The following is a 72,089-nucleotide window of genomic DNA, read 5'->3' on the forward strand; positions in this document are numbered from 1 at the left end:
CAGTGGGGCCTACACTGTCAGAAAGCCTTCTTCCATTGATGATGAAGTCTCCATCATCGGGACTAAGTGCGGTGGTAGGAGGCTCCAGCAGTGCCTGCCCAGCTGCCCAGAATGGCAGGAGCCCGCGCCAGATTCAGCACTCGGAACCTCATGAGTTATGTGTGGGCACTTCCCATTTGCCTCTGCTGGTGGCCTGGCAGCTGATTTGTCTGCCCGCCCTCAGCTGGCTGGCGCGAACATCCCGGCACCATATTTAAATGTGCAGTTCAGCACATTTGTATCACTCTCGACAGCCCATCTGTCTTCACCAGACTATGCAGAATGTCCAGAACACAGAGGGAAAAGGCGAGCGGCATCAACAAGTCAGCTTCAGAGCCCTCGAGGCCCTTATTCGGGGAGTGCGGACCCACCGGCATGTCATCCACCCCAGGGACGGCTCAAAGAAGCATAGCAACCTGACCTCGCCAGCCTGGAGGCCATTGCCCAGGAGCTGTCACCTGCCCGTGAAGCGCCATCCAGTGCAGGAAGCGCATGAATGATCTCGTCCACTCGGCCAGGGTAAGTCCTCTCTCAGCTCCCTCCACTATCAAATTCTCAACATGGCATCATGAACTCAAAAGGCTATTCTCTTCACAGACCTCACACATCCATTAGTGGGGACACATATTAGCAGTCACTCTCTCAACAAGACTTTCACAACATTACCATCCCATCTGTCTTGTTGCTCCAATCTCATTCCCTTCTGGGGGGAGAGGGGGCACACCACACTCACAGGACATGCATTTCACTCAAACTCTGCTCCATCCCTCTCATCACATCTCTGTCTCTTGTCTCCCATACAGGCCTAACGCGTGCACAACAATCAAGAACTGAACCCAAACCGAGCGAGGGATGGCAGAGATCATCAGCCTCACTGAGTTCGAGGAGGCTGCAGCAGATCTCGCTGGTGAGGACCGGGATCGCTCCTGTGATGATGCAGATCATGGCCTCTTGCCACACCTTAGTATAGACCTCAGCTCCATCACTTCATCCAATCCTGAAACTCACACTGGGTGCTCTGAATTCTGAATCAGCTTCAGCTCATCCACTAAAACCGTCCTTTTGTTGGGCAGCACGGTGGCGCAGTGGTTAGCACAGCTGCCTCACGACGCCGAGGTCCCAGGTTCGATCCTGGCTCTGGGTCACTGTCCGTGTGGAGTTTGCACATTCTCCCTGTGTTTGCGTGGGTTTTGCCCTCACAATCCAAAGATGTGCAGGGTAGGTAGATTGGCCATGCTAAATAGCCCCTTAATTGGAAAAAAATAATTGCATTCTCTAAAATGTAAAAAAAACTGTCCTTTCGTCTTTTGCAGAATCCAGCAGACCGCAGGCAGCCAGCCAGCCCAGCAGCTCTCTGGGAACCCAAAGTGCATCTGAGGATGAGGGTCTCAGGAATAATCATCACAGCACTCAGCCTCACCCTCCACCTGCACAGAGCCACACATCTTGGTGGGGTGTCATTCAAGGTTAGACCTGGGGTCACTTTCTGGAGAACACCTCACAGACATGAACCTGTTGCAGTCGGAGGCAGGGACAGCCCAGGTCTCTAGCACTTTGAGGGTTTCTGGAGACCAGCCACCTGCTCAATCCCAGTCAGGTGGTTAGCCTCTGAAAGCAGCTGCTAGCTCACTGGTGGAGAGCAAAGAGAAGCAGTGGAATGCCAGGCAGAGCTTCGACAGTCACTCGGCACACTAGAGCACATGATGGAAGAGTCCCTTTGCATTCTGGCTGATGTTGTGGCTGCAGCATGCAAGCGCCTTAAGGCCACCTTGGGAAGGTTGGCAACCATCATGGAGACCTTAATCAAGCAGGTCCTGCCAGATTTGCTCTTGGCCATGGACTCCATGGCCACACGCACTGGTGGACACAATCCGGATGTAGGCCAAAAGGTGACAAGGCACCTTGACCTTCCTCCAGGTGCCCCATCTCCTGCAGGACCAATGCCACGGACCTCTGGCACCCAAAGGATAGATGAGCGTCAGCTGGACAACCTGAGGCTCCCAACTCAGGGGCTCCAAGATTGTGCAGCCACTCAGCCCTTTGCCCTTGCCCGCATCAACTTCAGCAGCGCAAGTCACCGAGGGTGTTTCTGCCCCTGAGCAGGCAATCCTTACGAGGTGGGCCCCTCCAGGGCCCCATCAGAGAAAGTCTGCCAAAATCCTCACAGGAATCAGGACATAGTAGTCAGCAAGCTGCCTCCATGTTTGCTACAGATATCAGGGCTACAGTAAGGCATAGTGGTAGGTTAGTAAAGTTAATGGCCGGGATTCTCCGATCCCGCGGCCAAGTTCTGACGCTGGCATCAAAAGCGGCGCGAGCCACTCCGGCGTCAACGGGACTCCAGGCCCAGGTATTCACCCCTTCCAAGGGCTAGTACGGCGCCATGGTGGTGTCTGCTGTTCCACCGCTCGAAAGCCGGCGCGCCACGGCCAGCGCAGGTCCACGTATGCGCACCACGGCCGGCATGGGATCCCACCTGTGCAACGATCCCGGGCAATATGGCAAAGCCCTACAGGGGCCCGGCGCAGAGGAACATAGGACCCCCACGGAAATAGCCCGGCCCGTCGAGGCGCAGAGAATCGCCGGGGGGGGGGCGCTTTTAACACCCCCGAACGGCGCGGCGCCGATCCCGTGGGCACATTGGCGCTGGAGAATCGGCCAGCCGGCGTCGGAGCGGCCTGGCGCGGTTCTTGCGGCCCCCCCCCCATCGATTCTCCAACCCGGTGGGGGATTGGAGAATCCCTGCCAATAAATTTTGATGTCACATCAGGATCACAGTGCTCTATCACTGAACAAATTGTACTTTTTGAAAACCATTCCATGGGTGTGTGAATGTTATAGTCACATGATAGTGTTTTGGTTTGGATCTTCGAAATCCTCTTATTCTGAGCTTCAACCTTTCTCATACTCAGAATGTTCCCTTTGAAGAAAAAGATTCATGTGATGCCAAACTCAGTGTGCCTTAGTACCGGACCGTTGTGTGTTGTCTGGGAGATGAGCGCAATTCTTTATTTGGAGTGTATGATGGGGAAGTTCTCAATCATGAATTCTCAAGGTTAGTGATGGCTGAGGAGGGCTTATCAGATATGTGACTCTCTGTGTATCTGGGTTTTCTAACTGATAGTGTCCCAAACCAGGACATGCTCTTTAGGATGAGAGCCTTACGCTGGTCAGCACTTCCTTCACGTCAGTGTTTGCATCCTTACGTAGGAAACATCCAGCCTCAACTCATCACTTTTCTTCCTTACTTGGCTTTAAGTTGACAGAGTGAGCCCATTACCAGGGACAACAATGACCACAGCTAAAACCTGACCCTAGTGAGTAGTGAGCACTTAAAGCCCAAGTGTATATGCAGTAAATCTCAGCGATGGTTTGGCTATTTCAGAAGTCACAAATGGCTTGGAGGACGAGAGGAAATGTCTCCTGATGATCAGGCTTAAAGATTTACTCCTCTTAAAACTTTCCAACTATGAGGGTATCACGGGAACACCTCCCATATTTCCCCTCCTCCATGACACCAGGGCACTCATATTGTCCCTCGGCAGCCCTCAGGGCTGCCCACACCACCTCACCTTCACCTTCCAAGGAGGGCTCCAACTCTTCCAGTACATCCTCTAACAGGGCCTCACCTCTCTGCTTAGCCAGATTGTGAAGGGCGCCGCAAACTGCAAAGAAGTGACAAACCTCTCCGGTGCATGTTGCAGAAAGTCACCTGAGCAGTTCAGGTATCTGAGTCATGGCAACTCCCAGGGAACCATGCACAAACACGCAGGGCGTGCTTTCAATTGTCGCACACCAACTGAATGTTGACGGAATGGAAGTCCTTGTGGCTGCCGAGTTTCAAGGGCTGCTGCCAGGGTGTCCAATAAGCCACATGGATCAGACTGTTGCCCCTTGTACCCGATGGATCCTTGAATCTCTAATCCTGGGTATCCTTGGCAAAGTTCACATAATGGCGGGCTCTCCTGTATGCACCAATGTGTGCTGACTGAGAAACGCTGTGCAGGTCCCCAGGTACTTCCTGGAAAGAACCAAAGGCAAAGAAATTGAGTGCTGCCATCACCTTCAGGGCCATTGGTTTTATATGGAGCCATGTGGTCGGTGAGAACTTGTGAATTACCTCATTGAACAAATGTGGCTCTGAACTCCACTCATTGACTTGACATAACTATGAGCGTTTTTTTGCTCCGACCACTGATGAATGGCTTAAATTCTTAACCAGTGACTCCCCTTCATCAATGAGATGGCAGAATTGGAGCAGCTGAGCACCCTTCACTATAACCTTAACTCTTCAATGCTGCATACCTGCCTTCCATTATGTAGCTTTTCAAAACTCAAGCTTGCTGGGGGTGGCTGCCCAGGCTGGGCGCAGTAGCAGGGAACAACTTGGTGACATGTCCATGGACTCGGGGAGTCCCCCTTGGAATCGGGGTGGTCTGACTAAGACTGCCATTTCTTCAACACGTGTTTTAAATTAGCCCTTCTGGTTCTACTTACAGGCTCCTGGCTGCTCATACTGCTGAGTGCTGCCTGTGGCCTGTGAATGCTCAGAGCCTCTGGTCATCTGGGGACATAACCAGGCCGTCCCTCTGGACACCCTCATACCCCAGCTGTTTCATCAAGGGGATGGGTGTGGCCAAGCTCAATCAAAGGTCCACCAGGTGTTGGCACTCCACAGAAGCACTGCCCCACTGCAGAGGAAGCAGTGGATTAGCAAGAGCTCACCCCACACAGAAGATACATGCACCGTGGCTTTGGAACCCTCCCTGGCTCTCTGACCCTCTCAGGGCAGAGGCCTCAGCAGTGGTCCCCATACCTCCGGGTCACCAGTTGTCTCCTCCTGGTGAGGTTGGCAGTGCTGACTGCCTCTGCCACCACCTCCCAGGCGCTATTCAAGAGGATAGGCTTGAGTCTGTGGCCTACCCTGATGAAGAGAGTGTCCCTCCTCTCTTCACTGGCATGGAGCTGTGGGTCCACCTTGGACTCCCAGACTCAGGGGACAGGTCTTCTGTGAGCCACCTTTGTGTTTGCAGTGAGTGTGTGGTAAATGGAGTGCTTAAAACCAGTTCCAGCTGTCAGGCACTTTGGCGCTAACTCTAACCCTATTGGTTACAATGCCAACAGGGCGTGGAATTGCTCTCAATTTGTCCCGGCAGAGTGTTGGCCCTTTTGCATGTCCTGTCCTGCTTACCGAATAGTGTCCCCAACGGAAACACAAATCACATGCTATTCAACCCGACGGGAACACTCTCCCAAAGATAGAATTCCGGCCATTATCTTGACGGTCCTCCTCTGGCCGTGCATTACCCCTTGGCTTGTTGTTGAGATTATAACTGGACCCTGTAGATGTAATCAGAGCCCAATCTGCACATTTAAACAACTCCACCAGCTTCAGGTGGGCATCCTTGTTATTGTAATTTGGGCAGCATTTGGGCAGAAGTCTGGTGCGTAAGTCTTTCTCTCCATTTTAACTATATGTCCTCTCGCTCAATTTCTGTTGGTTCAGGGGAAGTTAAAGGGGGTGATTCTCCGCTCCGTGCACCAAGTGCCCATGCCGCGTTTCACAACGGCTGGAACAGGGCCCTGGCACGACCTATTCTGGCCCCCACAGAGGGTCAGCACAGCACTGGAGTGGTTCACGCCACTCCAGCGTCCTTACGTGGCACCATTTGGCGCCGTGCCAAACTGCGCATGCGCAGTTGAGGCAGATCAATCCTGCACATGCGCAGTTGAGCCGTGCCATCCTGCGCATGCGCGGGGAACTTCTTACACGCGCCGGCCCCGACGCAATATGGTGTGGGTGTTCAGGGGCTGGCCGTGGTGGAATGTAAGCGCGGGGGTGGGGAGAAGATGCCGGTCCGCAGATCGGTGGGCCCCAATCGCAGGCCAGACCCCTTCAGAGGGCCCCCCGGTGAAGGAGCCCCCCCCCCCCCCCCCCCCCCCCCCCACAAGCCAACCCCCCAAGCGTTCCCGCAGAGTTCCTGCTGGCAGCAACCAGGGGTGGACGGCGCCGGCGGGACCCTGTCATGTTGGAGCGGCCACTCGGCCCATCCAGGTCGGAGAATCGCCGCTCGCCGTTTGCGGCGATTCTCCGAGCGGACCGGCGCGATTCTCGCGGCGCTGGTTTGGGGGGGTGGGAGAATTGCTTGCGGCGGTCGGGGTGGCGTGGCGCAATTTGCGCGGCGCCCCGGTGATTCCCCCCACCCGGCGGGGGGAGGAGAATACCGCCCAAAATTCCTCTTTGTGTTTTCTGCCACAGTTAGTTGCACAGGGTGTGTTGTGATCGTACATTCTGAAATCACAGTGCACCAGGGAGGAGCGAGTGGGCAGTGAGTCCAATGCCAGGTGCTGATCAGAGGGGCTGTTCTCTCTGGATCATATTGAGCTTCTTGAATGTTCCAGGCACATCCATCTATGTGGTCCATGGTCATTCTTTCACACTGACTTGAGACTTGTAAATAGTGGAGAGGCATTGGAAAGTCAGGTGATGAGCTACTCTCTCTGGGTGCCTCACCTCAGCTTTGCTTTTGGAGCCACATCATTCATATGGCTTGTGCGTTTGGGAAACCTGCTTCATGGTCTCCTGATTTCCAGACCTTCAAAATTAATGATTTGAAAATCAAAAGCAGCATGAATCAAGGGCAAAGGTTTCATGCTCAATTCCCCCATGTAGCTCTTATTGACTGAGCCACCATGCCCAGAATGGGGCGATAAAATACAGATGGCAATTTTGAGAGGTAATTTTATTTAGCTTTGCATTCATTCTTTTGCCAGTCCCCGTGGCGATGAATGCCAACTGACCATTTAAAGGACTCAGGCTGATATCGATGCTGAAGGATTAATTAGTACGATATAAATTAATTGAGTAATGACCAACAGTTGATTATTTGGAAATCCTGGTCTGTTTAGATAGCTACATATAAAAATATAGCATGTGCACACTTCCTACCCAACTTCCTGTTGCAAAAATTTCTGGTCAGCCTTTTACGTCGACATTTGACTTTGAAACTTCCCACATAAATAATCGCATAACTATTGGGGATAAAAATGTAGTTGCAGGCTCTGACCATGAAATGATACTGTGGAGTGGGTTTCTGATGGCCCTCCCCCAACTTTGTGACAAGTTGGTCTATAAAAAGGTTTATACTTATTAACTGATTGTAGGACATTTATCATTTGGACAGGGTATTTTGCTAAAATGTTCATTCAATATATAAAAGCTGATTGAAGACAAAAGTCTTTCAAAGAATGTAGTGCATCCATTTTGGATACCCACGGAGAAAAAGTTATGAGTAAAAGACCATACAAACATATGTGGATGAAAGTGCAGCCACACAAACCACGAGCTTCCTGCATATGTGTTCTCATTTTGAAGTATGAGTAGTTCTTTGTGGCAACTTCTGCTTCAAAACACACTGAAGAAAATAAGATGGTTCATTAGTATAGGTAGTATTGTATATTGATGGTTCCACCAATGGCATCAAAGTGAGATGGGAAATGGGTTTGTATCTGCAGTCTCTCACACCAAGCTCGTAACATCTAGTTGATATTAGAATCATAGAATCCCTACAGTGCAAGAGAAGGCCATTCGGCCCATTGAGTCTGCACCAAACGTCTGAAAGATCATCCTACTCAGGCCCACTCCCAAGCTGCACCCCCACAACTGCACCTAACCTGCACATCCCTAGACACTAAGGGGCAATTTAGCATGGGCAATCCCCCTAACCTGCACATCTTTGGACGGTGGGAGGAAACCAGAGCACCCGAAGAAAACATGTCATGGGAAGGAAGTGGGTTAAGCAAATGGCGGGTATGCCACCACAGGAATATAAAATTGAAGGATGAGACACCACAGGCTGCTGTATTGTCAGAAACCTTGGAGTAATCTGGGAGTAATTTACCAACATATCCTTCCATGACATGCTAGACAACCAATCTTACAAGGGGAGATGAATGTAAGAAATGTTCATATTTTATAAATTTTGAAGTAATGTGAGTAAAACCTGGGTTAAAATGCATACCGTCAGTATGTCTGCTGCAGCTGTGATTAAGGGGTCATAAAAGTGAGGTAATCATTGAATTTGCAGGTGAAGTGTTTTGCTCATGGAATATTCTTACATTTGAAGGACAACTGAGATGTAGATAATTTATGAGAGGTGTTTGGTACTAGCTAGGCAGGTCATGGGACATCTTGTGGGAGGTGAAGAAGATGCTTTGGGTACAAAATTTGTAAAATAAAGAGAGGAGCCAGGTATGTCTGAAAAAGTTAATTCTTCCTAGGATTTTAATCTGAACCGTGATAGTTCAGTTTTGGTTCTGAATAGTTCTTTCTCCAAAGATTCTGTACAGAGAAAAGCAAGAAGAAACCTGGTTGTTAACGTTAGTCATGAGTCATGTTTAGTTATGGGCTGAATGGCCTCCTTCTTCACTGTAAATTCTCTGATTCTATGATCTAGTATTTCATGTGTCAATTTGGTTGCTCAATTGGAATATAGAAGCAGGTTTAAGAAGCAAGCTAACTTTTCTCTTTTACTTAGAACTGATATAACTGTTAAATGGAAAGCTATTTGTCTGTTGTTAATGTGGTTAATTCTATGTTTGAATTAAAGTTTGTTTTAACAAAAAAGATTCCTTTGGGTCAGTGTTATCACTCCTATGGTGAAGTAACATTTCCTCACAATTTTGCAATTTACAAATAGTCCGGGATTCTAACACATGCCAGTTTTACACATTGGAAACATGTTGAACGTTAGTACAGTGGTTAGCACTGTTGCTTCATAACGCCAGGATCCCAGATTCAATTCCCGCCTGGGTCACTGTCTGTGCGGAGTCTGCACCTTCTAACCGTGTCTGCTTGGGTTTCCTCTGGGTGCTCCAGTTTCCTCCCACAGTCCAATGATGTGCAGGTTAGGTGGATTGACCATGCTAAATTGCCCCTTTGTGTCCAAAACAGGTTGGGTGGGATTACAGGTTACGGGGATAGGGTGGAGGTGTGGGCTTAGGTAGGGTGCACTTTCCAAGGGCCGGTGCAGACTCGATGGGCTGAATGGCCTCCTTCTTCACTGTAAATTCTCTGATTCTATGATCTAGTCCCATGTGTAAGAGGGTAAAAGATATGCAGCTTTCCATTTACAACATTCCCGTTGCCCATAGAATTAAGGTTGTTTCCTATAATGAGGATTTCTTCCACCTGACTAAATTTGATATTAGCATTCTTCCACTTCAAGCATATTTTTGTCAAACAACCTGCAAACAACCCCTTCCTCAGAGTAGCTAATATCAGATGTAGAATTGCCGTGACTGTTTCCATTTTGACACTGCGTCTGAGCTGCAACTGATTTTCAAAAATCTGAACAGCATAGAGTCCGCTGGTGCATTGCATATGTGAAAACTTAAACATATGACTGAGTTTTCTCTCCAACTTTGTGCATTGCTGACGAAAGAAACACAACTGATCCTGTAGAAAGATGATCTAGTTGGTCAAGTCTTTGCTAATGCAATTGTATATATTGCTCAAATATTTCTGTTGAAACAGATTTCACATGCTTTCAGGTCAATCAAATTCAGTACCAATTTTCAGTTCTTTGTTACTTTAGTACTCTCATCACTGACGTACAGCAAAAATCTGATCAAGGTGGAATAGATTTTCAATATAAGATTCCATTTTCCTGTTTCAATCTGGGGCAGGATTCTCCAGCACCCCAGCCACGTGTTCCTTGGCAGCAGGAGGCGATACACCAGTGGATGACAGTGCAGAGTGAGCAGATCACTGTGAATGACGGAAAGAACATAAGAACTAGGAGCAGGAGTAGGCCATATGGCCCCTCAAGCCTGCTCCACCATTCAATAAGATCATGGCTGATCTTTTGTGGACTCAGCTCCACTTTCCGACCTGAAAACCATAACCCTTAATCCCTTTATTCTTCAAAGAACTATCTTTATCTTAAAAACATTTAATGAAGGAGCCTCAACTGCTTCACTGGGCAAGGAATTCCATAGATTCACAACCCTTTTGGTGAAGAAGTTACCCCCTAAACTCAGTCCTAAATCTACTTCCATTATTTTGAGGCTATGCCCCCTAGTTGAAATGAAAAGAAAATGAAAATTGTTTATTGTCACGACTGGCTTCAATGAAGTTACTTCTGCTTTCACCCACCAGCAGAGACAACCTGCCCGCATCTATCCCATCTATAGGATTGTAAAACGCTTGCATCAAAGCTAAATTCTAAGATTTGAAGCACAGCATTTAAGCTGAGTATATACCTTTAAAAATATACAATAAACTAAGGTCTTCAATGAACCAAACTGTTCAAGATCTGAACAAAACCTTTTTGATGTGTCACAAAGGTGCCAGGAGGAAATAACAACTCTGAATTCCATTGTTGGCAAATCAAAACAGGAGTTGGGAAAACACAACCAGAAATACAGTAGACAAGAAAATGCATTTAAAGAAGTTGTAGCCTTGAAATAACTGAAGAACCAGTTGGCAGAGAAGACTTTGGAATGTTCTATATTTTAAGAGGAAACCAAGAGATCCAACAAAGAGACCATAGAGCTGAAAAAAATTGTTGGACATTTGGAAGAAAACTTGGCAAAACATTACATTTCCAAAGATATATACCAAGAGGTGAACATTAAGAACCTAGATTGATGAGGCCAAGTAGAACTTCTCACAAAAGAGTGTGAAGAGTCTAAGAAACAATTGCAAAATCTGAGCTTGACGAGTAGCACAGAGGAATTATGCTCCAATAAAAATAAATTGATAAGTGTAGAGAACCAACTTTCATGTACGAAAGATGAGTTTGTAAAGGAAAAATGAGAATTGATGAGAACACTGCAATGTTTCTCACATGAAGTAGAGCACTTGAAGGAGGACTTGAAATGCTTAAGTGACAAACCTGTAGAAGTATTTTCAACAAAGATGGATCTATAATTAAACTTTGAAGAACTTCAAGCATCAGAAGTTTCTACTAAATGTCATGGAAAATGTCTCTAACAGGAGGAGTTGCTGATGAAGCAGAACAGTTATTTGGAAGCAGAATTAGCAACCAAAACTGATGAAGTCCATGAACTTCAGTCCAATCTCAACAATGTGAAAGCTGGTAAACACAATATAGAACAGCAAATATAGACTTTGGAAGCAAGAAAGAGAAATTCTATGAATTAGACTGATGATCTAAATGTGTGAATTTAAAGAGTTCAAGAAGCAGTCAGTGACCATGGAAGAAAGATAGATCTATAATTAAGTAGAACTGAATGCCCAGCTGAAATTGCCAAAATTATCTAATAGTTCTGAACATATCTGAAACAAAGACAACTCAACTTGCTGGATTAGTTGCTGAGTTGAACGAAAATAATTTTGAAAAACAACATGAAACGAAGAAAGTACTCAAACAATTTGGGTAAAATTGTGAAACACGTGAGAACAAGTGTTCCATTTTTGAAATGTAAACATGTGCATATTTTTCTACGACCTAAACAATCACGGAAGGAGCAAGGTAAATGACAAGGACATGAGCACAATGTTTATTCACCCTGCAAGAAACAACTTAGGTAACAACCCCCAAACTGACCAAGTGTGGTTCAACATGAAAGAATGGAAGAAAAGGATGAATACATACCCAGATATCAGAACCTACAGGAAGCGTCAACAGTGACAGAGCCTGTCATTCATCTGGCAGGGGACTGACCGAGATATGGAAGGGTGATGAGACCCCCACATCACCTGAATCTTTGAATTCAAGAATGTGAAGGGAGGAGATGGTGTAGTGGTAATTCAATGATGACAATGTAAATATATGATAGTAATAGCAATGTAAGACATATGCTAAACTATAATCATTCAAAATACTCTGGATAAAGACTTGGGGAAGGTGTAGTCTAAGGGTCTGGCACATTTGGGTTAGTAGAGGACTGAGGATAGTACCGTCTACACAGTGATGTAAGTGGGCAAATGACCTGCACCCAAGGTCAATCTACTGTTGGACATGCCCATGTATACCAGCAATAATGCACAGTAAGAAGTCTTACAACACCAGGTTAAAGTCCAACAGGTTTGTTTCAAATCACTAGCTTTCGGAGCACTGCTCCTTCCTCAGGTGAAGGAAGGAGCAGTGCTCCGAAAACTAGTGATTTGAAACAAACCTGTTGAACTTTAACCTGGTGTTGCAAGACTTCTTACTGTGCTCACCCCAGTCCAATGCCAGCATCTCCACATCATAGCAATCATGCAGACAGCTCCTGGCTTGTACTATTTAATATGTATTTGTAAATAGTTCCAGAATTCAATAAAGACGTATACTTAACCCATGTATGGCAACAAAGTCTTCTTCAGACATATTGAAGAATAACCCACACTCTACAATGATGACGGGAATGAGTCAGAGAATCCTGAAGGGTCCATTTGGTCAATCGAGCATCTGCCAGGTCTTTGTTAGAGCTGTCCAATTAATTCAATTCCCTTAATCTTTCCCCATATCTTTGCAAATATTCCCCCTTCAAGTATTTATCCAGTTATCCTTTGGAGGCTACAATTAAAACCACTTCCACCACACTTTCAGACCATGCATTCCAGATCATAAAAACTCGCTGTGAAAATGTTTATTTCCTCAAGTTACCTTGAGCACTTTACCAATTACCATAAATCTGTGTTCTCTGATTACCAACCCTTCTGATACTGGAAATAGTTTCTCCTTATTTACTCTATCAAAACCTGTAGGGGGTTATTTTGGTGTAAAAGTGACAGCAAGCACTAAATGGGTAGTGAGTGAATAAAACTGGTCTGTTTGAAAGTCTGGATTTAGACTGCAGATTATGTCCTAATTTTTGATTGCCATAACTTGAACTTCTCTGGAGATACCAACAGACATCTTCAGGCTTAACATTCACAATTTTCATGAAGATGGATTTCTGAATCCTCACACCCACTTCTAGAAACTAGGGCGGTCCCTAACAAGATGCCCATGGCCAAGCACTCCGAAGATGCAGTCGTGCATCACTTACTCGCGTTAGGTGAAGGCCTCAATAAATTCTGGAATAAATTTGGCTTCAGCCTCAGTGAAGTCTGGGAAAAGTCTCCCAATACATTTCAGAGATCCTCTTCACAGTCCCAGCAGCAAAGAGCATGAAATGTTGAGTATTCATTTAAACGGTGAGTATCCCTTTTCAGTCAACATCAATCAGCTAGTCACTGATAGGTGAGGGCATTAGGTCAAATAGTATCCACCAATATGCTGTCCAATCAATTTAATGAACACTGGCTTAGACTTTAAGTGATAATCTGCTGCTTAACAGGTCTCTAGGCAGCTGTTCCTTGTGCTGGCTTCAATTCCTTTACCAAGAAGGCATCTTATGCCAAAAGTGGGCTAAGTCAGCATTTCAGCTTGAGACTACCTTGGTCATCTCTTTACCTCTTTAGTGCCTAAAATATTCAATTAAAATGACCTCTATAATAATTTTGACCACACCTATCAAATTTCTCCTTAACATTCTCTGCTCTAAGGAAAACAGCCCCAGCTTCTCCTGTTTCTGCATGTAACTGAAATCCTGCATCTCATACCCTTCCAATAAATCTCCTCTCCATGACCTTGATAACCTTCCTAAAGTGTGGTGACAAGAACTGGCTATTGATACTCCAGCCAGGGCCGATCCTGAACGTTAGAAATGTTTCCATAATTTCCTTGCTTTTGTACTGTACAGGCGGATTTAATGGGACAAGAAGAGAGCCTGCTGCCCAGAGACAGACCCTGCTATTTTTTGGCAAGTTCACGCTTTTTTGGCCTCGGCAGGGATCGCCCACCAAGGCCGCACTTACATCATTTTCTGCACTGACGAGCTCAGCTTGCCAGAGCAGCAAGAATATTCGTGGATCGGGACACCATTTTTAAAATCCACCCTGATCCTTTCGCCCCCTCACCCCTCAACCACCCCATCACAACTTCCGGACCCGCAGGCGTGGCCTTTAGGTCCCGGTGCTAGGAGAGTCTTTTTTTTAATTCTTGGGATGTGGCCGTTGCTTTCTGGACCAGCATTTGTTGCCCATCCCTAATTGCCCTTGAACTGAGTGGCTTGCTCAGCCATTTCAGTGAGGGGCAGTTAAAGTCAACGTCATCGCCGTGTGGTTCTGGAGTCGCATATTGGACAGACTGGGTTGGGACATTCCCTGAAGAACATTAGTGAACCAGATGGGTTTTTACAACAATTGACAATGGTTTCATGGTCTTCATTAGATGTATAATTCCAGATTTTTATTGAATTCAAATTTCCCACGTCGCCAGAGCATTACCCTGAGTCTCTGAGTTACTAGTCCAGTGACAATGCCACGACACCACTGCCTCCCCGGTATGTATGCTACTCTGGATCTCGCCCAGCGAGGGCGAGATCACGATGCCTCGCGGGATTGCTTTAAATCTCGCGAGATGTTTTTAGTGTTGCAAATCTTGTAGATTCAATGGCCTCGTCGCATCACAAAAGTCAGGCACGACAAGGCCATTAAACCACACCCCTACACCTCTTTTTTAAAATAAATTTAGAGTACCCAATTCATTTTTGCTAATTAAGGGGCAATTTATCTAGGCCAATCCAAGTACCTTGCACATGTTTGGGTTATGGGGGTGAAACCCATGCAGACGGGAGAATGTGCAAACACCACACGGACGGTGATCCAGAGCCGGGATTGAAGCTGGGACCTCGGTGCCATGAGGCAGCAGTGCTAACTACTGCGCCACCGTGCTGCCTATGCCCCTACACCTCTAAAGTCCTGGAAGGATCCTGTATGTGTTGTTGAAAACTTTAACAATTTATCCTGCTAAAGATTTGTATATATACACCATTACGGGTCTCCTTTCCTGCACCCTTTACAAAATTGGACTATTTAGTTTCTATTGCCTCTCCTCCCACCAAAACAAATCACTTAACTCTTCTCTGCAGCTTCCATGTGTCTGCCTACATCCTCCTGAAGCTTATTACTAGCTTCCTCCTCACTGTTTGCTACATTTGTCGCATTTTGTGTCATCAAGCATTGAAATGATGCCCTGAGTTTCTCAACCAGAGACAGCGCAGGATGGTCACTTGTTTGCCAACCGTATGTTTTTCAGGGTGCTTCCTTAAATTTCCTTTATGTCATAATCATCATTCCTCAGCACAGCCTGAAGCACTTCAGCAGTGAAATTGCAATCATCAATCTTATCAAGGTTCTGAGGCTAGTTGAAGCCATTCCTATCCTTTGGAATTCTGAGATGATATTTAGGGAATTAGATCCAGATGTTGGGGCTGAGATGAATCAGAAGGGTGCTGGAGGTAAAAAGTGTTTTTTATTCAACACTATCATTAAGAGCATGCGATAGAACTGTTAAAAGTTGCTGAGGTGTTGAATTTGTAAAACCTTTCATGAAGCGATCGTTGTTGTCAATGTAAATTAACTTTAAATAATTAAATCAACATCCAATTGAAGTTGCTGTCAGCACATGTAGACCTTTCTTCATAGTTTCTGTTTTGATTGGTTTGAATCATTTTGATGTGTTAAAAACTGTCTCAGTTGAAAAGTGTTATTTGGATACTCAACTGCTAACTCCCTCACCGTCAAAGAAGGGAAACTGCTGTCTCTCCAAGCAGCCAACAACTTTGTCCGAAGGTGCTGCCTAAGGAGCCTTGGTGAGTTCTGCAGTGCATTTTGTAGATCAGTGTTCTTCAAACTTTTTTTCCGGGGACCCATTTTTACCAACCGGCCAACCTTCGCGACCCACGCCGGCCGACCTTTGCGACCCACGCCGGCCGACCTTTGCGACCCACGCCGGCCGACCTGCATGACCCACCATTTTCTCTTACCTTGTTTGCTGCTGACAAAAATGGAGGAAATGGTTTTGGGTCCCTTTGGCCCTCGTACACGCTCCTCCAATGAACCTGTTGGATGAAGGTGAAGCCTTCCGGTGTCGGAAAGTATGGAGTCTCCATCTGTCCAAAGTTCTGAATTTTGTTCATGTAAAATTTTATCAAATAAACCCCCCCCCCCCGAACTTGTAAAAAAATAAAATAAAATGAGTAAAATAAATGAAAAAATAAAAATTAAATGAATAACATTAATGAATAAATGAATAAAACCTACTACAGAACTTGTAAAACAACCGTTTAAAAAAATAGCGGCCGCACTGCGCATGTGTGCCCCATTGTCATGCACGCATGCGCAATGCAGCCGATTTTTTTTTAACATGTAAGTGGCCGCTTGCAGCCGATGTTATGAAAAGCCGGCTGCTGCGCGGGGATTTACACGATCGGGAGCGCCACGGACAACGGCTCCGCGACCCTCCCGCGCACGCCCGCGACCCACCTTGAAGAACACTGTTGTAGATGGTATACACTGCTGTGACTGCACATCAGTGGTGGAGGGAGTGAATGTTTGTGGAAGGGGTGTCAATCAAGTGGGCTGCTTTGTCTTGGATGGTGTTGAGCTTCTTGCATGTTGTTTGAGCTGCACTCATCCAGGAAAGTGGGGAGTATTCCATCACACTCTTAACTTGTGCCTTGCAGGTGGTGGACAGACTTTGGGGGGTTAAAAGGTGAGTTACTTGCTGCAGGATTCCTAGCCTCTGACCTGCTCTTGTAGCCACTGTATTTATATGGCTTGTGCGGTTCAGTTTATGATTAATGGTAACCTCCAGAATGTTGATCGTGGAAGATTCAGCGATGGTAATGCCATCTGATTACTATTTTTCCAATTCATTTTGACCTTCATGATTGCCTCTTTATGATTTGTTTGCCTTACTAATCCTGACTTTAACTTCCAGCTTATTATAGCTACTACCATTGATTATTTACTCTGGATGGATGTAAAGTTGGAAGAGGGAGAGCAAACAGTATCCTTAGCAACCAAATTGAGTCGCAGCTGCCGCTGTTACAGCACAGCAGGTGAGGAAAGCTGTGCGTAGAATGTCAAATCCAGCTGAGAGGACCTATCGGCTAAGATTCACTTTCCTGGACATCTCAGAGAGATAGTGGGCTGGATTCTCTGGGTCTGCTACCGGCCGGAAACTAGGCTTTTACGGCAAAATGGGCTGCGATGCACAACCCCGGCGGGTGCCAGGATTCCCGGAGAATTGCGGGAGTTGGCCCGATGACCGATTCTCCATCTCCTAAAGATTCTGCGCCCCGGATGGGCCGATATCCCGGCGGCGTGGTCCGAAGTTCCGACGGCGTAGCTCTAACCACCAAAGGCATATAGGGTGGCAGTCACTGTTTATTCAGATGCCTGGGAGATGCCGGACAGGTCCCCACTCGATGACTGGAACGACCCCGTTGTGTAGACGTTTAGGGCGGCCGTAAACTTTCCTGGCACTCCCCCAACCCTGGAAGGATTCCCCGCGTCAGTTTTCCTGGCAGCTGTCAGAATATTATCACCCGCCCCTTCACTATGCCAATCCTGAAGGAATAAGAACATTAGAACCAGGAGCAGGAGTAGGCAATTCAGTCCCTCGAGCCTACTCAGCCATTCCATACGATCATGGCTCATCTCATCTCTGTCTCTTCTCCACCTTCCTGCCTGCTCCCCATTTCCCTTCATCCCGCTACCAATGACAAAATATCTATCCTTCTCCTTAAATTTGTTTAGTGTTCCGGCATCCTCTACACTCTGGGGTAGAGAATTCCACAGGTTCACGGCCCTTTGAATTAAGTAATTCCGCCGCATTTCTATTTTAAGTCTGATACCTGTTATGGGCCAGGGCTTAGAAACTTCAAAGTTTCTCACCTGACCTGAAGCTTACCTGGCCTTAACTTTTATGTTGAATTTGGCTAGGGTGAGTACAAGAGCCCTCACTTCATATGTGATTCATCAGACATCCTAGGCGCTTTTATCAAAACAAGATTTATTATAAGAATGTAATTAACGTATATAAAATACTTGTCAAGAATTTGTTCTCAATTACAAACATGAAAAAACACACAATAGTTACAGTAATCTATGTATATAATTCTTAATGAATCCCCCTTAGTACCTGTTCCAATTCAATACAAAATCCAATAAAACCAAAACCCCTTTGAAGGGCGTGGGCCAGCACACTGTTATCTCACTTGAATGGGACTGGTCCTTTCCCTGAGATTCTGGTCCAGCCTCCAACCAGCAGATTCAAAACTCCTTCCGGAAAGCAACTCTATCTTTAAAGTTACCAAGGCAGTTTGCCACACCCAATGTGCGTTCAGTTCACTGGAACAGCTTTAAAGTAAAAACAGAGAAAACAGCGAAGCACTGCTTCTCTTCTGTAGTCTAAACCAACAAACCCAAACTCTGAAACCAAAACACTAAACCCCCTCTCACCTGGCTGCCACAGCCCAGCTCCACCCACAAATGACATCACTGAAGGCGTGCTACAAGCCATGTGGTAAAAACAAAACCTTTCTTAAGGGATATTCACATGACTCACCCCTCAGCCTAAAACTGTGGCCTCTCCTTCTGGAATGTCAAACAAGGGGAAACATCTACTCCACTTCCACCCTGGCAATCCCTTTCGCAACTTTTATACCTCAATTAGATCTCTTATTCTTCTTAACTCCAGCGAGTATAGGCCTAAGCTACTCAATCTCTCCTCATTAGACAAGTCTTGTATCCCTGGAATCAATTTGGTGAGCAATCTAGTGATTGTCAGAGGATGATTGTCCAAGGTTACCCCCTCCTCCACAGACTGATGGAAACCCTCAGAAACTCTGGCAAACCTGAGCAGCGCAGGAAATAATTGCCAGGATTCTCCAATCCCGTGGCCATGTTCTGGCGCAGGCGTGAAAAGTGGAGTGAGCCACTCCTGTGTCAACGGACCTCAAGTGGCAGGTATCCACCCCGTCCTAGGGGGCTAGTACGGTGCTGGAGTGGTGTCCGCAACTCCGGCGCCCGTAAGCCAGCGCACCATGGCTGGGCAATATGGCAGAGCCCGACAGGGGCCCGGCACGGAGGAACTTAGGCCCCCACGGAACTAGCCCACCCGCCGATTGGTAGGCCCCAATCGCGGGCCAGGCCACCGTGGAGACCCAGGGGGTCGAATCCCCCAGCCCCCCCCCCCCCCCCCACCAGGACGGCCCCCGCAGACAGAACTCTGAGTTCCCACCAGGTGGGACCATACAAAACCCATGCCGGCGGGACTCGGCCGAACTCGGCGGGCACTCTGGCCCCCGACCGGTGCGGCGACGATCCCACGGGCATCTGAGAATCGGCGAGCTAGCGTCGGGGCGGCGTGGCACGCTTCTCACACTCCCCCGGCGATTCTCCGACCCGGCTCAGGGTCAGAGAATCCCAGCCAATGTCTCTGGGAAGGAAAGGAATGAACGCACTGGTCTGGTAGCTTTATGGTGTCAGGTTGTCCCAAAGCACTTTACAATGAACAAAGCACTTTGTGGTGTGTACTCACTTTTGTAACCGAGCAGTCACTTTACACATTAACAAGATCCCACATACAGCAAGGAGATACATGACCAACTAACCTGTTTTTGTAATGTTGATTGAAAAATGAGTATTGGATAGAATCCCCATGCTTTTCTTCAAATAGCACCATGGGATCTTTAATGCTCACTGGAGAGGGCAGACAGGGCCTTGGTGTAACGATGAATCTAAAATAAAGCACCTCTGGCAGTGCAGCACACCCTCAGTACTGATGCAGTGTCAGCCTGGAATAAGTCTCTGGAGTGTGCATTGAATCCAAAATCTCTGACTCAGAGAAAGTGCAACTACTACCGAGCCAAGGATGGCAATGGGAATATCACTAAATACCCTAGATATCTTGAATTCTGCCTGGACAAATGGGTGTGTCATGGTCGAATGCTGTTTTCTGTAGAACATGGGTTACCCTTCTGCACCTGGCTGATGATAATCCTTTGCAAATCCGCCACACCTGAGTAGCATGAGTACAATAATAACTCTGACTACGACCTGACAGGTAAGATAAAGACAGGTAAAAGTGCAACAGGATGAGAGCAGTTCCACACAACTCAGCAACAGGTGAGAACTGTTGCGGGAGGATTATGTTATTAACTAAATCAATGGTTTGGAATAGGTCAAGAGGAATAGTTTATTATAGTGTTAGCCACAGAGGATATCATTTATAACTTTGAATAGAGACATTTCACGAATGTAGCAGAGGTGGGAGCCTGTTTGGAGAGGTTCAAATCCTGTGCATCACAGGAAAGATGATGTGGAGATGCCGGCATTGGACTGGAGTGAGCACAGTAAGAAGTCTTACGACACCAGGTTAAAGTCCAACAGGTTTGTTTCAAACACGAGCTTTCGGAGCACTGCTCCTTCCTCAGGTGAATGATAGAGGAATACAGGAAAGATGGACACACATTTTGGATTAAAACTCATCAACTCAAAATATAACTCGGGGTCATCGTTTTGGCAACAGAAGAGTATTTATAGGAAGTGGTGTATGAAGTAACGTCATCACATGCACACAATGACTTCTCATTTGTAAAAATAAATAATTTGCATGAATATAGTTCCACTCACAGCCAATGAAATTCTTTTGAAGTGTAGTCAAAGGTCAAAGTTGTAATGTTGGAAACATGGCAACCACATTGCACTCAGCAAGCTCTCAGGGACAGCACATTTGCTGACATTGTGATGATAGTGCTTTGAGACTAGTGTGCATATGCACTGGCAAAAAAAAATCTCATAGCCAGCGTGCAACACAATGAAGCTCTCGGCTACAAAAAGATCAGTCAAACCTTTCATTAGAAACTGTGTGAAAACTGAGCACTTTGCCATTCTCCCAGATCGTCTGCCATTTAAAAGCAACAATTGATCGTGCCAAATCAGAATGTTCTTATCAAAATGCCTGAATAACTGCACAAAGGAATTCTAACCATGTGCAGGTGATAAAATAGAGTAAATCGTACAGTATTACAACTGTCTGGTATCATGCTATATATTTTCCATTGGCAACTGGACTAATTATTTCAATATTGGATTGTTGGATGTTGAATATTAAAAAAAACAACAGAACAGAACATGCTGCTGCAGGGCAAAAAACAGTCATGGCGTCTTCAGTTTTTCTTGTCTCCAAAATAAATAAACTGCATTATTAACATGTGTATGAAAGATTGACGACTGGGTTTTCCACAGTTAAGACCCTCACTAACCATCCTTAAGTTCTGCAGCTTTCTTGGGTAATGAAAACCACACTCTCACAGCCAGACTTTCAATGAGCTGCTAACTACACAAAGTTTACACTGTGGCCTCCAATCTTATACATTCCTGAACAAAGCAAGTCTCTTCAAGTGTCTTTCAAGAAAATAAAAAAATGAGGAAATTAATTATTTTTTGTTCAGATATCTACTTCTGGGGAGTTTCATCAAAATGGCAGCACGGTAGCATTGTGGATAGCACAATCGCTTCAGAGCTCCAGGGTCCCAGGTTCGATTCCGGCTTGGGTCACTGTCTGTGCGGAGTCTGCACATCCTCCCCGTGTGTGCGTGGGTTTCCTCCGGGTGCTCCGGTTTCCTTCCACAGTCCAAAGATGTGCAGGTTAGGTGGATTGGCTATGATAAATTGCCCTTAGTGTCCAAAATTGCCCTTAGTGTTGGGTGGGGTTACTGGGTTATGGGGATAGGGTGGAGGTGTTGACCTTGGGTAGGGTGCTCTTTCCAAGAGCCGGTGCAGACTCGATGGGCTGATTGGCCTCCTTCTGCACTGTAAATTCTATGAAAACATTCTATGAAAATGAAAAGATAGCACTTAACACCTCATATATTTCTACATAGAGTAGATTAACTTTATAATATTCTATAGAATCCTACAGTGCAGAAGAAGGCCATTCGGCCCATCGAGTCTGCACCGACCCTCTGAAGGCGCACCATACCTAGGCCCATTATCCTTGTAACCTCTCTTAACCTGCACATCTTTGGATACTAAGGGGGGGTCATTTTAGCATGGCCAATCCACCTAACCTGCACATCTATGGACTGTGGGAGGAAACTGGAGCGCCCAAAGGAAACCCACGCAGACACGGGGAGAATGTGAAATCTCCACACAGATAGTCACCCAAGGTCTGAATTGAACCCGGATCGCTGGCGCTGTGAGTACTGTGCCACCGTGCCACCTTACTATTGCCTATGAGCAATATATTAAATATGTTACAAGGCGGAAGTAAGCTTGGTAAAGAAATGTTTTAATGAGGTAAATGGGTGAGCTAGTTACTTTTGGAGGCTAAATGTAGTGGTTCCACAAAATGGACATGGAAATCATGAGATGCACATGATTGAATTCAATGAGTTCGAGGAGAACTGACGTTTTTGGTGTAGGAAATGGCAGTCATGCATAAAGTGACTGATGTGGGATATACTGAACCGTGAGAGAAAGTAGGCTCTGAGATTTTTGCTGCATCAAATGCCTTGGAGCTATAAAGAAGGAAGATGTGTCCTGTATCCATAGGGGATCCTCCAGACACATTCAGAAGACCACGGAAATCGATGACCATGGAGATTACTGCCAGGAAGGAAGAACATAGATTCAGTTCCACAAAAATTTAATGACTTCACAAGAGTGGTCAAGATCAGTAAATGCATCTTCAAATGCCAAAACCAATAATTTTCACCACTAGCCAGAGGAAATGTTCAAATCACCACATTTCATCACACATCACCAAAAAGCTCTATCAATCAAGGCTTATACCTCATGGTCATATGCTCCACCCTATCCTCACAAGCTTAGCACTGTTGCAAGCCTTAGAACCATATCTCACACACATTGCCAGCCATTCAAATATGACAACCACATCACCAAACAGATGGCACCACATTAACTGACACATCTCCCTTGTAAGAGAAAAACACAATTGGAAGCAGCAGGAGGTAACCAGAGGAGGACAGGTGCAACCGGATGTCATAAACCCTATCAGGGAGTTTATTCTGACCAATGCTGGGGTGGGCGGGGGGGGGGGGGGGGGGGCATTGCTGATGCCATCGGCAACAACAGGGTGACATCCATCAAAATGATAGTGTTATTATTACTAATCGTCCACCTCACTGGTTGTCCCCTTGTTCAAGAAGGGGAGTAGAGACAACCCCGGTAACTATAGACCAGTGAGCCTTACTTCTGTTGTGGGCAAAGTCTTGGAAAGGTTTCTAAGAGATAGGATGTATAATCATCTGGAAAGGAATAATTTGATTAGAGATACCTTTTGTTTCCAAGCAGGGGTGACTGATTGAGGAGCGGGGGATTGGTATCATATTGGGGGTCTCTGATACGGGATCTCATCGGGGTGTCTCTGATATGGGTGTCTGATAGGGGAGGGTGTCTGATGGGAGTCTGTTAGAGGTTTGTGAGAGGTTTGCTGACCCAGCAATTCCCACAGTTGGGGGGAGGGGGGTGGGGTGGGGAGAGGGGAGGGTGGGGAGGATGCTCCTCCTTCTCAGTGGGGGAGGGGGGAAAGATTTGTGTTGTGGGGGTGGGGGTGGGGGTGGGGGTGGGGGAGGGGAGCCAGCCACCAGACATCGGTATCAGGTTGCCCGCTCAGAATGGCGGCCTGACAGTGGGATTCGGAATGGAATCCATTGAGCTCCCAGTCATGGATAAATTTGCACAGCAAGGGAGAGTGAATCGCTGCTGGGTACCACTCCTAGCACCAGCGCAGACCAGGAATTATTCACTTCCGGTGGGAGAACATAGGGCAGGAATTTCCATTGCCCGACGGCGAAAGCATATCCGGCGATCGGGCGGAGAATCCCCGTTTGTGACCTAATCGGGGTCGGCACTGTTTTTCGGGTGTTCCAAATCCACGACATCTAGGCGCGCACCGCACGCCATTGCGAATGCGTCAGCACATCGCTTTGAAGCCCTCCCCCGATACTCTGCCCCCCATGGGCTGAGTTCACAACTGCATGGGTCGCATGTGGTCTGAATTTTCGTAAACCCGGCGTGGCAGCTGAGGACTGTGTCCAGCGCCGCCACGGCCAAACGGGAGCCGTGCTGTTGGCAAGGGGGGCTTCAGAGAGGGCTCGGGGAACTTTGTGGAACACGAGTCCTCTCTCAGAAGGATAGGATTCATTCTCTCACCTCGGCCACTCTGCTGGTGCTCTTTTATTGTTGCCCGCAAGGCAGCCACCCCAGACTTCGACTGTCACCTCGTCAAGATTATACAGCCTTCAGCTGGATTTTCAGTCTCTTCCACTGGAAGTCAGACACCTCCATCAGCTATGCTGCAGCCTCTGAGCTAACACTGTAAAGGAGCACTTAAAGCACATGCAGCCACAGAAAACAAAAACTTTTATTGCCATATGGTGCGATTTCATTTATAAATTTGGATTGGAATATTTATTCTGTGACAGCTTTGATTTTTGCAATGTGGTGAAGTGGATGCTGTGATGTTCAGTGGCAGCTAGGCAAGGTGAGTTATGGGACTATCGGTGAATAGAGATTTGGTTTTGAGGCTGTTGCACTTGCTTGAGTTATTCATGGACAGCCAAAAAGGTGTTAACTCGGTTGCCTCTTCCCTTCATTTCCTCTTCCTTATGCTCCAGATTCTCAGCTGCACATCAAATGGCTGGGGGCAAGGCCTACCCTCCTCATGATGGTGAGGTTTTGCAACAAGCAGACAAATATTGGAAATGACCCCGCCAAACAATGCAGGGCTCCTGCAGAGCAGTCCACACAGCAGACACATCAGTTGAGCAAGTTGTGGTCTGTCCTGTCACATTTTGTATGGGAGCTGTGTTGTTACGTTACTTTGGATAACATAAGCCGCTACTTGATGTAGGCACTGTTGAAGAATACTACAGACTTTGAGGTAAGTTGAATGTATTTATTGAGCAATTAATAAAGCTCCTACATGAGTTCTACACTCTACTGATCTGTCTCTAGTAACACAGTACACTCTACTAACTATATGAACTTATTCTAAACCACATGTGGTGGTGTGACGATGATACTTGCTGCACACGTCTTGCTCTCGAGGTTTCTGCCAGTGGAAAGGGATGAGGGCCTGTGTGTCTTGTCTTTTATAGTGGCCCTCTTGTGGTGATGCCACCGCTGGGCATTCTGATTACCCATTGGTTGTGTCTTGTTCTGATTACCCATTGGTGACATGTCTGCATATCATTACAGCAGCAAGGCTTTCATTAAATGCATGCTGCCCACATTTGCGTGAATAATAAACTGGAGTTATCAGCAATATAGTCAGTCAGTGGATAATCCTTGTTGCCCAGTAGTGGCATTTTGGATTGCTTTGGTAATTCATGTCGGAGGGTGTTGAGTACAGTTCGGTAGATTTAAAAAATCTTTGGAGTCATATGGAGGTTACTATAAAACTTTATTGACTCTTAGAACTGTTTCCAAATATGTAGGAAAGTACATAATCTATAAACTAGGAGCTGTCACCATGCTTACTGGTACACACAGCTCTGTCCAGTGCTCAACTGACCCTGAGTGTGGGTCATGTGTTCGTTTAGATCACTTTGTGGGCAGCACTGTGCTCAGTCCCATGTTAACCCGATATGTGCCAGATCGTTATATTACAACCCCTCCCTAAGTCTTTGCCACAGTATATTAAGTGATTATTGTTTACCTTGTGTCTTACATTGTTATTACGAAAATACATTTACAATGTCATTATTAGATTATTATTACCCCCCCCCCCCCCCCACCTCATTTCCTTGAATTCAAAGGATCAGACAGTTTAGAAGCATTATAATTTTCCCATACGTTGTTTTCATTATTGTCTGAGGAGTGGAAAGCTCTGTTGTAGCTGGTTGTTTCTGTCAGTTTGGAGGTTTCTCTCACATGCAAGTATATTTTCATTATGTTCTAATCTTTAGGCCTTCTGTGCATTTCAGAGTTGTTGCCTTGCACAGTTTTCCACAGTATTCAATCCGATTGAATCATTGACTTGGAATTGCAGGCCATTGATCTTGCTTGTGGAGGCACTTTGCTCCACAAGCATTGGCATGATGGCTCTGCTGATTTGTTCTGATATTGCATTCCCTGAGCTGGAGTGTCTCTGTGTCTTTGCTGCTTAACCAGCTGAACTGTGGGTTGACCTCTGCAGCAGTTTATTTTCATCCCTTAAAATGGTTCTGTGCTGCTCACGGAGTTCTGACTGCCTATCTGACTAGATTGCCTTTTCCAGGGTTAAGATCTTCCTTTGCTTTCACGGGGTCAGAGAGTACGTCATTTGCTATTCCTACCACAATTCTAGACTCTGATGAGTTCTGATTTTAAGTCTCTGTATTCATAATCTTCTGCCATCCTGTACAGATCATTGATGAATGAATTGACATTTTCTCCTGGCTGCTGGACTCACTTGTTAAATTGAACTCTTTTTAGTATTTTATTGCTTCTTAGATTGACGTGAACATCAAAAGATTTTAGTACTTCTTCCAATTTAGCAGATGATTCATTTACTCCTTATCTTGCAATAATGTTGTCCTCAATTGAGCCTATTGGGTAAAGCAGTGTGATAACCCATTTTGTATCTTTTGTCTAAATCTGAAGCGATGCTGTAGAGGAATCGTTTCCTCGAAAGTCCCCAACTATGTGATTGATCCAGACCTTGAATTGGTCTGAAGTGTTTGGGAGTGTGGAATCTGATCCATGGTTACATTTTTAAAAGTGTAGGTCCTGCACTAAGAGCTTTCTGAACTTCGAGATTGGCATCACTGTTCACTTGGAGACAAAGGGGTTTTCCATGCTTACTGGTTTTGGCAGGCTCCACTGCGATCGCGCTCAGCTTGAAAGACAAATTTCTCAACAATTGTTATCTGGAATGGTTGCCTGCAGGATTCTCTTGCTCAGTGTTTAAGTCACTAATTCGGCTAATCCTACCTTTTGCTTGCCTTTAACTGGGTCTCAAAAGCCACAATTCTCCCAGAGTTTTCAATTAATTTTTTTTTTCAAATGTTTGTATGGAGTTTTTGATTTCCAGAGCAGATATAGAAATATGAGCATATATTAGGAGATGCAACAAAAACAGAGAGAGAAAGCAACTCAAAAATATATCACAGTTTCCTTTCTTTTTCCTCCTTGCAGCATTGGCAGTAGCAGTTGTGGTTCCCTGTCTCCTCCCATCGGTTTTCTCTTTGTCTTTTCTTCTTTGGTTCAGGTTGTTGCATCTCCCCCCCCCCCCCCCCCCCCCCCCCCAGCACCCCTTGTGTCTCATCTTTCTCTTGTTGGGCTTTGTTAAATTCTATGTTTCCATGACCACCGCCCCCTCCCCCATCTTCCTTACTCTGTCATGGCTACCCCCTCTTGTTCTTTGGCGTCCTAGTTGTTGGCTACAACCAGATTTTGGGACAACCGAGTGAATGGTTCCCACGTTCTGTGGAGGCCTTCTCCCGACCCTTGGATGGCGAATTTAACTTTCTCCATTTGGAGTAATTCCGACGGGACAGACAGCCAGTCTGCAGCTTTGGGTGGAGCTAGTGACCGCCAGCCGAGCAGGATTCTCCGACGGGCGATTAGGGAGGCAAAGGCAGGGCCATCGGCCCTCTCCCCATGAATAGACCTGGCTGCTCTGGTACCCCGAAAACTGCCACTCTCGGGCATGGCTCCACACTCATCCACACCACCTTGGACAGTGCCTCAAAGAAGGCTCCGTGGACCACTCATAATAGCTGTATTAGGCTTAGCCTTGCGCATGTGGAGGTGACTCTGTGCAGTGCTTCGCTCCAGAGTCCCCACCCTATTTCAAACCCCAAGTCCTCCTCCCACTTCTCCCCCATCTCGTCCAGTTGTGTGTCAGCCCCCCTTAGCAGTCGCCCGTACATGTCACCACAGTTCCCTTTCCCTAAGATGTCCGCGTCTAACAGGTCCTCAAGGAGTGACTGTCGGGAAATAGTTGTTGCCTAGCTGCCCTCTTTTCCCTATCTCTCCTTGCTTTATAAGTGATAATTTCTCCCCTGATCCCAGCCTTCAGCCCTCCAGTACATGGAATGTGAGACCTCCCCATTCTGGTTATTAGTAATATGGCCTGTGATATTTTCTCACAAAAAGCCTTATTTGAGTCGAGCCGTGTCCAACCTCCATGGGGGGCATTGGGCATGGCCCATCTCCAACCTCATATCCATGTAGTGCGGAACGTGGTCAGAGATTATGATCACAGAGTATTCCGCCCTTACTAGTCCTGGAAGCACTGATTTTCCCACGACAAAGCAGTTGATCCGTGAATAGATGTTATGCACTTGGGAGAAGGAGAACCATTTCTCCCTTGGATGGATGAATCGCCATGGGTCCACCACCTCCATCTGCTCCATGAATAGGCTGGGATCCATCACCGTATTGGAGGTCTTTCCCGGTTTGGGTTCGTCCTGTCCATCCGTTAAAGTCCCCCCCACCCCATGATCAGTTGGTGTGTATTTATATCAGGGATTTCTGCCATGGTCTTCTTTATAAACTCTGTGTCGTCCCAGTTGGGAGTATACACGTTAAAGCGGACTAGCGGTGCCCCATCTAGGACACCGATGACCGTGACATACCGTCCCCCTGGGTCCATAATCATCCTTGTCGTCATGAACATCATCCTCTTATTTAGCAAAATAGCTACCCCCCCGGCCCTTGTCCCATAGTAGGAATGGTAGGTCTGACTCTCCCAGCCCTTCCTCACCCGCAGTCGATCCTTCTCTCTCAGGTGCATCTCTTGGAGGAAGACTATGTCGGCTTTCGTGCTTTTCAGGTGGTGAAGACTCTGGATCTTTTCACTGGGCCGTTAAGTCCCCTGATGTTACAGGTGACTATCCTGATCGGGGGTTTTTGTCCCCCCATTCCTGCGGGGTCAACCATACTTACCTGTTGGACACGCCCCTGCACTCTGGGGTTCCCCTTTGTTGAGGGGCGTCCAAGATAGCCAAGGTCATGGTTCTCCCCATGAGGTCAGACCCCTGCATTCCATGGTTTCCTTTTGTCCAGGAGGCTCCTAATGTGGCCGGCAACTGTGAGTTTGCCATGTGGGTGAGCCCCTGCACTTTGGGGTTTCCCTTTGTCCAGGGACCTTCAAAGAGGTTGCTTGCTGTGCCATTTTGTTCCACGTCGCCATGTGCAGCCTATTATAGCCCTCTATCTTTCTTCACCTATCTCTCCCTTATGATATCTTCTCTCCCCCCCCGTCTTCATTACCCCCTCCATCCCATAGCTAACCCTCCCCTTCCTCTTTCTCCTTGCTTCTTCGCCTGGTTATCCCTCCATGCCTGTTGTCTATCCCCCCCACCCCACCACCCCACTCCAGGCACCTTTCCCCTTGCAGGGATCCCGGTGCTAGCTACCTCGGTGGTGTGGTTGGCCCCTCCCGAGGCTTGTTGTGCATCCTCCCGTTGCCTGATCTCTGGGCTCTCTGTCTGCCATTCACCTCACTTTCCGTTGTGCTTAACTGCACTCGCTCATCCTTCCCCCTCTTACCATTCTCTTCTCTAAAACGAGGTAGCATTCTCCCACATAAAGCGGTCGCGTGGCGATGGTCTACTGTCGGCTATACAGACTGTAAAAGGGAGAAAACAATTTTTTTTAAAAACATTGTGTTATAAGAGTTTCATCCTGGGAGCTCTTCATCGCTGCCCCTGCTGCTGTTTCTTCAGGACGTTCTCTGCGACCAACCTGTCAGCATACGCAGGGACCTCGATATGTGACCCAGAGCTTGTCTGGGTACAGCATTCCGAATCTCATGCCATTTCTGTACAGTGCGGCCTTCATTTTGTTAGATTCAGCCTGCCACTGGACCAGGTCAGTCCCGATGTCCTGATAGATCCGTATCTTGTGGCATTCCCAATTGCAGTTTTGGACTGCCTGGCCCAGCGCAGGATTCTTTCCCGGTCCTGGTACCGGTGCACCTTTGCAATTATCGCCCTCGGCTTTTCTCCGGTTTTGGACTTTGGTCGGAGCGTCCTGTACACTCTGTCAATTTCTGGTGGATTGGGGAAGCTGTCCCTTCCCACCAGGTTACCCAGCATTTGGGCCACATAGTCTGTGGGGTTCCTACCTTCGATGCCCTCCGGTCGACCCACGATTCCTAAATTTTGTCACCTTGACCGATTCTCCTGATCCTTAACCTTTCCTCTCAGATTGCCTTGTGTCGTGACCACCCTTGCCACCTCCTTTTCCAGTGACGATCCGGTCACTCTGGTCAGTTGCAGCCCTCTCCAGATCTTTAATTGTTGCCTCCTGGGCCTGCAGTCGCTTTTCTTTTGTGCAGGGCAACTGTATGTTCACTAGAGCTTCGACCACATCAGCCTTCACCACAGCTTATATGTTCGATTTTGTTTACTCTCGGTGTTCCTTCAACTCTCTTGAAAAGATCATCCTCCATCCATCCCCTGGTGAGAGGGGAATTATCATGCATCCTCTTGCTCTGGCAAAGACTGAGTTTCGCTGCCTTGTGCGCCGTCGGTTTGGTCATTTGGTGTTTGTCCAGGCTATTTCCACTCATGGTCTACACTCGTCCTCTGGACTGCCTGTTGTTTGACATCCTTCCTTCTTTCTTCATTTTTTTTAGTTGTGTGGGGATGATTTGTATCGTTTGCAGGGATACTTTGGGCAAAAAGTGCCTATTTTTCAGGTTCGCAGGAAGAGAGCCACCTGATCGGCAACTTTTCAGCACATCTCCATCACCACAAGTCCTTCAATTAATTATTTATAAACGTGTTTTAAATGAGCTAGACGCCGACTGGAGGAATCGAGCCTTTTTCAAACTGCACTTTTATCTCTGAAATGTACAAAAGATTTTTCAAGGTTTACTGTCGCCTGGGACCTTGAAAGCTTTATGTCAAGCTTACTAGATCTGCTGCTTCTGTGCTCTGGTATTTGAAGCTGGGCTTCCAAAGGAGATGCAATGGAATCTTTTGCTGCAGTAAGGAATTTTAAATTTCTGCCTTCAGCTTCCAAGCCTTTCCTTGGAAATGAGTTCCTGCCGATTTTTCCTCTGCGCCGTGTTTCTTTTCAGGTCAGAAGGCTTTGTTAAATTTTTTCACAATCTTCCAACATTTTAGTTTTTCTCTGCATTTTCTGCAAGATTTTGGGTTTTTCCACAAACTGCCACGATTTGATAGTTGGTTATAGCTCGATAGGTTTGAAGAAGTTTTTGATGTCTTCAACACTTGCTCCAATACTTTGTGTGGGTGTTTGCAACTGGGAAAATCTGTAGAAAACACCAAACACCTCTAGAATTGAAAGAACAGCCAGAAAGAAAATAAATGAGGTACGAACCTGAAAGCAGTTGTTAATCCGTTTAAAGAGTGCTGCATGTGCTCGATTGCAGGATGTTAAGAGGATGTTAAGAGGATGCTCCAAATTGGCATCAAATCAATGTGCACTCTGATTAACACCCCGCTCCACATACTTTCAGTGGATTTTCACAGTGTGCTTGCTAACGTCCTCACCAATGTGATTCGTGCCACAACTGTGCACACGCGTGCCACAGACCTTGGGGTTCTCAGAGCACATGTAGCATCTAAACAAACTGGAGGAAACAATCCCATTCACCGCCCAACATGTGTTGCCTTAAGAAGCAGCCCTGCTGCCTGTTTACTGCACTGTTCAAAACACCTACGTAGTAACAATTAGTAAGATTGAATTTTGTTCCTGTTAACTGGGGAACACATATACAAGCTCAGTAGTAAAAATCAGTATTCAAATGGTTAATTTGAAAAGTGGTGATAGAAATAATGTGGGAACCGCATTACACGGGCAAATAAATGACCTCAGCAGCGAGTATTTACTTCAAAATACACAATAAACAAGGCGATGTTTGGAACCCAGCTAAGTGGTTGTACAGAAAGCTGTCAGGATGCACTGTCGCTTTTAATGAAACCTTCCTTTTTGGGTTTGTTTTGGTGGTTGCTACATTTCATAGAAGATGACCTGTTGTATATTTCCAGGAATAATAGAGGTTGACTGAATGACTCTTTTCCTGGAATAGCTCTTGCATACAGCTGGCAGATTTGTGGCTTGTCGTATTGAATTATTGGCCTGGCTGCTTTTCTGGGCACACTGAATGTCATGCATTTGTCGGCTTCAGTGTTTAACATTATACACTGGGCTGGGGGCGGTAGGCGGGGTGATTTCCTGTTGGTGCTAACTTTAGCAACTCGGGAGTGCGCCGCACCCGGAAATCCCTCAGCAAAGTACTAAATAAACAGAACATTGTTGTTTAGAGTTTCTCGGCTCTGTGCTTTAGATGGGCAAAACACAGATCTGAAGTGCTACTGAAATGTTATTAAAAACAGAATAAAAATAATTGTTTTGGTACTATAGAGGTTCATGCAATTAAATAAATGACTGGGGCTAGGTTTACCACACACTGATTATCAGATTATCTACGCCAACTGAATTTGATTTGATTATTTCTTGTACCATATGTACTCAGTGCTCTTTATTTCGCATGCAGTGCTCTATTTGCATCCATTTAATGAAAACAGCAGCAATATCTTTACTCCTGTAAGGTGACCCAGTTGGCGCTTTACAAGAGAGCTAGCCAGCAAAACAAAGGCACTAATCTACAAAAGGAGATATTAGAAAAGGAAAGCATTTCCTCAGTTGAGTCCAGAAAAGGGTGGTTGAAATCAGGAAGCATATTTTCACAAAAAAGGTTGTGAAATTCTGGAACTCGGTCCCCAAAAGGCTGGGTCAGTTGAAGTTTTCAAGACTAAGATCAATCAGACTTTTCTTATGTAATGGTGTCAAGGGATACAGAACAAAGGAAGTAAATGGAACTGAGGTACATATAGCCATGATCTAATAGGGTGTGACTGAATGGCCAACCCATGTTCCTACATTCCCGTTACAATGCCCCAATGACTCCTGTGATTAATTCACTTGTTCATAAGTGAGTTGAAATTCTAGTGATTGGCTAGCTCCAACTGTCTCCTGTGGCCATCTCTATTAAAATGTAGGCCTTCCATTAGGGAAAATAGTAAAACCTTTGTTCCTCCCTAAGTGATTCAGCGGAACATGAATATTGGAGTCATGGCAGTTGCTTCATTCCATGCTTATGACGATTGCCTCTTCCTGTTTAGTGAAGAATACATTTTGGATTTCTAACAGTAGTTTAAAAATAGTACAATGATTCGGCAATACTGCCGTCCCAAAGGGAGCCCGACTGAATGTAGGGGTGCAACATTGCAGCTTAAATCCTGCATCTTACATTTCCCGGGAGCACAGTTCCCCACTGGAAGTGTGGAGACACCTCTGATATGTATGTGGCAAGAGTATTTTTATCAAAATAACTACTAGCCACTGTCATGGTGAGAGCGTTTGGACAGTACACAGCGACCAGTTCAACGTAGCCGTTTAGCCGTAAAAACAAAAAACTGGTGGGTGTGCAGAACCAGTACCAGCTGAGTTTCCAATGCCATTCATTACCTTCAGCTTATTAGTGCAGCAATTTGTGCCTTGTGCGTTGTTTCTTTATTTATTACCAGCAGTATTTAGTCTCACCTGACAACTGTGAACAATCTTTGCCTGCAATTGGAACTGCACAGTGGGAATTCTGCTCAATATCTTAAAAGAGGCTAAATTGGATAGCTCCCCAAAATGGGTGCGGGGGCTGAGATGTGCAATGAAATTAAGTTGGTCTGCTGCATTGTAGTCAGCAGGGACAACATTCGAGCGGTTGGTAGCTGCAATCTCTTTAATCTGCGCAACAATATGGAACCAGGACAAGTGTGTGTGGTCACAATGCATGCTATTTTGGTCCCCAAATGGCACCAGTAGCTACCCAAACAACAGGCCCTTACTCATCACAATTTTGACATTGACATGCTTCAAAGTCCTTGTGTATATTTAACACTCTTTTCTTGACAACGTGATACATCATTTTATCCCTATCATTATTCAAAGTCTTGAAAGTACATAGTTGCAATACATATTGGTTGATTTTTAACTGGTTACAAATTTTTATCAGTTCCCTCAGGCTGACATCTAATAATTTTGTTCAGAATCATTGAATGGTTACAACAGAGAAAGAGGCCATTCAGCCCATTGTGGGTCTGTACCCACTGTCTGCCAGAGCAAAGCGGCTAGTCCTACTGCCTTTTACCCAAAGCCCTGCAAGTCTTTTCATTGAAGGTTCTTCCAGTTGCTTTTCCTCTTTGAAAGCTATGCTTGAATCTTTCTCCAGCATACTCTTAGGCAGTGCCTTCCGTCCTAACCACTCGCTGCAGCAGAAGGATTTGCCTCATGTTGCCTTTGGTTCTTTTGCCTTTTACCTTAATTGTGTCTTCTGTAGTTCTCAACCCTTTCACCTTCCCTGCCTGTCCCAAACCCACATTATTTTGAACACCTCAATCTCCTGTTAACCTTCGTTCGTGAAGAAGAAGAATCTCCAGACTATCCTCGTAACTGACTCATCGCTGGAACCATTCTTGTAAATCTTTTCCTGCACCCTCTCAGATGCCTTCAAAAAGGCTGAGGCCCGGGATTGGACACAATATTTGCTGAACCATGGTTTGTAAAGGTTTGCCACATCTTCCTCAATTTTGCAACCTATGCTTCTGTTATAAACCTGGGACCCCGTGTGCCTTCTGAACCACTTTCTCAAGCTGCCCTGCTACTTTCAATGATTTGTGCACCGAGATGCCTAGGTCCCTCGGTTGCAACTCCATCTTCCGAATTCTATCCTTTAATTTCTACTGCCTTGATGCGCTCTCAATTGTACTAAAGACGCGCATCTGTACAAAAGAGGCTTTATTACGGTTAGATGTTTATCCTCCGACTGCAGCTGGTAGAATGGCTGCTCAGGAGAACTCATACATATTTATATGGCTCCTTGTGGACGGAGCTAGCCGGCAGGGGCTACCGAAGAACCTGTAATACGGGTACTGCTGTACATCCCCTAATACAGGCACACACACAATTATATGGTGGATCACCACATTCACCCCCTGTTAAAAATGTGTCCGGCGGGGGTGGCGTGGAACTGCATACAAAGTTGAGAATTATTTACAGAGGGGAGGAAAAAAACATTATGTGTCCATCTTGTAACCCGGTGTCCGTCAGAGGTTAAGTCTGTCCAGTGGTCTGACGGTTCACTGGGAGCGACGTAACAGTGGCGGCGATGTTAGTACAGGCGGTGGTGGCATCGACGGCACCGGTGCTGGCGGTGTTGGTGCTGGCAGTATTGGTGCTGGCCAGTAGCTGGATGACTCCGGGAGTGAGCCAAAATCTTCCTCGTCCTCTAGCGTGGGCAGGGAAAGGAGCGATGGACCTGGTGGGGCTGGTTTTGGGAGCGCGGGTGGTGTGTGGGTGGAGAGGTGTGTGGGAGTGAGATTGGCACCCGAGGGAGCTAGGTCCCTGAGCGAGACTGTATCCTGGCAGCAGTCGGGGAACTCCACGTAGGCATACTGGGGGTTTGCATGGCGCAGTCGTACCCTGTACACCAAGGGGTCCGCCTTGTGGAGTCGGACATGCCTACGCAGTAGAACCGGCCCTGGAGCAGCGAACCAAGTCGGGAGCGACACCCCGGATGTGGACTTCCTAAAGAAGGTAAAAACACGTTCATGGGGTGTGTTATTCGTGGCAGTGCACAGTAGAGACCGAATGGAGTGCAATGCATCCGGGAGGACCTGCTGCCAGCGAGCGGCTGGGAGGTTTCTGGACCGTAGGGCCAGCTGGACTGCCCTCCAAACCGTCCCGTTCTCCCTCTCTACCTGCCCGTTTCCCCGGGGGTTGTAGCTGGTCATCCTGCTGGAGACGATACCGCTGCTGAGCAGGAACTGACGCAGCTCACCGGTCATGAATGAGGATCCCCTGTCACTGTGGATGTAGTCGGGGAAACCGAACAGAGCGAATATGGAATCGAGGGCAGCCATTGGACCTCAGACCTGATGAAGGTGTTGTCCTGCGTGCTGTACCGTCTGCTCCTGGTGGCGACGGTCTTGCAAACTGCAGTCAGATTGGCAAAGAAGGAGCGAGGGTCAACCTTGAGGGTCACGAGGCTGCAAACTCTAAGTGGGGGTAGGGGCTCGCCGAAATTTGAGGTGAGACTCTGGAGGTTACATTGAAAATCCAGGCCCAGTAATAGTGTAGCACAGAGATTGGGGAGAATGTACAGGCGGAAACCGCTGAATTCAACGCCATGTACGGTGAGGTTGACCACACAGAAACCCTGGATCGGGATAGAGTGGGATCCGGAGGCCAGGGAGATCCGCTGGTTGGCGGGATGGACCACGAGGGAGCAGCGCCTTACCGTGTCCGGGTGGATGAAGCTATCGGTGCTCCCGGAGTCTAGTAGGCAGGAGGTCGCGTGGCCGTTGATTAGCACCATCGTCGAAGCGGTAGCCAGGTTATGAAGACGGAACTGGTCCAGCGTCACGGAGGCGAACAGCGGGCGATCGTCCGAGGAGTCCGATGAGGAGCGGCAATGACCCGGGTCCAGCGGTCTAGTCCTGAGGGAGGGACAAAATGGCGGCGTCCGAAGGACCCGTGGGGGAGAAGATGGCGGCGCCCATGCAGCGCACGTTACGGGCGCAGGGCAAGATGGCGGCGCCCATGGTGCGCACATTGTGGGGGTGGGGCAAGATGGTGGCGCCCACTGGCTGCACGTGGACCTGGGGGGAAGATGGCGGCGCCCATGGTGCGCACGTTGTGGGGGCGGGGCAAGATGGCGGCACCCACTGGCTGCACGTGGACCTGGGGGGAAGATGGCGGCACCCATGGTGCGCACGTTGTGGGGGCGGCGCAAGATGGCGGCGCCCACTGGCCGCACATGGACCTGGGGGGGAGAAGATGGCGGCGCCCACTGGTCTGCCACTCTCATGTGGCCCCAGGAGCAGAGGATGGCAGCGCCCATTGTGCAGTTGGCTGAGGGAAGGGAGAGAAATCGGGCATGATAGCGGCAACTGCGCAGGCCTGGCACACCGCCGCAAAGTGGCCCTTCTTGCCGCAGGATTTGCAAGTGACGGCGCGGGTTGGGCAGCGCTGGCGGGGGTGCTTATGTTGGCCGCAGAACTGGCAGCGAGGACCCCCAGAGTGCGCGGTGTGGTGGGCAGCACAGGCATATTGTGCAGGAGCGGCCCCAGTCGGGGGGTCAGTTGCGGGGTCCACAAGGGGTATAATGGGTGGGCTGCGCGGCGAGTGGGGTAGGACTGAACATTACGAGGAGCGACCGTCATGAAGAGCGCTAAAGCTTTTGTCTCCGCTAGGTCGAGCGCGGCCCCTTCCAGCAGTCGTTGCCGGATGGGGTCCGATGCAATCCCCATCACGAATGCATCACGCATGAGGAGATTGGAATGTTTCATGGCCGTGATCGCCTGGCAGCCGCAGTCCTGTACGAGAGGGATAAGGGCCCGCCAGAAGTCTTCAATCGACTCATCAGGTAGTTGTACGCCAGTGGCGAGTACATGCCTTGCAAATAGAGTGTTCGTCTTCTGGACGTAGTTTTCTTTAATGAGTTCCATGGCGCCTTCGTAATTCAGCACATCCTGTATCAGCGGGAACACGCTGGAGCTCAACCTTGAGTAGAGAACCTGGATTTTCTGAGCTTCCGTCGGCTCGGGAGTCGCTGAGTTGATATAGGCCTCGAAGCAAGCCAGCCAGTGATTAAAGTCCTTTCTGGCATTCGGCGATTGCGGATCCAGCTGCAAGTGATCTGGTTTGATCCTGATGTCCATGACGTGGAAAATCTAACCGTAATAAACTGATGCGCTATCAATTGTACTAAAGACTCGAATGGGTACAAAAGAGGCTTTATTACGGTTAGATGTTTATCCTCCGACTGCAGCTGGTAGAATGGCTGCTCAGGAGAACTCATACATATTTATACGGCTCCTTGTGTGCGGAGCTAGCCGGCAGGGGCTACCAATGAACCTGTAATACACATGCCTTTTCCCGTTCTTCCTACCAAAATGTATCACTTCGCACTTCTCTGCATTTCTATCGGCGCGATTCTCCGCTCCCGCGGAAAATCACTAGGGCCGTTGTGAAATCGGCCGACTTTCACGAGCCCGCTCCCGGCACCGGATTCACCCCCACCGGCGGGCCTAGGAGCGGGGCTCCGGAGTTCTCGGCGGCGCGGCCAATGATGCGCGGCCGACGCCTATATTACGTCAGCTGCGCATGCGCAGGTTGGTCGGCTCCAACCCGCGCATGTGCAGATGACGTCATCGTGCAGATGGCACGTATCCGCGCTTGTGCGGTGGCCGTCTTTCCTCTCAGCCGCTCTGCAAGAACGTGGCGGCTTGATCTTGCGGGGCGGCAGTGGGGAAATAGTGCGTCCGATTTAGACGCTGGCCCAACGATCTGTGGGCACCGATCGCGGGCCTATCCCCTCCTGAGCACAGTCGTGGTGCTCTTGCCCAGATCGGCCGCCTAGAAAAGCCCCAAATGGGCATCTGGCACCCGTTTCACGACGGCAGCGACCAGGTGTGTTTGCCGCCGTCGTGAAACGGTCGTGGACGACATGCCGCTCGGCCCATCCGGGTCGGAGAATCGCCGTTAGCCGTGAAAAACGGCGAGTGCCGATTCTTCCGAGCACGGGGGGGGGGGAGAATCACGGGGGGCGCCCAGAGGGCGCCGGGGGGGCGTAAAAAATGTCGGGGGGCCCTCCCGCGAGTCTCCCAAGCCGCGCGGGGAGCGGAGAATTCCGCCCATCTTTGTATTCTTAAACCCTTTGGCATGACAATAGCTCCACTTACGTTTGTGCTCCTCCTCAGATTCTAAAACTTCTTGCTGATTTTCTTCATGGTTCTGTCGCATATGGAGACAATTATTTTCCTCTCAATGTTAGCCTTACTTCTCTCTCTGAGGTTCTGTTCCACAGGTGCCAATAGATCTCTGGCACCTTGCCAAGGGGCGCTTCATCATTTACCAGCCAAGGCAATCTCTAATCCAAGGACATTTTACAGATGAACTCAACCCAGTTCTTATTTGATGCATGCACATAAGCACTTTCCAGTCACTGTATGGCGATTGGAATCAGAGCCCCAGCTTAGCGTGTTTCCGTGATAGTGAGGTATGCAGACCTTGTCTGAGATCAACTAACAGAACAAAAGAACTCACAGACCCAGAGCCGCCTTGTTTCATTATATCCACACCAGGCAGTTGATTCTTATTTTTCAATTATTTTAAGCATTCAATAGTGGTGAATCTGAACGGTTCACAAATTATATGTCACAGGGCCTTATTTGGTAGCACACTTGACCCGCGATCACAAGGTTCTGGGGGTTCATGTCCCTCTCAGGGCAAAGCAAAAAAAAAAATCAAAATTTACACTCCAGTGCATTACTGAGAGAGCCACAGCTTTGTCAGAGGTGTTGGGCAGGATTCTCTGTTTCAGAGTCTACGGGCTGGATTCTCCGATTGCCGACACTGAAATCACGGTCGGCGATCAGCCGGAAAATGCGTTTCTACGCTCCACCGCCTCAAAACGGCGTACTCGAGGAGTACATCACCTGAGGCCCTCCCCCCCATGCTCCGCCCCTGATGGGTCGAATCCCCGACAGCGTGGGGCGCGTGTCCCTGCAACGTTCGCCAACCTTGCTGGGTGGCTGCAGACTGTTTCTAGCGCTGCCCCAGTCGGGGGATGGGGGAGCTGTTCCACCGGCAGGGGTGGCTCCGGTGGGGGCTGGGGGGGGACTGGTGGGGGTGGTCCGGGGGGTGGCGAGGGGGGGTAGGGTTATAAGGGGGCAGTTTTTGGCAGGCTGGGTCGGCGCGCAGCCGGCGCCATGCGCATGCCCGGCCACGGACCAGGCCATTCTGTGGCCGTATCCGCAGGTAAAGCGCAGGTGCCGCAACTGCTAGCCATCCCCACCAGGCAGAGGATCGGTGCAGGGGCACCACTGACTTTTTGGTCGTAAACCAGGCGGATCCTCTGGACATAGCCACAGAATTAGAAAATCCAGCCCTAAGTGCTGGCGCCAGGACTGAATCGGTGGTGTTCAATAGCGATGGAAGCGGCACCAGTCCCGGAGCAATTCAGGATCCGTTAATGGGCTGGTCCTGGCACATTGCGGAACTAGTGAAATTCCAATGCAAAATGGTGTCCGAATCGCCGGCGTCGGGATTACCGCTCGAGAGGCTGACAAGCTGCAGCTGCATAGAAACACTCCACTCCCACACACACTTATCCCAGACAACAAGATGGCCAATTTAAAAAGAGCAACTTTAACTCACTCCCAGTGAGTTCTCCCAGTGAGCCATAGAAGACACAGCCAGAGTGAGGCACAGTGAAGAGTGAGTTTGGGAATTTGAAGCTAGGTGGGAATTCGAAGCTAGGTGGGGAGGAGGTGCTTTATATCCCTGGTAAGTGACTGGTAAGTAGTTTGTATTTCATTTGTATATTTATTTATTTTTTCTTTCTTTTTTTGGAATTGTAGATGTATAAGTTAACCTAAGGTTTAAGACATGGCAGGAGATCCCAGACCCGTGTCATGCTCCTCGTGTGCGATGTGGGAGCTCAGGGACACGTCCACTGTCCATGGCTCCTTCACGTACAAGAAGTGTGTTCAGTTGCAGCTCCTGTTAGACCGCTTGATGGCTCTGGAGCTGCGGATGGACTCACTTTGGAACATCCGCGATGCTGAGGACATCGTGGATAACACATATAATGCGAGTTGGTCACACCACAGGTGAAAGTTACTGAGGGAGGTAGAAAATGGGTGCCCAAAAGACAGAGCAAGGGTAGGAAGGCAGTGCAGGTGTCCCTTGTAGTCATCTCCCTGCAAAACGGATATACCGCTTTGGATACTGAATGCGGTGACCTATTAAATCTGTGAACTGTTTAGGTATTCGGCACTACCTTACAAGCCTATATCAGGCTAAGCCACCAAAAGAGGGAAATCTGTTTCTCTGTTAAGACTCTGAATAGCTCTCATGAGGGGAGGTTACTCTTCTGTGTCTCAAACAGTTTAACAGGATTTCAGTTCTGTTCTAATGGACGATATTCAGATACGTCACTCATGACTAAAGCCCCTACCTCTGCCGGTCATGGATCCTTGTCATTTAAGACTTCCTAAATGAGAGTCTGGGATCTAAAACATATTGAGACTAAGACTGCACAGTTTATTTTTAATTGTGTTTTGTTCTAAAATAACATTTCTACATACAGAATTGCAGAGTTAAAAATATGAATTGATTAACATTCCTTTATTATCTGTTAAAAAACTAACTTCTCTAAGAGAAGGATACATCTAAACATGGAAAATCCTAAATATATCTCAAATCAATTTCTAATACATATCTAAGAAGTTTAATAGAAACATACTTACAAAAACCACGATGGCCTTTGTTTGACAAAGTAGGCTGAGGAACAGAACTTTGACGTACTCTTAGCAGGACAGAGGGTGAATCTGTCTCTTTATATACACATTTCTTCCTATTTAGTGGAAAGCCTTCCCTGTGTCTGATCTCCCACACTGGGCAATTTCCTATAACCAAACAGCCAGGTTTGTAGTTTATCAACAAAAAATGTGATTTAATGTTCTTAGTGTCAGCTTGAACGTCAGGTGTTTAAGATATACGGTCGAACAGGGAAATGCTGGAGACACATCTCTACCTTTGCCTATTTTTAATGTGTCAAGATTCTTAACTATATAGATGTCGAGATAGCCACTATTCCAAATGGTGTTATCTTAAGTGTCAAAGTTTATATATCTAAGAAGGAAGTTTGCTCAATTTATTCTACTTGCTATCTCTATACCTTCCCATGCTCTGGCTTGTGGTTATAATTGCAGGCAGGTGATTTGAAGAATTTATGGGCTGTCAATTCTCAAGAATCTTCCTTAAGCCTTGTGTTTGTCTGGGATGACTTAATGATCCTAGAGGTCAGCTAAGGTTTTTGCAGCTGGTACTGACTTCTGAAAAACCTTTCTGCTGAAGTGTTTTTATTCCACTTTGAATTGAAACACTTGGTGTATTAATTTCTGCTGCTTATACATGTCCTTATTGTAAACTGAATTCTGCGGACAGTGTGATATTCATCACAAATCCATGTAATTATTTCTAACTCATCCATAAAAGCTTTTGTGCTCCAGAAAGAAAGACAATTCATGAATATAGACAATTAAATTGATTTTGTCAACGAATATATCGCTGTGCTTTGATAAAGTGGAACTTTATTTGTCAATAACGTGTTCTACAAGAAATCACATGAAGATTTAGCGAAACAGGACAATAATTGGTAATGATAGTAGAAATTAAGCTTCACTTCAACATCAGCTATATTGACAACTGGAATGAACTGGAATGAACTGCAAATTCAGATTTAGTAAAGTACAACGGGTGGGATTCTCCGGTGGCCGACGCCGAAATCGGGGCGTGCGATCGGGCGGAGAATAGCTTCCGACGCCAAAATCGTGGCAGGCGCCAGTTTGACGCTGAATTGCTATACTCCGCCCCCTCAAAAACGGCATAATTGCGACGCAGGCCATGCTTAGCTGCAACCACATTCACTCTCGTTCTGCCACCTTCATCAATGCTGGGTCAATATCGTGGGACTCCCAGCCCCATGACACCATAAGAGTACCTTCACTATTTGGATTGTAGCAATTTACGAACTTGGCTCACTGCCACACCAATTTTCCCCAAAATAGCCAATTGATGGCCAGAGTGTGAATTCACTGTCCTTCTAGGGATGGCAGATGGCCTCTCAAAGCTGGAGGGAAAGTCAGAGACTTTCCAGCTCAGTAGAATGGCATGGCAGGGAAGTGTGAGAGAGGGAGATTCAAAATGGAGCTATACTCCTTTTAAATTAGAAATAAAAATGGCCTTCGTAGCCACTGGGATGCTGCTAAACTGGCATCCGCTGCCCTGGGAACGTAGAGACCAGTTGGAAAATTGAACTCTGCTTTCTTCAGTTGGTCATACGTGGCTCTCAATTGGTGTTTTGGTACAGTGGTTAGCATTGTTGCTTCACAGTGCCAGGGTCCCGGGTTTGATTCCCACTTGGGTCACTGTCTGTGCAGAGTCTGCACGTTCTCCCCGTGTCGGCGTGTGTTTCCTCCGGGTGTTCCGGTTTCTTCCCACAAGTTCCGAAAGACGTGCTTGCTAGGTGAATTGGACATTCTAAATTTTCCCTCTCTGGACCCGAACAGGCACTGTAGTGTAGCGACTAGGGATTTTCACAGTAACTTCATTGCAGTGTTAATGTAAGCCTACTTATGACACTAATAAAGATTATTATTATTATTATTAATTGTCTACCGTACTCTGATCCCACTTCAAAGAAACTGGCCAGGAGCAGGATTCAGCCGGGAAACTGGTGATATTTTTTCTTTGGTGCTGTTTTTAACACCCACCTGTCTCTGTTCTGGACTCCTAGCGAGGGCTCTAAATCCAACCCTCAGCATTTACTACTCACAACCATTTACTGAACCTGTCATTACGTTTTCTCTTTCTACCTTCTGGAATGAGGCTATGAACGTGTCGTAAATACCATTGAGGTTTACTTTTACACAATAATATCCCAGAATAAATTTTGAAAACAAGACAAAAACCTGAATTGCTTCTTCATTCTGAAGGTATAATGTTCCGCCCAACGCCAAATAGAAGATGAACACGAGCTTGGAATCATGCTGAAGCACTTCCTGAAAATCTGCGGGTGATCAACTTTACCAAATAATTTGTAAGATGTACAGGCAAATTGCAACGGTTGCTCTGTGTAGCTAATTGTTTTGTGTGCATTAGGCAGCGTAACAACATGTGTTGCAAATTTGCTGCTCTCACAGGGAATTAAAATCTAGTTTGCTCCATGAATCATATGCATTTAAAAAAAACCTTCTGCAACTTGCAAGTGAATTATGAATGTTGGCAATGCTACAGCCAGATTCAACCAGAGCCAGCTGAATAAGAATAGATATATTTCAGGTGTCCTGGCTGCAAGCAAAATCCTGCAGTACATACAGTGGGCGCCGGGCTGGCATGTCTACTGTTACATTACCTGACAACCTTGGTTAGCAACGTTTGAACACCTTTATTTAATGGTCAGAGGTCAAGGTCACATGATAACATAATTACAAGTGAGCAAGATCACTTGGCCATCCAGTCAGAGAGGCCTTAATGCCCTCCCTTCAATGTAGCGCCCAATTGTTTCTCGAATGATCCCACTGTCTTTTGCTTCCAATATTGTACAAGAAGTTAACTCTGTCCTTGAAGAATTTTCTGAAGGTGATCTCAACTTAATCAGTTACTGGTTTGCACTCATTTCCTGTAGTTTTACTTCCCCTATTTATTTTTGGTTAATGTTTTCTGTGCCCTGGGAAATTTTACATCCTGGACAATTACTGCACCTGACAGAACTTGCAAGTCAATAAGAACATTATGTGAAGATTTGACATTGGCATCCTGTGCAGACTTTATGGATTGGAGCAGAATATTGTACTGTTCACTATCTTACATCTTATGGTCTTATAGAAGTGAGCAGCTGCTTTCCTGTAAATTCCCAGTCCGCAGCTGATGACAGGCTTGTAATCCGCAGGCCTCTTGTGATTCAAATCCAGATGCGATTTATTTTTCTTAGGTACAGTTGAAGTATATTTGTGATATAGCCATTATTACTGAAGTGCTGGGAAACGTGTATCTTGTCTATTAGTGTTGCTATGTAATTTCTCCGCGCCAACCTACTCTCCCAGAAAGCAGTAGATAGTTTTTGTTCCCAACACAATATCCTGTTATTGCCACCCCTAATATTTAAAAAATGGGCATCGCGATAGCACAAGTGGATAGCACTGTGGCTTCACAGCGCCAGGGTCCAAGGTTCGATTCCCTGCTTGGGTCACTGCCTGTGCGGAGTCTGCACGTTTTCCCCATGTCTGCGTGGGTTTCCTCCAGGTGCTCCGGTTTCCTCCCACAGTCCAAAGACGTGCAGGTGAGTTGGATTGGCCATGATAAATGGTGCAATTAGTGACCAAAAAGGTTAGGAGGGGTTATTGGGTTAAGGGAATAGGGTGGAACTGAGGGCTTAAATGGGTCGGTGCAGACTCGATGGGCCGAATGGCCTCCTTCTGCGCTGTGTGTTCTATGTTCTAAAACGTTGCTTGTTCTGATGGACAAATTGACATACAAAGCTGCCATAGTCAGATGACAATAGGCTGCTTCCCCCTTCGAGGGGGAGGGCTGACTGGTGGTGATTTAACCTGAGAATCACCACACCTCAGGTGAGGGGCAAGGTTGAGAAGGCGGGGCCTTCATGAATAACCTCAGCCTGCGCGGGAATTGAACCCTTGCTGTTTTCCGCGCTCTGCATCGCAAACCAGCTTTCCAGCCAGCTGAGCAAAATATTATTTCTGAGGCAGCACTTTTTTTTCCTTATCCTTTGTATAGTACTTAACCTCCATTTTGTCCCCCAATTTCGGAATAAAACCCACAACCTCTTTTGTCAAAAAAAACTACATCCCCTCAGCACATGGAGACAATTCTATGCTTTCAACAGTCCAAAATGCCACAATTGACAAGCAGCCAGTCAGTGAAGCTACAACATTCAAAACATCAAACAAGCACTCACCCGATCCATCAGTCTATGATCCAGATAATGCATTCCATTGTGTTACTTTTTGCATTTGTTTCACCTATTTGGACTGTGTTTGGACATCAGTGAGAACAGGTGTTTTGAATTTTCAAATATAAAATACTTCTAGCTTGTGCACATACATGATTCGAATTTAGAAAATAACCAGTGGAGATTCTGTGATATGACTTATATGCAATTATCTTATTCATAGATAACTAACCTATCTAAATTCTTAGGTTGGACAGATATAAAAAAAATCTACTAATGTGAAAATGATGTCGGTGTGCATTGAGAGTTCTCCATGTTTTCTACAATGTCTTGTGTTCAGGGATCTTGAGTTTAATATCTTGAGGACGACAGCAATAAACGAGCATTAATTTATTAACCATTTCCATAGTTCTGCTCAATGTAATCATATCGCTCCCAGAACAGTCCATGGCCAGCGTTGGACCAGCTTTTATATTAGTACATAACGAGCCCCAGGCAGGTGGCCCCAGCCCCCTACCTGAGGAGCTTGTACTCAACGTATCCCATGGAGAGATCAATGATTGTTTCCTTGTAGTCCTTGTGGAGGTTATGATGCCCCCCTCCCCCCACCCATGTCCGAAAGTCCTCCTTCAGCTACCAATGGTGGGGGCCTTCTGCACCGCTTTGCCTGCTGCTGGGCTTCCGCCTGTTGCAGTTCTGGGTCGGGTGGAGTGTATCCGGTTGGCCGTCTGTGATACCCTATCGTCTGCCGGGATGGCGTCTTCTGTGGCTATGCCGGATTCGGAGTCATCCTCCACCTGCAGGATCAGGAATTGTGACCCGGACGGCCAGATCCCCAGGCTGAGGGGCGGTTCCTGATGTGGCGGAGACTGCAATACTGATGGTCGGGCATCGAGCTGTGCGGGCTCCTGCCTCATCAGGGTCCAAGCGCTTGCGGTGGACCTTCCCTTGAATCTGGCTAGACCTTATAAGAGCCTGGACCGTTTCGATCCAGTACTACTGGGAGCCACAATGCTCCAGCATCAAAATTGCGAACATAGACCACATCCCCAGAGTTAAAAGGCATCTTCAAGTCATGATGGTGCTTCTGCGTGTCCTGCCGTACTTCAACCTTCCTGCCGGGAGTTGGAAATGTCAGGATCAGTCATGTTCGGAGTTAGCTCTGCCTGTGTGATTCCCGTTATCATATGTGGCATTGTGCATTAATTAACAAGAACCGCACGAGTCATGTGTCCATTTACCCTGTGGATTGCTTCTTGAAACCCCTCCTGAAGTTCTGGACTGGTCTTTCTGCTAGACCTTTGGAGGAGGGATGATATGGAGCGATTCGAATGTGCCAATTACCATTCCTCGTCATATATAAGGTGAATTATTTGCCAGTGAACGGTGCCCATTATCCGTCACTAGGACCTCAGGGATTTCATGGGTACTAAAAATGCCCCAGAGTTTCACTATCATGGCTGTGGACATTATGGAGGCTATCTTACACACTTCTAACCACTTTGAGTGACCATCCACGAGCACAAGGAACATGGAGCTCAGAAATGTTCCCACAAAATCCACGCAGTGGCATATGTAGGGGTGCCCAGCCATGCCAAGGGTGGAGGGAGGCTACTGGTGGAAGTTTCTGAGGCTCCTGGTACACTGGGTAGTTGAGCATGATCTTTGCAATGTCCCCATCAATACTGGGCCACCAGACATAACTGTGGGCCAACATTTTCATCTTAGATGCTCCCGGAGAGCCACTGTGAAGGTCATGTAACAGAGCTTCCTGACTCTGTGGGGGATAACCACGCGGGCTCCCCCAATATGATGCCGTCTTCTACACTGAGCTCGGCAAAAGGACAAAAGGACATAGGGTTACAGGAATGACCTCCTTTATCCCACCGCTCAACAGCATGACGCGAAGCTTCGCCAGTCCCAGGTCTTGCTGCATCCACATGCACACCGGAGAAGCTGACACCGGCAAGACGTCCATAAAACAGAGAGTTACAATGACCACATCCCGCACTGGTAGGGACGGGGCGCTCGCAGGCAGTGGCAGACGGTTGAGGGCATCCGCATGAGCAATTTGTTTGCCCTGGCGGTTGGAATGAGTACTGGTATGCAGTGAGCATGAGCACCCAACGTCGGATCCAAGCTGATGCTCTTGGCAGGATGCCTTTATCCTCCGTGAAGGGGTCGAGCAGCAGCTTGTTGTTGGTCAGAATGACAAAATGTTGGCCATAAAATCACTGGTGCAACTTTTTTATCCTGAAGGGCAGCACGGTAGCACAGTGGTTAGCACAGTAGCTTCAAAGTTCCAGGGTCGCAGGTTCAATTCCCGGCTTGGGTCACTCTCTGTGTGGAGTCTGCACATTCTGCCCGTGTCTGCGTGGGTTTCCTCCGGCTGCTCCGGTTTCCTCCCACAGTCCAAAGATGTGCAGGTTAGATGGATTGGCGATGCTAAATTGCCCTTAGTGTCCAAAAAAGGTTAAGTGGGGTTACGGGGATAGGGTGGAGGTGTGGGCTTAGGTAGGGTGCTCTTTGCAAGGAACGGTGGAGGCTCGATGGGCTGAATGGCCTCCTTCTGCACTGTAAATGATATAATTCTATGATTACTGCCAAGCCCTTTTTCTCTATCTGAGCATAACGTTGCTCTGCGTCCGCCAGAGTTCTCGAAGCAAACGCGATAGACGTTGTGGGCTATCTAAACAGAGACTCTTAACCGGTCTCTCCCCAATAAGATTGGTCCAGGTCCCTGCACCACAACCAACAGCAGGCAAACCAATGGCTGCCCATGCATCATCAGAGTCTTGGTGGTCTCCACAATTTTTAAATGCTCCACGGTGTAGGTTGCCAATCACCGCTTGGTATCGCGAAGCGTCAATGGCATGATCCCTGCACAACGCCACCGAAATGTGCCAAGGTCCACAATGAACACCAGTGTCCATTTCCATAGTCTCCAGATGACTTTTAACCTGTAGCATGACCTGGAGCAGTGCTACTTTTGGAGCCATGACACAGTTTAATTGCATTAAACAGTCCTCCTCATTTGGGGTGTCCACATGCAAAGCCCTGTTTCGCAGTGATTTGGGTGGTTGACATGGACTGCACTCTCTGCTTTGGGCCTAGCAGGTCTGACCGTCACAAGTTCTTCCCCACACAATTGGCAATGCGGCGGGCTATCCCCGTCATCATCGGGAGAGATATCCCTCCGGTCAGCGGTAAATCGTGTCCCGAACTCACAATGTTCAGAGGATGTCTCAAATGGGTCAAGATGTCAATAACCAATTTGCCCGGAGACCACACTGCTGTGCTAAAACAATGCAGCTGCCTAACTATGGAAGGCTTGTGACCATAGTGCTCCAAAAGCATTGTGACAAGCTCATCAAAATATCTAGAGTCTGGTGCATCTGGATAAGTCAGACTCTTTGTGATCCCAAACGTCTAGGCCCTGCAAGCGGTCAGGAGGAGAACTTTCTGACAGTCTTCCGCCATAAGCCCCACCTGCATGGAAGAATTACCTCATGCACTCCGCACACTGGTTCCAATCTTTCAGGCCTGTGTCAAAGGCTTTCAACTTTCCAAACAACGGCACCTTAAATGGTTGTGGCATCACATCCCATTCAGCAAATTCCAGCGGTCAGCCGGTTATAATAATAATAAACCTACATAGATATGGGGAGAATGTGCAGACTCCAGACAGACAGTGACCCATGCCGGGAATCAAACCGAGGTTCCTGGCACTGTGAATTAACAGTGCTAACCATTGTGCTACCATGCCGCCCAAGTAAGTCCGGAGTTTCCTTTCATCCTCATCGCCACTTTAATAACTTGAAGACGCATTCGTTACTTACCTAGTTCTCTTCTCAAAGCAGCATATCGCTCCCAGTACAGTCTTTGCTGGGAGAACTAAACTCTTCAGGCCCTGCTTTGGACCAGCTTTGATATTAACACATAAAGAGCCCCAGGCGGGTGGCCCTGGGGAGCTCGTACTCCATGTATCCCATGGAGACATCAATGATGGTTTCCCATGGTCCTCATGGGGCTTATGGCATTGATGAAATATCAATATATACCTATGTGCTACAGAAATATTATCAGAAAGATTGCAGTTAAGTTTGAATGTATACACGGGGAAATACTAGTTTATCACCCCTCAGTAACGTAACTCCATAAGGAAAAGCAAATAAGAAGAAAACCTGGCTTTTTTGCATCACTAATATAGATCTAGAGTAATGGGTCAGAATTTGATGAGATAATAATAGTGAGCTTGATGCCATTTGCCATTATTAGTGTGTAAATTGTGTAGCAGTTGATGGCAAGGAAGAAATATCTACTGAGTGCAACTCATCACAAATTGCTGGATGATTTGCGTCATTCCACCATTAGCCTTGTCAAAACTTCAGCTTGCCATTAACCTTTCTATGTGCTTCAGGAAATTGCTGCATTTGAACAGTGAATATGAATTAAACTCATTACATAAAGCTAAGGCTGGTATTTAACAGCGTAAGGACTCTTAATGACAGCATTTATATACTGTGCAATGTTTCTCCAGCTAATTCCTAAAGTTAATAAATCATTCTTAAAGGTAATAAATCATTCTTAAATGTAATATTTACATTATTAAAAATTGTTTCTTAATTTTCCCTTTTGTCTCTTCTGTTTCTTTTTCTTAATCTATTCTTTCTTTTCTTCTCTTTATTTCTCTTTCTGTGCATAACTTGAATCTAATTCCTCCTTTATCCTTCTTCAATAATTTTCAGCTTTAACCTCCATCCTTAAGTCTCATTAATTAAAGAGATAACCAGTTGGTATGTCACATGTTAAGGTTTCAGGTGCCCCATTGAATTTAGAACAGAGAACATACAGTGCAGAAGGAGGCCATTCGGCCCATTGACTCTGCACCGACCCACTTAAGCCCTCTCTACCCCTAACCTTTTTGGTCACTAAGGGCAATTTAGCATGGCCAATCCACCTAACCTGCATGTCTTTGGACTGTGGGAGGAAACCGGAGCACCCGGAGGAAACCCACGGAGACAACCCACGGAGACACGGGAAGAACTTGCAGACTCCGCACAGACAGTCACCCAGCGGGGAATTGGACCTGGGACCCTGGGGCTGTGAAGCCACAATGCTAGCCACATGTGCTACCGTGCTGCCCACATTTATCACATTATTGTCAACAAACATGACTAGCAAACGATTTTCCAGCTGAAGGATGGCAAAAAAGGCCATGCTCACAGGCCTGCTGCCAGCCTCCATTATCATTGGTGCTCTTGGTCTTCAACGATTGTGGGGGGGGGGAGCGAGCAATAGTGTGCCGTTCGCTCAACTTGGCTCACCCATGGTGGGTTTTAAGCGATGGTTCCTAAGAGGGAATGCCTTTCTGGGGTGGCAGCTGGAAGAAGGTGGGAGTGGAAAAATCCATCGGGTCACCACAAGGCTGTGACAATAAGGTCCCAAGGTGGGGTTCGGTGGCACTCCAGATCAGATGGAAAATGTGGGGGACTAAGACAGGGGGCGATGATTTGCTTCATGAGGCAGAATTATCCTGACACAGTAGGGAGTGTGATCCGCTACCAATGAGAGCTGCGGGAATGCAGGTTAAACTTAATGATCGAGTTGAGTATAATCTGGAGGCTTGAAAATAATCAGGTGGGCCTCAACTGCCTCAGGAGGAATCCACTTGCCTAATAACATTCCTGACCCTTCCTTGATGAGTCAACTGTGCCCATTAAGTCAATATGGTAATTGATGATTGTGGTAGTCACCACCGATGTATATATTGTATATAGAGGATGTTGTTACAGGTGCTTTACGGTAAGGCCCCTGTACTATAGGTACATGGGTAGATCCTTGCCTGCTGGCTCCGCCCAGTTGGCGGAATATAAATATGTGTGCTCCCCGTACAGCAGCCATTTCATCAGCTGCTGTAGGAGGCCACACATCTCAGTGTAATAAAGCCTCGATTACATCCTACTCTCGTCTTTGCGTAATTTATAGTGCATCAATGATACTGCTGCCATAGGTGGCCATAGTTAACCCTTTGGGAGCTAAACCCCTCAGCATTGAACTTTGTTTTCGATGGGAGAAGTGACACAGCTTGAGCTACCTAATACAAGGGTCAAAGATTACAGAGTTCAGCAGCAGCACTGATCTGACGTATTGTGGCAGCGGGTCCCGCCTCCCCCCCCATCCCATCCCACCCCCACCCAGGATGTAAGCACACTGCGTGTCACAAAGGCAATTCAAGGTAGTCACATGGAGTTAGGAGAGGCTCGTGTGGGGACATGGCCATTGAGTGTGAGAGAAAGGGTGTAAAGCTTAGTGGAAAGGTGCTTACAGAAGGGAATGTCCATGGGTGGATGCCACCTGTATTGATAGAACAATAGGTCAGGGCATTGACAGGACCCCTCATTGTTCACAGTTCTGTTTCCCCCCTTCAGTTTTTGCAGTGTGATGATTATGGAGCCAGTGGAGTTGGCTGTGCTTCTTGTTGGTTGTGGGCTATGAGAGATGGCGTCAATGTGCGGTTGCATGTCGACAGAACCTGTGCCCTGTGGTGGAAGAGGTGGCAGGGCATGTTGAGTTACCGGGGGCAGGACCACATATGGTGTTGGCTCAGAAGCGACACTACTGGGCTGGGGTGTCCTGGAGTAGAATGATCTACCTCAAGATGGCGGAGAACCAGTGCCCATGATGCCTGCATAAGGGACAGTAGGCCACCTGCGTCAGGTGATGCAAGGGATGGTGTCACAAGAGCTTGGAGGTCACCCATTGCCTGTGGGCCAGAAGGTTACAGCCACACTCAGCTTTACTGTAGCAGTTCCTTTCAGTGCTGCATGGGTAAATTCTGAGGTATCTGCTAGTCCTCCGCGCATAAGTGCATAAGGGAGGTGAATGCTGCGCACTTCGCGAAGGTGCAGAACTGCATTAATTTTGACTGGGATCAGGCTAGCTAAGACGTCAGAGCCATGGGCTTTGCCCGTGTACATTTCCTCTGATGAAGCAATGAAATGAGAACGGGAAGGGATTTTAAGGCTGTCCACCCAAAATCTTTTGAACTAAGTAACTCTGAAATTATGTGGATCATATGTTAAGGGACTTAATGATCCAAAAACAAAAATGCAAGATATTTGGCACATAATTCCCAAGTTTCAACAACAGAATATTTAATTGTTGATTGTTTACATTGATAGCTAATTTTACTGGCCAGCAATTATCTAGTGTGCTAGCAGTGGACAATGAGTAACCATTGATGTCTGTGAAATATAGTTCATAAGTTACAGTGCTCTACATTGTTGAATTGAACTGCACACCTTGAAAAGCATTATTACAAATGCAGAACTGAATCAATATTTTACTTGCAATAGAACCATACAGTATTTTTTTTAACCAGGTACAGAAGCACTTAAGCTTCCATATAGAGAGTGGAACTAAAGCTTCCATATAGTGGCCGCCACCACATTAAGGTGGCGGGCGGCTCAAGCAGCACCTTTCCTACAGGTCAGAATGGTGGGAACCTGCGTCAGATTCCGTAGTTGGAACCTCATTAATTATGCACAGGCAAGTTCCTCTACAAAGCTCCTGGTGGGCTGGAAGCTATTTCATCCTCCTGCCATCAGCTGATGGGTTCAAAGATCCCGGTGCCATATTTAAACACCAGTCCAGCACACTCCTATCACTCTCCCCAGCCCATCTGTTTTCACCAGACCGTGCAGGATGTCAACAACCCAGAGGTAATAGGCTAGCAGCCTCAAGATGAAGTCTGTTCCTCGATTCAACCGCCCTCCATCACCATGCCCATACCGGCAATGTGCCCATGCCACACTTGGACCTCTACCAACCGCCTCTGGAGCCTTCATCCATCTCCTTCCAATAAACAATGTGGCATCCCTTTGATCCCTATTGTTTGTGGACTTTTCACACAGCTTTGTCAGGGACTAGTTTCCATCCCCTTGGTCTTTCCTCTGCCTTCCATTGTTCATCTTCTTCAACCACCTCATTGTCCCTTTGCCTCACATCGCACTTCACCCCTGGTCAATCTTCAGACTTTTGTTTCGATGGCTACATGAGTCTAGCACAGTGCTGTCCAGATAGAAACTGGTGTGTGGTACCAAAGGTTAGTAACCTCTGTACTTCTACACCCCAGATGCTATACTGATCCAACTCAATGATAAAGAAGTGTCCATGGGTCCCACAGCATGGTCTGTCCATGAAGACCACCTCAGCATGGATATGGAGGGCAGTAACCTGTCTGCCTTGGCACCGTGGTGAACAGCGCATTGGAAGCAACCTACCACTACGGCAGAAGAGCTTTATTGCACTCACCCGAAAGTCTCTTGCGAACTGAGAACCACCTTGTGCACTGCACCCTTTAGCAATCAGGTTTTAGACCGACGTAATTTCCCTCTGGTATGACGCATGTTTGCAAGGACTAATTCAAATTAAGACAACTGTAATTCTCGTCACAAGCCAATAGGATGACTGACCTGCCATTAACCTACCATTGGGAGAATTGCAACATGGCGAATTTCGACTTTTTAGCTCTTGCTTTATTTTCTGCTCTTACCAGTTGCCAAACCTGCGGGTGGGATATGAGAATTCCACCTGTAGTCCATGAGCCTTGCATTCACTTGTCCCCTCGTGCAACAAAAGAACGAGCATGTATCATTGTGGCCAGGCTACCATTTATTGCAACCAAGATGTGATTTATGCAATGGCCTGGTTCTCTGCCCCTCGCCGCCGATAGCGGGGTCCCTGAAAATTGGGATTGACATCAGCAGGCGCCGATCTGATCATGATGTTCCGACCACACCCCCCCCCCTCCCCCCACCTCCACCACCCGCTGGCGGCAGGATGGGGCTTCATGCCCACATGCCAGCGGAAAGATGTAAATCGGTCTTAACAATGCTTTTCATCCACTTAGCGTGCTGGGAACCTATTTTCTAACCCTCCATGATTTTCCGGACCCCTGGAACGGATATCACATGGTCGGGAATCACAACAGGTCTCACCAAACATGAGCCTGATGTAGTGGTCCTCACGATGGGCCAAGGGAGTTGCCCCCAAAACTCTTGAAGGGAGTTGCCCCTAAAACCCACCCGAGTTCACCCTCTCCCTCCCCAAAATGCATGACCGGCCCACTCTTCCACTGCCAGATCCCCATCCCAAGGTCCTCCCAGAGACCCCGTAAAATGGGCAGCTTACCCAAGAGACTCCCTTAACAGGGAGATCCCCCAGGGAATCCTTAACTAAAAGAACCCCCCTACAGAGAACCCCTAAATAAAGGATCCCCCACAGAGTACCCCGAAGTAGAGGGAGCCCCCCCCCCCCCCCCCGCAGAGACCCCCTAACTAGAGGGACCCCCCCCCCACAGAGACCCCCTAACTAGAGGTACACCCCACAGACTCCCCAAAAGAAAGACACCTGTCTGGAACCTAGAGAGCAATGCAGACAGGGGCAGTGAACAAAATTACAGTTGTAACACTTGCCTAGAAGTACCACAGTCCATTCCTGGAAAGAGAACAGATGTGACCTGCGTCTAAACCCCTCAGATCCTGTGGCTGCAACCCATTCATTCATTTCTAGTAGTGGGCTGTGATTGACAGCTTCCACAAAACAGTTGCAGCCTTGATTCATTCATCTCCCTTCATGGGTGAGTAACTCTAAGTGCTTAAAACCCAATGTGTTTACGAACATGAAGCATATCAATGTGAGATGAGTGCATTCCAATCACTAAGTGCATTCTAATCACTTCAGTGTGTGCTTGCAATGCACTTATCTCTCTTTGATGTGGTTGATGTTTGTAAACATTGGGGTTTAGAGTAATTATCTGTCACTGCCCCTCTCTGGACTGCTCTCTAACTTCTAGACAGGTGCCACCGGCAGTGGGATTCTCAATTCCCATCACTGGCCAATAGGATTTCTTCATTGTACCCACCACATGCCGCTAGGAAATCTGCGGGTTGGTTAGAGTTAGGGTTAGAAAAAAGCACCCCGCTGGCAGAGAATGGACCCCAAATCTTTTGTTTTGCAACAAACATGACAAAAGCATGAATGCCAAATTTGAAAGGAACTTAATTTATGCCACAGGAGAAAAGTGATGCTGATTGATTGGCAATCCATCTCTGATAGCCCAGGGTGTTTCCACAGAGAAATCATGGAAATTTGAACAACAGTTAAGCAAGCCATTTCAGACCCCTACTGTGCAGTGGCTATGCAAGTGGTATTTTCCACTAACACGATGGTGCTGTCAATCCAAAAATATGTTCTGCCACACAATTGAGAATCGTCATGTATGAATTTCAGTGTCAGGGCTATGCCAGGTACATAGGTCATACGTCACAACAGATGGCGAATTGAATTTAGCATGTCCCTCCAGCTATTCACAATAGACAGAATGCATTCTGTAAACCAGCCTCTGCTTGCAAAGCCCAATACAAACCATCTACTATTAGATGTGATTCTGCAATTGGGCAGAACATGCTGGCCAATCCTGAATGTGCCAATAGCTACACTAACAACAAATTTAAGGTAATAAGTTGAATTCATAACCATTTACAGTTGCTAGAAGTGACATACATTCATACACAGCAATTGGTTGCATACAAAAGGAAAATGTTCAAGCTTTGCACTACTCTTGAATTACCCGGGAGCATGGAGAACCTGTAATTTTCTGCATGAGCATAATGTGTACACTGCCTGTTACAAACAATCAAAAGAACATTTTTGAATCAATCAGCCAATGATTGGGATGTGCAACCAATGTACCTGGCATCACTGAAATGGCCACTCAAGTTGTATAAAATCATTGTTTTGTTAAAAAGCCAGATGCGACACCGTAGCACAGTGGTTAGCATTGTTGATTCACAGCTCCACAGTCCGTGGTTCGATTCCTGGCTTGGGGTCACTGTCTGTGTGGAGTCTGCATGTTCTCCCTGTGACTGTGTGGGTTTCCTCCGGGTGCACCAGTTTCCTCCCACAGTCCAAAGATGTGAAGGTTAGATGGATTGGTCATGCTAAATTGCGCTTAGTGTTCAAAAAGGTTAGGTGGTGTTACGTAGTTATGAGGATAGGGTGCACGTGTGGACTTAAGTGGGGAGCTCTTTCCAAGGGCCGGTGCAGACTCAATGGGCCGAATGGCCTCCTTCTGCACTGTAAATTCTATGATTCTATGCTAACTGATCACTGGACACCCTGCTCAATCAATTCTGCAAAGTCCTCCTCACTAACATTTGGGGACTTGTGCCAAAATTGAGCTTGTTGTTCCATTGACTAGTCAAGCAACAACCATGCATCGTCATTATTGTAGGGACATATCGTTCAGAAAATTCCCCAGAATCTTATACCACCATCCCTGGGTGCATCATGACCCACCATCAGGACACAACCATTGCAAGTGCAAAAGCAAAATATTGCAAATGCAGGCACCGTCTGTGAAGAGACAAAACAGAGTTAATGTTTCAAGTTTCAAGTTAATCAAAACTAGCCATGGAAGGAGTGTTCATGTAGTGTGTCGTCAGGCTGTCAATTAGCCTGTGAATCGTTTCACTATTTTATACTATTCTGCAAGGAGTATAAATATACAACAAGTAAATAAAGCCTGTTAGTTGCATTTTTAAGGCATAGTAGTCCAAAATAGCACTGCCAGTTCTATTTTTGCTATCATGTTTTAATCATAGCCCTTTTGTCAATGTTTAGCTCTTCATTTGGCATATAATCAGAGATAAGTTTAATATATGCTGCATATTCTCTTTGTATTTCTCATAGAAACTGTTGATTTGCTAACTTTTGTGTAAGGGCATCCACTGAAAAACTTTACAGGGAAATATTTTGTTTACCTTCCTCCTTTTTTGAATTCTAATATGGTGTAACTAATCCCCATAATCTTCATTATTTATCTTGGTGGTTTTCTTCTCTCAGATCTTGTCCTATATCCACCATGTCGATGGCACCATGCTGAATGTTTCAGCTAAGACTTCCCATCGCAGTTTCAGGATTCCTGTACAAGATTGTCACTTGGTAGAACAAGATAAATACTGCTGAAAAGAGGGACATGCAGCAAAAGCTAACCATCTTCCTCTCATCAGGACAAACACAATAATATATGCCGTAGGAGAAAAAGGGCACTTGGTTGGTAAGTTGACTCTAATTGGCCAAGGTATTACCATGGCAAAAGTAATCATAGAATCATAGAATTCCTACAGTGCAGAAGGAGGCCATTTGACCCATCATGTCTACACCAACCCTCTGAAACTGCACCCTACATACGCCCACTCCTCGCCCTTTCCTTGTAACCCCATAACCCCACCTAACATTTGGACGCTAAGCAACAATTTGGAATGGCTAATCCGCCTAACATGCACCTCTTTGGACTGTGGGAGGAAACCGGAGTACTCAGAGGAAACTGTTCAAACTCCACGCAGACAGTCACCCTAGATTGGAATTGAACAGGGTCCCTGTGGCTGTGAGGCAGCAGTGCTAACCACTGTGCCTCACTATTCAGGAATATTCAAATTCTGTACGTCCAAACGACAGTCATGGGAAGACTAATAAAGGCATTCAAAATGATCAGGCATTTTGAGAAAGTTGGAAGGAACTGTTTCTTCTGGCAAGTGAGTGGGTAACCAAAGGGTATAGATTTAAAATAATTGGCAAGAGGTTTAATGAGGAGAATGTTTTTTTCATACAGATATGTTTTAACATCTGGAATGTGCTACCTGACGGAGTGGTGGAAACAGATTCCATAGATAATACCAAATAGCCATTGGACTTGCAGTTGAAGGGGAACTAATTGGTCGGGTTTTGAGGAACAGGCTGGGGTGTGGAACCAAACTGGACAAGTCTTTCAAAGACGTGGCACGGGTGCAATGGATTGAACAGGCTCTTTCTGTGCTATAAGATTTGCAAGACCCATTTTTAAATCTGTGCAAGTGAATGGGTGAGTTAAAATCAGGCACTATGATTCTATGCTTCAATCTGGCTTGTCTGGTTGAGCAATACATTTAATGAGTATATTCAAATCAGACACCATTTTTACTGCGAATAAAGGGTTACTTACTTAACCTCTTCAGGGATATAAGGTGGCTTGAGGCCAGCACGGTAGCATTGTGGATAGCACAATTGCTTCACAGCTCCAGGGTCCCAGGTTCGATTCCTACTTGGGTCACTGTCTGTGCGGAGTCTGCACATCCTCCCCGTGTGTGCGTGGGTTTCCTCCGGGTTCTCCGGTTTCCTCCAACAGTCCAAAGATATGCAGGTTAGGTGGATTGGCCATGCTAAATTGCCCTTAGTGTACAAAATTGCTCTTAGTGTTGGGTGGGGTTACTGGGTTATGGGATAGGGTGGAGGTGTTGACCTTGGGTAGGGTGCTCTTTCCAAGAGCCGGTGCAGACTCAATGGGCGGAATGGCCTCCTTCTGCACTGTATAATCTATGATAATCTATGATTGAGGGACATAAGGTTGCTGTGAGTTTACGTAACCTTTCTCAATCTGGATCCGCATTTTTTGCTTTGCCCCATGTGAGACCCATCACACTTAGCTTGACCATCACAGGTTGTCTGGCTTTCTCTTCTCTGGTGGACACAGGACGTCAATTGCTATTTTGAAGTATAAAGTGGCACTGGGTGCAGCACGCACATTTTGGCCACTGATACCAGGTGTTGAACGGCTTAACAAATAGTCCTTGAAGGCCAATGGTAAGCTAATGGTAATTTCCGTAAAGTATATTTTCAGTGCTCAGCATAGGAGTACAAAAAACTCACTTCCTTCTTATCAACAAAAAAACCCAAAAGACTTGGATAAGAGGAAAATGTAGTGTACAGTTGACAGGCTGCCAGTTGGACAGAAGTCCAAACTGCGAGTAGCTCTAGCAAATTCCTGGAACATCACAACTGGCAAAGGAAGTTTTCTAAAAGGGTCTTCAGATTTCTGTGAAAGTGTCTTTGTTGTTCAGTCAGATGCTTAAAGAGACTTCTGTAAAGCTAGTTAAACCTTCATTTATTCCACCGTCAATTTGTTGTTGCACCAATCTGGTTTCCTATGTTTGTAATTTTACCGTCAGAATGATCCAGTTTTTATAAAGTTTTTACAAAGTTTGAAACAGACAGCAGAAAAACGAATATTTTTGCTTCTGAAGTTCAACTGCAATGACTGTGGGTAACACTTGGCCGTTGTCTTGGTAACCACATACCAATATCAGCACGTAATAATGAGAACATGCATGTGTAAAAACATTTCATATTCACTGTGTGAAAAAATCTTTATTATTGAATTTATCGCACAAAATATTATCATTACTTCTCCCGACCCCCAAATCCAATCTGCTTCTCTCAGTTTGATAAGATAAATCAGGCCTGCACGTCTAGTTGGCAGAAGAGATCCACTGGTTTGTCTCCGCTCTAGTTACTAGTTTGCAACTGAATCACTTTGTTTGTATTCTGTCAGTTAACTCATCTGCTGAAATAAATTAAGTTTCAGGACTAATAAAAACAGAATATGCTGGATAAACTCAGCAGGCCTGGCAGCATCTATGGAGAGAGAAACTGAGTTGACGTTCCACGTCCTTATGACCCTTCTACAATTTCTTCCCACAGATGCTGCCAGACCTGGGGAGTATATCTCGCATTTTGTTTTTGTATTTCAGATTCACAACATCCGCAGTATTTTCCTTTTACTTAAATTTCAGTAGACTGGTTCCAGATCTTATTGGGCAGGGTCCTACAACACCTAACTGTATCTGCTTATTGGCAACCACACTCAGATTGACCACAGATGTGGGAAACAGCAGAAGGTGACAGGCACAAAATGGTGATTCGTGTGAGATCGAGGCCAAGGCCCACTGTTGCAGAAGAGTAGAGCAAGTTTTGCCCGAAAATTAATTGTGTTAACGCTAAACTGGATGTACAGAGATACCAAATTGAAAACTGTTATGAATCAGAGTACATCCTGTCTAGTGAAGGGTTACATGATGTGCAGTGATGTCAGCAGAGTGTGCGTGCGGACTTTGTAGGTCTACATCTTAGATTGTATGAGCAACACCCTTTATAAAACCTCTCATCATGTTTGAAATAATCCAGAGTATGGGCACCTTCTTACATTTTCTCTTTGTGACTAACTGAGAGATATGACAAAAAAGAAAGCTGGCGACGAGGATTGAGGCAAGAAAACAAAATTGCTGAAAAGAAAAATAATTGACAAAAACAGGAGATGGCGTCAAGAGCGGGGATAGATTCTCAGGACTGGATTCACACACACATGTCGGTTGAAGCCAGCCACCGATGCTGAAGGTTTTTAAAAAACAATGGAACACAGCCTTGAGTAAGATGAACTAAAGTTCGAAAACATGCTTGCCGTTGAAGTCTGGGCTACAGAGACCATGCATGTGGCAAAGCTAAACGGCCTGCACGAACGGGGATTCAGAAGTCCTCCGACTCTATACAGACCATTACTCAGGAAAAAGTCAAATCACAGTCAGGCAACGCTGCATTGTGGATAAGGAGCTACATCCAAAATAATTGGAAGGGAGATGGTTCCTTAAAGTAAAGACCCTAGGAACCAGGATCTGGAATGGAAGGAAAATGGGTGCCAAGGATACATTTGATGAGGACTGTGAGACTTTTAACTCATATGAGGAAAGATTCCAATTGTATCTCACAGCAAATAAACTATGATTTGGAGGACCTAACGGTCGCAACATTTCTCAGTTTGGTAGGTTTAAAACTGCTGCTACAAAACTTAGTTCTTCCAGCAAAACTGGAGGTAAGTCCTATAGCGAACTAATGAAGAATTTAGAAGGGCATTTTTCATCTACACCGTTGTTAATTGTAGAAAGGTTTTGGTTACACCTCTGTAGTCAGGAAGAAGGTGAAAGCATTTTAAAATTCATAGCATCTTTTAGGGGCTGGTTTAGCACAGGGGGCTAAATAGCTGGCTTGCAATGCAGAACAATGCTAGCAGCGCGGGTTCAATTCCCATACCGGCCTCCCTGAACAGGCACCGGAATGTGGCGACTAGGAGCTTTTCACAGTAACTTCATTGAAGTCTACTTGTGGCAATAAGCGATTATTATTATTATTAGAAGGTTGGAAAAATACTACAAGTTTGGCACAACACTTAGAACATAGAACATAGAACACTACAGCGCAGTACGGGCCCTTCGGCCCTCGATGTTGCGCCGACCTGTGAAACCATCTGAAGCCTATCTGACCTACACTATTCCATTTTCATCCATATGTCTATCCAGTGACCACTTAAATGCCCTTAAAGTTGGCGAGTCTACTACTGTTGCAGGCAGGGCGTTCCACACCCCTACTACTCTCTGAGTAAAGAAACTGCCTCTGATATCTGTCCTATATCTATCACCCCTCAATTTAAAGCTATGTCCCCTCGTGTTGGTCATCACCATCCGAGGAAAAAGACTCTCACTGTCCACCCTATCTAACCCTCTGACTATCTTATATGTCTCTATTAAGTCACCTCTCAGCCTTCTCCTCTCTAACGAAAACAACCTCAATTCCCTGAGCCTTTCCTCGTAAGACCTTCCCTCCATACCAGGCAACATCCTAGTAAATCTCCTCTGAACCCTTTCCAAAGCTTCCACATCCTTCCTATAATGTGGTGACCAGAACTGCACGCAGTACTCCAGGTGCGGCCGCACCAGAGTTATGTACAGCTGCAGCATGACCTTGTGGTTCCGAAACTCAATCCCCCTGCTTATACAGGCTAGCACACCATATGCCTTCTTAACAGCCCTATTAACCTGGGTGGCAACTTTCAGGGATTTATGTACCTAGATGCCGAGATCTCTCTGTTCATCTACACTACCAAGAATCTTGCCATTAGCCCAGTACTCTGCATTCCTGTTACTCCTTCCAAAGTGAACCACCTCACACTTTTCCGCATTAAACTCCATCTGCCACCTCTCAGCCCAGCTCTGCAGCGTATCTATGTCCCTCTGCATCCTATAACATCCTTCAGCACTATCCACAACTCCACCGACCTTCGTGTCATCTGCAAATTTAATAACCCACCCTTCTACACCCTCTTCCAGGTCATTTATAAAAATGACAAACAGCAGTGGCCCCAAAACAGATCCTTGCGGTACACCACTAGTAACTGAACTCCAGGATGAACATTTGCCATCAACCACCACCCTCTGTCTTCTTTCAGCTAGCCAATTAGTGATGGCACTCTTCATTAAAGGCTGGTTTGTGGACTCCACAGTGAAGTTATTCAGAGGAAGTTACTTACTGCAAGTGGTTTAACTCAAAGCAACAAAATAAATTTCGCAAATAGGGGCTGGAGCGAAGATCCACAAAATGGATACCATGAGGAAGAAAGGATGCAAGGGTGTAACTTTGTCACCGATGTATACAGGTTGGACACTCAACATAGGAATGCTGGAGTAGAGAAATAAAGTGTAAGAACTGTGATGAAAAGGACCATATTGCCACGACGTGTTAGGTTCAGAAAGCGTGTTCAACATCAAGGATGTGCAAGAAAAAAACACATCTAAGCAGACTAGGCGTGGCTGATAATTAGTAGACAAAATTCAAGACCACTCAAAAGATGACATGCCTGAGAAACTGCAGTCACTGAAACTAGGTGTCTTGTCAGTGTGGAGCAATCTTCAATATATTGGGCATATCCAAAACTCAAGGGTCACAAAGGCAAAATGGAAATGGATATGGACACAGCTGTATCATTAATACCTAAGACAATTTATGAGTGAGGTTCAAAGTCTCTAATTTTGCAGCCCGCACTGGTGTTCCTGCAGTTTTTTAAAAACATTGAACCCACACCTTTTCGGGAGAGACAGAGGCTTTGCTTCCTGCGGCTTTGCTCTCAGTTCATGGGTTCTTCTCCAGTAATCAAACACTCACAGGCTTATTGGAGAGAAAGAGTTGGCTGGATCTTTTCAATAGAGGCTTAGCAGTCATTCTTTTTGGAGGGATTCAGCTGATCTTTCACCTCACTGCCTGAATTCAAGCGAACAGGAACACTTGAAGAACTTGGAAACTAGTCTGATGCGTTCACAGAGCTGAAAGGTAAAAAGGAAAAGTGCGACTTTTTCAAATCATCCATAAATTACTTGGGTCACATCATGGATAAAGATGGCTTGCATAAGGAGTTGAAAAAGAGGACAGCAATGTTCGAAGCATCATGTCCACAAAATATGATGCAACTAAGGTCTTTTTACGATTGATCAGTTATAATGGTAAATGTGAGCCAAATTTAGCAACACAATTGAAGTTGTTACACATCTTGTTATGTACCAAACTGATATGGCACTGGTCAGAAGAATGGGGAAGTGCATACAATGAGGTGAAAGATGCCTGACAGAAGCCAGAGCTGTTGGTTCACCACAATCACTACATAGGGGAATCCCGATGATTATCCCTCCCTGCTTGCATAACAAAGTCCTTGACCAACTGCATGAGGGACATCCCTGTTAGGTGAGGATGAAGGAACTGCCACACAGTTATTTTCGGTAGCCAGGATTAGATGCTCAAATCGAAGAGAAAGTGGGGCAATGTCAATTCTGTGCAAAACTAAGAAACAGTCCACCACTGCAACCATTACATCGATGGGAATATCCAACACAGCCATGGCAGAGAATTCACATACAGCATGGTGGTCCAGTGGAGGGTCACATGTTCCTAGTGATTGTGGATGAACACTCTAAATGGCTGGCAGTCGTGATCATGAAATCCATGATGACAGAACAAACCATTGAGAAGCTAAACAAAATATTTACAGCATTTGAAACACCAGAGCAGATCATAAGTGACTGTGATAATGGTCCTCAGTTTGAGGACTACCTGAAGGGAAACGGTACACACCACAACTGGTCAGCTCCGTACCATCCTGCAATAAATGGATTGGCACAACGTTTTGTTCAATTATTGAAACATTCCATTAAAGTGTCGATGGACCAAGGAACATTGGCAAAAGAAGAGTAAACAAATTTCTAATGTCTTGCAGGAACACCGCACGCGCAACGACACAGAGTTCACCAGCAATGCTGCTGTTCAAAAAGAAACTGCGAACACAGTTTGATTTGTTCACCTGATACTTCAGAGATTGCCAAATGCAAAGTGAGAGCTGAGTGGCGGCTATTCCTCCGGTGGATCAGCTGCAGATAGGCCGCCCGGAGCTGCCAACTTGATCCAGGGGAGACACTGAGGCCGCGACGGTTGCACTGAGGTGGCGGAGAGCCGGAGAGCTGCGGCAGCAGCAGCAGCAGCTGGACTGTCAGCACACTTCCCCCTTCCACAATCCAGGGGAGCCCAGACCCCCCCAGAGCAGGGTACTGCAAACTCAGAGATATAATAGAATTTTTCACCCGGCACCCCGAATTTTGAGCACAAAATTCACGTGAAAAGGTTATACATCTCTGGTAAATTTGTTCAGAATCTGTAAACTGGGTTTTTGTTCATCAGTTATTGCCATATGAATCTAGCACTGAGTTGCTTTATGTACTCGTAATACTGCAATATGGAAGCACAGCGATAAGATCAGCTCTTCTTCTGTGCAGCAGCTAACATAAAATTTGTCAGTGTCAAATTATCTACTGGAACTAGGGTATAAATATTCACTAATTAATGAAGGAAATGGTACTTAAGGCCAAAGTGACACTTAAATTTAACACTCAATCCCTAAAAGGGAAATTATAAGAAAGAGATTACACTCCAGTCGCTTCTTCACCATTCTTCAACAAATCAGGGGCAGCACGGTAGCATTGTGGATAGCACAACGCTTCACAGCTCCAGGGTCCCAGGTTCGATTCCGGCTTGGGTCACTGTCTGTGCGGAGTCTGCACATCCTCCCCGTGTGTGCGTGGGTTTCCTCCGGGTGCTCCGGTTTCCTCCCACAGTCCAAAAGATGTGCAGGTTAGGTGGATTGGCCATGATAAATTGCCCTTAGTGTCCAAAATTGCCCTTAGTGTTGTGTGGGGTTACTGGGTTATGGGGATAGGGTGGAGGTGTTAACCTTGGGTAGGGTGCTCTTTCCAGGAGCCGGTGCAGACTCGATGGGCCGAATGGCCTCCTTCTGCACTGTAAATTCTATGTAATTCACACAAAGAGTAATGAAAATCTGGAACTATCTCCTCATCAAATATATTGAGCTGCCTTTGAGGCAGCTAAAAATCATAACTGAGATTGATAGATTTTTGTTAAACTGAGGGGTTATGGAAACAAGGACAGAGGGTTTGGTGGGAGTTAAGATACAGATTAGCCATGTTCTAACTGAATGGGAGAGCATACTTGAGGGGCTGACTGACCTACTCCCACTCGAATATCACCACTGAAGAAGAGTGTGAGCCAGGTTGATGTAGAATGAGAGAGAGGGTTATTGTGATGATTGCCCCTTTAAAGGGCAACACAGTAGAGTAAGGGTCACCTGGCACGCGTGACCAATTGGGACTCAGTATGGGAAATCATCCCACAGGGAGGAGTTCTTTTCAACAGAGGTATTTGCAAATTAGCTGCAAACGTGCTGCTGCCCATGAATATCACTGAATAAATCCCTTTTTGTTCACTAACAAAGGGCATTATTACAGATATCCTGCCCATTCTGTTTCTTCAGCTGAACTTAATAACAAATGAGAATAAACTGAACTTTACATTGTGCATTCATCTGGTACTCTGTAAAAAGCCTGCAAGACATCATGTTACAGTCATGCTATTGCAAGTGGCAGAGGAACAGGACTCAAGGAGCAGATCAGAATTTCCTTCTATTGCATGCTTGTGCTTGCATCCTGCCGGGGCTGGTAGGCACCAAAGGCTCTTGTTCTACATTCTCCTCCTGCTGTGATATATCATGGAATGGAGAGCAGGGAAACAGAGGAGATGCTGAAGCATTCCTCAATTTCACTTATGAACACAAGAAGGCAGAGTCGTTTGGCTATTACTTGAAATTTGCTTCCCACGAATGTCGAGTCTGTCAAGCCCTTGCGGTCAAAAAATGGTCATTAAACTAAAGCACAGGAGGGGACAGAAGGTGAATGACATCACTGCATTATTTAATTTAACAACTTGACAATCTGTGATAATGAGTTATTGCAGATGATTCCCGATTTACAAAGGAAAAAAAGAATTGCTTTATATAGCCCATTTTACAATCACAGGATGGCACAAAATGCCTTGCAGCCAATTAAGTATTTTTGGAGTTTTATCACTTGTGTAATAAAGAAAAGATACTCCCTCATATTGAACATACAGAAATTCATCCTTGTTGGTCACCAATGTTATTGAGAGTCAAAATTTACATTGGGAGAAATGGATTTCCTAAATCCTACACCACTACCTCAATGAATAATGAAAATTGTAATAATATTAATTTTAGGTTTTCTTATTCATCACTTAAACAATGTGCTCTAAATAAGAGTTAGTGATGTACAATGATGAACATTTAATATGGGTCTGTAGCTATAAGAACATGCAAGCAGGGAATAAAAATTCTGTTTCAAGTATTTTTTTTGCTTCCTGGCTCTTTCAGTTGTAACCACCCAGGTTATTTTAAGAAGCAAAATGGAGATCCTGGGCGGGTTTCTCCCCTACCCAGTGGGGCAGGCCGTACCAGTGCTGAGGAGTAGTGTGAACCACTCCGGCGTCGGGCCACCCGGAAGGTGCAGAATCCTCTGCACCTTCAAGGGCTAGGCCAGCGCCGGTGGGGTTGGCGCCGCGCTAACCGGTGCCGAAGGGCCTCCGCCGGCCGGCGCGAGTTGACGCATGCGCGGGAGCACCAGCGCGTGCTGGTGTCATCCCAGTGCATGTGCAGGGGGGTTCTTCTTCGTGCCGGCCATGGCGGATCGTTACACCGGCAGGCGCAGAGGGAAAGAGTGCCCCCATGGCACAGGCTCGCCCGCGGATCAGTGGGCTCCAATCGCGGGCCAAATCCCCCCCCCCCCCCCGAGGACTCCGCAGGCTGCCCACAGAGCCAGTTCCCAACGAGGAGTGATGTATTTTATGCCGGCGGGACCCGCCGAAAAAGGACGGCCATTTGGCCCATCGCGGTCCGGAGAATCGCCAGGGGGGGCCTCTGCTAAAGGCCGGCACGGCGCAATTCCCACCCGTGCCGGAAAACCAGCACCGGAGAATCTGGCAGCCGGCGTCGGGAAGGCGGGGCGGGATTCACGCCCCCCCCCCCCCCCCCCCCCCCCCCCCCCCCCCGGCAATTCTCCGGCCCGGCGGGGAGTCGGAGAACCCCACCCCCTGTTCTTGTATTGTTCTGAACATAAACTTTCAGGAAACACCATAAATTTGTCCATACAGTGAAAATAAACAATGATTTATGCTTTAAATAATGCTGATGTCATATCATTCACTCAGAGGACCCTTGTGGTAAGGAATGGGCATCCATCCCTGATTTAATTGCCATGTTTCTGTTGAAATGGAACACCCAAGTTTACTGGTGCCTTGGACTGTGTATCCTGTGTGAAGTTAGTAACAGAGCTGGGTCACCAATTAACCATTTAAAGTCCAAGTTCATTGTGCACTTGGGTGGAACATCCTGGTGTGAAAGTGTTGCTGACCTGATTATTACTGCATCAACCAGTGGACAATTGTTACTGCCTGCCATCTCAACAATACTGCGTTCAAGCAGATATTTTGGCGTCTTAGTTGGCATATTGCAGATGTGTCTCTTCTTTTTTTTGCTAACGCAGATTGTACAATCCATAAGGAATTTTGGGTTGAAAGCAGAAAATACAGGAAATGCGCCACAAATCTGGAAGCATGAGCAAAGAGAGAAAGTGACGCTGCAACAGGTTACCCCGCAGCAGGTAGAGCGATTCTTTGAAATCCCCATTGATGTTAGCGGGACCGGAAGATCCCGCCAGCGGGAGGGGTCAGAAAATCCCATCCAGAATTAACATTTCATGTTGATAACCTTTCATCAGAACTGGGAAATGTTAGGGATGCAGAGTTTTGCGAAAATGCAGAGGCAGTGAAGAGGGGAGGGGAAGTTAAAGAATAAAATGGAAGGTCTATCATGCAGTGGAAGGCAGTAGAGATTAAATTACAAAAGGGTTGATTGTGTGAGACAGAAGGGGCGTGATTCTCCGCTCCCCACGCCGGGTGGGAGAATCACGCCACGCCGCTCTGGCACCCCCCACGATTCTCCCACCCCCCCCCCAAAACGGCGTGTCGCGTTTTGTGACACGTCGCTCGAAGAATCGCCGCTCGCCGTTTTTCCCACCGACCGGCGATTCTCCGGCCTGGATAGGCTGAACGGCCTGACGACCCCGATGGGTTCACGCCGGCGGCAACCACACCTGGTCGCTGCCGGCGTGAACATCACGCGACAGGTAAGTGTGGGGGCTGTGGGGGGCAGAGAGGGGATCGAGCACCACGGGCGTGCTCGTGAGGGGACTGGCCCGCGATCGGTGCCCACTGATCGTCGGGCCAGCATCTCTAAGAGACGCACTCTTTCCCCTCTGCCGCCCTGCAATATCAAGCCGCCACGTCTTGCGGGGCAGCAGAGGGGAAGACGGCAACCGTGCATGCGCGGGTTGGAGCCGGCCAACCTGCGCATGCGCGGCTGACGTCGCTTAGGCGCCGCCGGCCGTGTCATTCTTGGCGCGCCGCTTTGACGCAAGCGTCAAGGCCCGGCGGCTGGGTTTCCCGCAATTGCGGGAGAATAGGGGGCGAGGAGCAGCCTCCGACGCCGGAGTGAAACACGGAGAATTTCCCCCAAGGAATTTGGGAAGTGATAATGAGACAAGCAAAGCTCTTTTGAGAATTTTGAGTTGCTGTGTCTTCTGTGGAATTTTCCCTCATCATGGTGGTATAGTAAGAAAAAAAAGGAAGAGTTCACACCTATATGGTAACTTTTATAACTTCACTTTTATGACTTCCGGGCATCTCAAAGTGCTTCATATCTAAAGAATTACCTCTGAAGTGCAGTTTCTGTCGCAATGTGTGCAAAGCGGGCAGTTTGCATGCAGCAGTGAGATGAATGACCAGATAATCTGTTTTAGTGTCGTTGGCTGAGGGATAAATATTGCCCAGGACATCAGAAGCATTTCCCTGCTCTTCTTTGAATAGTGCCATGGGATCTTTTATGTCTAGCTGAGAGGGCTGATGCGGCCTCAATTTATAAATTTAAAATAAAATTTAGAACACCCAATTATTTTTTTTTCAACTAAAGGGCAATTTAGTGTGGCCAATCCACCTATCCTGCGCATCTTTGGATTGTGGGGCTGAAACTCACGCAGACACGGGGAGAATGTGCAAGTTTCTCATAGACAGTGACCCAGGGACGGGATCGAACCCAGGTCCTCAGCACCGTAGACAGCAGTGCTAACCACTGAGCCACTGCACCGCCCTTCAATTTAACCTCTCATCTAAAAGACGGCATGTTTGATAATTCTGCTCATTGACGGTCATTTTATGAAGGCTGTGGGGAGAGACAAGTATGAACTGACAGGCAAAATTGAAGTAGAGGCAGAAACTTGCATCTGAAGCCAAGTAAAGGAATAGTCAAAATCCAACTTCATGTTTGATAGCTACTCAAGGAAAAGTGCTCATTCTGAGGAAACTGTGAGGACAGCGGCCATACTGGCTACTCTACAAGATCATTTCCATTGGCTGACGTTGCAAGAAGGAGTTCGAAGTGGATTTGAGGCTGCAGCAGACTATTGCTGTCAGAGGCAGCTCCAGCCCTATGCTGCATGAAAAGGGTTTCAAGGCTGGAGGAGATTCCAAAGATAGGGATGAATCTATGGAGGGATTTGAAAACGAGACAATTTGGAAAATTTTGAAGTTGAGCCATTGATTTACTGGCGGACAATATAGATCAGTGTCCGAACACCAGATGACACACTTCTGCATCTGGTTCTTTTACAGACCTGTTGTTGTCGTTGTTATCAGGTATGTTGCCAGTAGCTGTAGCATGGGTGGTGTCATGTTTGAGATGGGTTTCTCACCACATTCCTGTGCAACTACCAGGACCACCTATTTCTATCTCTGCAACAAAGTTTTCAGCTCATTTTCTGTTGATACCCTCATCCATGCAGTTGTTTCCTGGAGACATGTCTATACCAACACACCCCGGTTGACCTTCACATTCTAACCGCTGTCGTCTTCAGGTCGTGCAAAACCCCAACTTGTACCATTCAGCCACAACCCCTGTGTTCACTGACCTACTTGAGTTAAGCAAAGGATCCATTTTAACATTCTTACCCTTGTTTGCAAATTCCTCCTTGAAGTTATCCCTACTCATCTTTGTAATCTCCTCCATCTCTGAGACCCTTGAAAATATCTGTGCTCCTCCATGTTTGGTCTTTTGAGAATCCACAATTTTTAATCGCTCCACCATTGGCAGGTAGAACCTTCAGCTACCCAGACTTTAAAGCTCTCATATCTCTACTTCTCTTTTCTCCATTTAGATGGTCCTTAAAATCTTCCTTTTTGACTACGTTTTTTGGTCAGCTGTACTAATATCTCCTTATGTGTCAAATCTTATTTGCTACTGCTCCTGGGAAGCACCTAGATACATTTTATGATGTTAACTTTGCTGCATAAATACAGGCTGTGATTGTTATCCAAGGCTGGTGCAAGCAATCAAACTATCATGATGTGTGATCACACTTCTTCCAAATAGTACTTTGTAAAACATGGGGCAGGATTCTCCGATCGCCGACGCCAAAATCACGTTTGGCGATCGGCCGGAGTATTCCCGCTTATGCAGGGAAAGGAGGCGGTGCCATTTTTGCGATGCTCCGCCCCCTTCTCGCCTGCCGTATGGACGTCACCCGAGGCCCTCCCCAATGCTCCACCCTGGATGGACCTAGACCCCGACAGTGTGGGATACGTGTGCTCACACCGTTCGGGGACCTCGCATGGCAGCTGCGGACTGAGTCAGTGGTGCCATAGTTGGGGAAAAGCCGATCTGCTGCCAGGAGTGCCTTTGGCAGTAGCTGGAGGGGGTTGGGGTGGTCCAGGGGTGGTGAGGCTGGTTACAGGGGGCCAGGTTTTGGTAGGCTGGGTCCATGCACGGCCAATGCCATGCTGTATGCCACGTACGCCGCAGGCTGCCGCTGTGTGCATACACGGCCATAGACCAGGCCATTCTCCAGCCATATCCGCAGGTAAAGCCTGGGTACATAGCCGCAGGATCGAAGAATCCAGCCCATAATGTCTGCAATTGGGATGCGACCAGATCAGCAATCTAGAAATCCAGGGTTCAAATCCCAGTGTGGCAGGGTGTGAAATTGCATTCAATAAACTTTGACTACCATTGCATTATGAACCTGCCATCACGCACAAGGGTAAATCTAAATTCCTGCCTTCCACCTGGCTAGGCTGGAACTTCCTTCTCAATGTGATAGAAGTAATTCCAAATTTCAAATGTGGCAAGCGAACTTCTATACCACGTTGCATTGCTGTTGATGTGGGCAATGTACCCTCTAATTCTCCGCTGTTGCCCATGACCTGTTTGTTGGACTGCGTGGTCTCTTAAAAATTGCTATGTTGCCACAAATGCACACATCTTAAAGGGACACTGCTTGTGCCTGTTAGTCTCCTCCATGATACACCCCTGATTTCTACATTTCCACACACTGTGTGCAGCTTAGATGGGATTTGGGCACTGGTGCCTGTCATAACATCCGCTCATGTATATAATGAGATGCAGACAGGCAGTGATTGACACACAGGATGACGAATGAACACACAGCA

Source organism: Scyliorhinus canicula, chromosome 15 (assembly GCF_902713615.1).
Source record: "Scyliorhinus canicula chromosome 15, sScyCan1.1, whole genome shotgun sequence".
NCBI lineage: Eukaryota > Metazoa > Chordata > Chondrichthyes > Carcharhiniformes > Scyliorhinidae > Scyliorhinus > Scyliorhinus canicula.